This window comes from Telmatherina bonti, assembly GCF_933228915.1.
Source record: "Telmatherina bonti genome assembly, chromosome: 18".
Classification (NCBI taxonomy): Eukaryota; Metazoa; Chordata; class Actinopteri; order Atheriniformes; family Telmatherinidae; genus Telmatherina; species Telmatherina bonti.
This window is the reverse complement of record NC_136616.1, coordinates 34302194-34374282: the sequence shown is the minus strand read 5'-3', so window position 1 is coordinate 34374282 and position 72089 is coordinate 34302194. Positions and strand designations below refer to the sequence as shown.

The following is a 72089-nucleotide window of genomic DNA, read 5'->3' as shown; positions in this document are numbered from 1 at the left end:
GCTCTAACATCTGGAGGAAGAGGAGGACGTTCCCTCGCTCTAACATCTGGAGGAAGAGGAGGACGTTCCCTCGCTCTAACATCTGGAGGAAGAGGAGGACGTTCCCTCGCTGTAACATCTGGAGGAAGAGGAGGACGTTCCCTCGCTCTAACATCTGGAGGAAGAGGAGGACGTTCCCTCGCTGCGACATCTGGAGGAAGAGGAGGACGTTCCCTCGCTGCGACATCTGGAGGAAGAGGAGGACGTTCCCTCGCTGCGACATCTGGAGGAAGAGGAGGACGTTCCCTCGCTCTAACATCTGGAGGAAGAGGAGGACGTTCCCTCGCTGCGACATCTGGAGGAAGAGGAGGACGTTCCCTCGCTGCGACATCTGGAGGAAGAGGAGGACGTTCCCTCGCTGCGACATCTGGAGGAAGAGGAGGACGTTCCCTCGCTGTGACATCTGGAGGAAGAGGAGGACGTTCCCTCGCTGCGACATCTGGAGGAAGAGGAGGACGTTCCCTCGCTGCAACATCTGGAGGAAGAGGAGGACGTTCCCTCGCTGCGACATCTGGAGGAAGAGGAGGACGTTCCCTCGCTGCGACATCTGGAGGAAGAGGAGGACGTTCCCTCGCTGCGACATCTGGAGGAAGAGGAGGACGTTCCCTCGCTGCGACATCTGGAGGAAGAGGAGGACGTTCCCTCGCTGCGACATCTGGAGGAAGAGGAGGACGTTCCCTCGCTGCGACATCTGGAGGAAGAGGAGGACGTTCCCTCGCTGTAACATCTGGAGGAAGAGGAGGACGTTCCCTCGCTGCGACATCTGGAGGAAGAGGAGGACGTTCCCTCGCTGCGACATCTGGAGGAAGAGGAGGACGTTCCCTCGCTGCGACATCTGGAGGAAGAGGAGGACGTTCCCTCGCTGTAACATCTGGAGGAAGAGGAGGACGTTCCCTCGCTGTGACATCTGGAGGAAGAGGAGGATGTTCCCTCGCTGTAACATCTGGAGGAAGAGGAGGATGTTCCCTCGCTGTAACATCTGGATGAAGAGGAGGACGTTCCCTCGCTGTGACATCTGGAGGAAGAGGAGGACGTTCCCTCGCTGTGACATCTGGAGGAAGAGGAGGACGTTCCCTCGCTGTAACATCTGGAGGAAGAGGAGGACGTTCCCTCGCTGCGACATCTGGAGGAAGAGGAGGACGTTCCCTCGCTGTAACATCTGGAGGAAGAGGAGGACGTTCCCTCGCTGTGACATCTGGAGGAAGAGGAGGACGTTCCCTCGCTGTAACATCTGGAGGAAGAGGAGGACGTTCCCTCGCTGTAACATCTGGAGGAAGAGGAGGATGTTCCCTCGCTGCGACATCTGGAGGAAGAGGAGGACGTTCCCTCGCTGTAACATCTGGAGGAAGAGGAGGACGTTCCCTCGCTGTGACATCTGGAGGAAGAGGAGGACGTTCCCTCGCTGTAACATCTAGAGGAAGAGGAGGACGTTCCCTCACTGTAACATCTGGAGGAAGAGGAGGACGTTCCCTCGCTGTAACATCTAGAGGAAGAGGAGGACGTTCCCTCACTGTAACATCTGGAGGAAGAGGAGGATGTTCCCTCGCTGCGACATCTGGAGGAAGAGGAGGACGTTCCCTCGCTGTAACATCTGGAGGAAGAGGAGGACGTTCCCTCGCTGTAACATCTAGAGGAAGAGGAGGACGTTCCCTCGCTGTGACATCTGGAGGAAGAGGAGGATGTTCCCTCGCTGTAACATCTAGAGGAAGAGGAGGACGTTCCCTCGCTGTGACATCTGGAGGAAGAGGAGGACGTTCCCTCACTGTAACATCTGGAGGAAGAGGAGGATGTTCCCTCGCTGCGACATCTGGAGGAAGAGGAGGACGTTCCCTCGCTGTAACATCTGGAGGAAGAGGAGGACGTTCCCTCGCTCTAACATCTGGAGGAAGACGAGGACGTTCCCTCGCTGCGACATCTGGAGGAAGAGGAGGACGTTCCCTCGCTGCGACATCTGGAGGAAGAGGACGTTCCCTCGCTCTAACATCTGGAGGAAGACGAGGACGTTCCCTCGCTGCGACATCTGGAGGAAGAGGAGGACGTTCCCTCGCTGTAACATCTGGAGGAAGAGGAGGACGTTCCCTCGCTCTAACATCTGGAGGAAGACGAGGACGTTCCCTCGCTGCGACATCTGGAGGAAGAGGAGGACGTTCCCTCGCTGCGACATCTGGAGGAAGAGGACGTTCCCTCGCTCTAACATCTGGAGGAAGACGAGGACGTTCCCTCGCTGCGACATCTGGAGGAAGAGGAGGACGTTCCCTCGCTGTAACATCTGGAGGAAGAGGAGGATGTTCCCTCGCTCTAACATCTGGAGGAAGAGGAGGACGTTCCCTCACTGTAACATCTGGAGGAAGAGGAGGACGTTCCCTCGCTGTAACATCTGGAGGAAGAGGAGGACGTTCCCTCATTGTAACATCTGGAGGAAGAGGAGGACGTTCCCTCGCTGCGACATCTGGAGGAAGAGGAGGACGTTCCCTCGCTGAAACATCTGGAGGAAGAGGAGGACGTTCCCTCGCTGAAACATCTGGAGGAAGAGGAGGACGTTCCCTCGCTGCAACATCTGGAGGAAGAGGAGGACGTTCCCTCGCTCTAACATCTGGAGGAAGAGGAGGATGTTCCCTCGCTGCGACATCTGGAGGAAGAGGAGGACGTTCCCTCGCTGCGACATCTGGAGGAAGAGGAGGACGTTCCCTCGCTGTAACATCTGGAGGAAGAGGAGGACGTTCCCTCGCTGTGACATCTGGAGGAAGAGGAGGACGTTCCCTCGCTGAAACATCTGGAGGAAGAGGAGGACGTTCCCTCGCTGTAACATCTGGAGGAAGAGGAGGACGTTCCCTCGCTCTAACATCTGGAGGAAGAGGAGGACGTTCCCTCGCTGTAACATCTGGAGGAAGAGGAGGACGTTCCCTCGCTGTGACATCTGGAGGAAGAGGAGGACGTTCCCTCGCTGAAACATCTGGAGGAAGAGGAGGACGTTCCCTCGCTGTAACATCTGGAGGAAGAGGAGGACGTTCCCTCGCTGTAACATCTGGAGGAAGAGGAGGACGTTCCCTCGCTGTAACATCTGGAGGAAGAGGAGGACGTTCCCTCGCTGTAACATCTGGAGGAAGAGGAGGACGTTCCCTCGCTGAAACATCTGGAGGAAGAGGAGGACGTTCCCTCGCTGTAACATCTGGAGGAAGAGGAGGACGTTCCCTCGCTGTAACATCTGGAGGAAGAGGAGGACGTTCCCTCGCTGTAACATCTGGAGGAAGAGGAGGACGTTCCCTCGCTGTAACATCTGGAGGAAGAGGAGGACGTTCCCTCACTGAAACATCTGGAGGAAGAGGAGGACGTTCCCTCGCTGTAACATCTGGAGGAAGAGGAGGACGTTCCCTCGCTGTAACATCTGGAGGAAGAGGAGGACGTTCCCTCGCTGTAACATCTGGAGGAAGAGGAGGACGTTCCCTCGCTGTAACATCTGGAGGAAGAGGAGGACGTTCCCTCGCTGTAACATCTGGAGGAAGACGAGGACGTTCCCTCGCTGCGACATCTGGAGGAAGAGGAGGACGTTCCCTCGCTGTAACATCTGGAGGAAGAGGAGGACGTTCCCTCGCTCTAACATCTGGAGGAAGACGAGGACGTTCCCTCGCTGCGACATCTGGAGGAAGAGGACGTTCCCTCGCTCTAACATCTGGAGGAAGACGAGGACGTTCCCTCGCTGCGACATCTGGAGGAAGAGGAGGACGTTCCCTCGCTGTAACATCTGGAGGAAGAGGAGGATGTTCCCTCGCTCTAACATCTGGAGGAAGAGGAGGACGTTCCCTCACTGTAACATCTGGAGGAAGAGGAGGACGTTCCCTCGCTGTAACATCTGGAGGAAGAGGACGTTCCCTCGCTGAAACATCTGGAGGAAGAGGAGGACGTTCCCTCGCTGTAACATCTGGAGGAAGAGGAGGACGTTCCCTCGCTGCAACATCTGGAGGAAGAGGAGGACGTTCCCTCGCTCTAACATCTGGAGGAAGAGGAGGATGTTCCCTCGCTGCGACATCTGGAGGAAGAGGAGGACGTTCCCTCGCTGCGACATCTGGAGGAAGAGGAGGACGTTCCCTCGCTGTAACATCTGGAGGAAGAGGAGGACGTTCCCTCGCTGTGACATCTGGAGGAAGAGGAGGACGTTCCCTCGCTGAAACATCTGGAGGAAGAGGAGGACGTTCCCTCGCTGTAACATCTGGAGGAAGAGGAGGACGTTCCCTCGCTCTAACATCTGGAGGAAGAGGAGGATGTTCCCTCGCTGTAACATCTGGAGGAAGAGGAGGACGTTCCCTCGCTGTGACATCTGGAGGAAGAGGAGGACGTTCCCTCGCTGAAACATCTGGAGGAAGAGGAGGACGTTCCCTCGCTGTAACATCTGGAGGAAGAGGAGGACGTTCCCTCGCTGTAACATCTGGAGGAAGAGGAGGACGTTCCCTCGCTGTAACATCTGGAGGAAGAGGAGGACGTTCCCTCACTGTAACATCTGGAGGAAGAGGAGGACGTTCCCTCGCTGTAACATCTGGAGGAAGAGGAGGACGTTCCCTCAACAGTTTCCCTCTGAAAATGCTGCTTGTAGTCACGGTAACGGTCCAGATGTCACTCTGCTCCTCAACCCTCCATCCACACATCTGCTTTTTAGGAGGTCACATCTGGCTGCAAGCAGACCAACAGAGTCTTAGAATAACATCTCATCATCTAGAAGATCCAAAGAAGTTTGGAGTGGAAATGAGAGCTGCAAGCAGAGACGGAGCAGATGCTCTCTCCCACCTCTGAACATCTTGCAAACCAAAGTCCTGATGACAGAACCCTGATCTCCCACTGGGAGTGGAAACTCTGGACACTTTGGAGACACTCCTGATGATGTGGATTTCACATTCCACAGCAGAACAATCCACTCAGTTCTTGTATCGATAGGATGTTAAATGTGTTTCATATCATGATGGGAGTCATTCCAGGTTCTTCTTAAGATCTCCATCTTCATCTGAAGCAAACATCCAGGACTTTATGATGTAGAACGAAAGAGTCCAGAAAACAGCTCATCCTACTATGCTGCCATGTTGCCTTCTAGTGCTCGTTGTCACTGCCAGTAAATCCTAACAGAACCATGAAGCGCTGAGATCTGAGTGGATTATCCAGCAATTCATGGGAATATTATTCTGTTTAACGCTGGACTGAATCACATCCATTTTTCCTTTCTTCATGTAGAGAAACTGACAGGAACTCATCCAGATTTCTGAATTTTTCTTCCTGCTTCTCTGAGTTTCTTCTTGACTTTGTTTACTGGAAATAAAGTGAAGATTTTACTCCACAAGCAGAAACATCTTTGACTTAATTTGATCTCTTTTCATCCAGCAGTTTCTGTTGAACTGAAGTTGCCTCACAGGAGCAAAGTCAAAGTTTTACTGAGCAGTAAAGCAGGTCAGAAATCTCCAAACTGCTCTTGTGGATATTTTTATTTTAAACACACTGTGTCACCACATCAGCTTTCATTCCTTGGGGGGGTGAGAGAGAAAAGCCAAGCAGGTCCTGTAGAATGAAGAATTTCAGGTGGAAAAAGGGAAAACCAACTGCAGGAATTCCCACAGAGGGAATTTGACTGGACAACAGAGGACAAAACGTCTCCTGTCTGTCCACCACACATCTAGCAGTCAGTTTTCTCACAATGGGTGACTCGTTTTTAACTGGCTGACCACCCCCCTACAAGCTTTGCTTTTCATTTCATTCAATAAATCAGTCCACATTTTCCAATGAAACATCTTCAAAGTGTGGATGAAAAAGCAGCAGAAAGAGGTCAGATCTTCTGCCCCTTTTCCACCAAGCCATCATTACAATGATTTTCCACGATCCTTCAGACAAAGACATTGAGCAGTGACTGGTTTCCTTCATGCTTCACATTGTGACACTCAACACAAAGATGTGACTACATCGGCTATTTATCCATCATCAACTTTCCCTTCTTCATTCTGTTTTACAAGACTTCTTTCATTTTGCTGTTAAACAACTTTCCACATTCATTCTTTCAGTTCTCTGTGCAAATGCTTCCATACACTCCTTTGACCGAGACATCGCTGCTTTAATCCGCTTTCCTGAAAATCTCTGCACCTTTCAGTTGATCATGACTTTCTCTGTTCTAACACCTGTTCTGGATCTTTCCTGCCAGCAGCTTTTCATCAGCTTTAAACAGTAAAACTATCTTAGAAACAACTATTTCATGACCTTTCAGCAGTTTGATACACAAATAAGGGATTTGATGAATGCATTTCCTTCCAGTAATGATCCTAATTGCTCTTTTCTGGAACAGAAATAGCAACTGTGTAACTGTTGTCCACCTACTTCCCCACACTTCAATACAAGATGTCACATGAACAAGCAGGGAGTTCTAGACAGGGCCCAAAGCTCTTATCTCATGAATCCTTCACTTTATGAAGCAGCAGTTTATCATTTTAACTTCAGCTGGTTAATATGAGATGTACAGTTTATCACCACACCGAGGAACTTTGTTTCCTTATCAGTTTCAAAGTGTCATTTGATTGACACCTTGAAACCTTCCTCTGTTAGTGAAAACCATCAAATGTCTTCGTTCCAGATTCATTGATTTATTCAGCTCAAACCCTTATTTTATTCACTTCTTTTTGGACTACCTCCATCATTTGTCGTCAGTCTTTGCCAGAACAGAATAAAGTATCTGCAAACAGAAAACACTTTGGAAACATTCAGCACATCATGTACAGTAGAAACAGGTTTGGTCCGAGGACTGAGCCTTGAGGTCCTCCACAGGTGATATCGTACATTTCCCATTTTGAATGTGAACAAACTTTTCCACATTCAACAGCTTTTACAGTATCGTACAGTGAACAGATATTTCCTTTATGGGTCATGTTAGTGCAGTTTACATCAACACATGTAATTGTCTTATCCGCAAAATTATGTTTATAACCTGGCGGGTGAGTTGCAACATACAAGACGACAACAATGTTTCCCTTTCAGCTTGTCTCTCTGAGGGGGTTCCCCACAGCATATCCTCACATGTAAACTGACATGTTTTACAGCAGACGTCCTTCCTAACAACTCTGCATTTCTCCAGACTTGGGACCTCTTGAACCACCGACCATCAGGTCACACAGCAAGCAGCTCTCCTACCTTAGTCACTGCCACCAACAAGTAACCATATACAAAATTTAAAAAAAAAAAATGTTTTTTTTTGCCAATTCCTATGAGTTAGAAGCTCTAATGTGTAAAGAATCCCCATTTTCCCAGTGTGGTTTATCAAATTCAGGTGTAGCAACATTTGAAGGAATTTGCTTTTAAAAAGTAAAAGAAACTATGAGGCCCTGAAGTGTCCGTACTCAGATCATTTTAATCCCTCTTGAACAAGTCTGCTCATGTTCCTGTTTATTCCAGCAAACAGATGACAGCTCATCACAGCTTAAAAGATTCAAGGTTATGAACTGATCACGTCAAACTAAATTGTAGTATGTTCACTTTACTTCAGTCAGAAAACAGATTGATCTGCTTTACCTGGAAATGTAGAGACATTCATTTTAAGCTGCTCAAGTGTAAAACTTCAGATAAAGGCAGTAAATTGGAGTTTAGTTGCACATGGTTCAGCTTACCTAAATGGCTAAAGACAGTCAGTTTTCTGATATTTGCAAAACTTGTAATACTTACCAAGTATAGAACATAAGACAATTTGAAGCAGTCAAAATGGATTGTTTTATTCAAGCAAACTAAAATTCAAGCCAATGTGGCAAGGGCAAGGTAACGCCAGCCTAGGAATTATTTAACACAAGACACTCAAGTTTACTTACTGGAGACTTGATCCAAATTTAAGTTTTGTGACCGTTAAAACATTGAACTAAAATGGAGCACCAGTTAAAAACCTGTAGGAGAGGCTGTGGAGAAGGGAGGTGGGTGGGTGGGTGGGGGTTAAAACCAGGCAGACATCTCAGACAAACTAAAAATCACCCCACAACACACAGACAACTCACCATCATGCACAGACATGCAGTGCCACCCCAACTGCAAGGTGCAAAAAACACAGGAGATGTCAACACCTGGCGGACCCGACCGCTACCATCAGCTCTCGTCTGCTGAAAAGAGGGAGGAAAAAAAAAAGCGCCACAATTATACTCACTGAACAGCAGATTAAAAGTCTCCCTCAGTGGTGAGTTATAAAGACAAATTAAAATGTTCTGATAAACACATTAAAGTCAGCTTCCCCGCAACACGGTCCAGCAAGGGCAAGAATCATCCCCACAACTGGACAGCGCACACCATGCACCAGTCAGTTTCCTCCATGTAGGCATCAGCCAGCAGATTCCTCTTGATTCAGTCCCAAGTGTAGAAAACCAGGGGCAAAGCAGCAGCCACGTTCAAGCGGCCCTCCTCATGAGCAAAAGCACAGGAACTTGTTTGCTAGGCTACGATCAGCCAGGCCATCAGTCCCTGTGGTGCATGGAGCGACAGGTCAGCCACACAGTAATATAAAAATAAATACTCTAGCAATCACTTACCAATCAAACATCCTCCCCAGTCACCCAGAGAGCGCAGCAAAAAGCTTGATGCTTTTTCCCCCCATGATGAAAAGATCTATTAATACACCCACTTAATAATGGCTCAGACCTGATCATCAATAGGGAAATTCAGACTTACCAGCAATGAACTGCTCAGCAGGGGTGACAGAGACAGACAAAGGGATTTCTCTGCAGGCACAAGGTCAGCCAGCAGAAGTGTGCACTTATGTTCAGAATGAAACTGCTGTGTGCAGCACTGCCTTTATACCAGTCAGCCAGGTGCAAATCACCAAGGGCCAACACCTGGAGAGGTTCTCTCTCTCGCCACACCAACTGAACTCATGTTTCCTGTCATTGCCCGAGTTGTATGTGTGTTCTTTTGACATTTTCATTTAATCCACATGCAAAGAATGTAAAAAATAAACTCTTGTCTCCATATTTTCTACACTTTGTAACCTGATTCAGGGTTGCAGGTGGCCTGGAGCAGGGTTCACCCTGGATAGGTCGCCAGTCCATCGCAGAGAGACAACCCTTTACACTCACATTCACACCGAGGGACAATTTAGATTCACCCATTAACCTAACATACCTGCATTTGGACGGTGGGGGGAAATAGGGTACCCAGAGAGAATCCACGTAAACACAGGGAGAACATGATAACTCCACGCAAAAAGGTCACAGTTTAAGGTCACAGCTGAAGCTGAAACCAGCAACCCTCTTGCTGTGAAGCTGCAGTGTAAAGACTTTTACATGTGTACATACGTGCAACAGCTGGCGTGTCTTATGTGTTGCGTTTACAGCCCTGCAGTTTTCCTGCTCTGTGTAGAAACAGCAGAGGCAGAACCAGACTGCCTGCTGTCGTCAAGGACATAGACGAACCGATCGCACGCGTTGTGTTTGTGAATGTCACACTGGACATTAAACCACCTACACACACCCCCAGAAACCTCAGCCATCATCTGTGATGGTGTGGAAAGCCCTCTGCTTGGATTGGTCAGCGTGTTCCCTGTCCCCGCCCCCTTCTCCAGGCCCAGTACGAATCAGAATCCAGAGAACTGAAATGCTGCAGAAAATGAACGATAATTACCAGGATAACCATGATGCAGCAGTTAGTGATGTTCACTGTGGACTGGCTGAACACTTTACTGTAGCCTAATGTTGCAAAGCAGAGCAGCCAACGCTGATGTTCTGGAATAAAGCCAAGACGACATAAGACAAAGAGCAAGGCTAAAATTTGCTTCAGTGAAAGACTGACATGTATAACCTGACTGGCCTTGTGCAGGCTGGTTATCACGTCTCCTGGAATGTTATGCTGTCTGACTCTCAGCCCCCCTCCTAACCCCCCTCCCTTCTCAGGCCTGTGGAAATTAAACTGAACTCAGCTCTCAAGGCCGCATTTACATGAGGTGGCACAGATGAACTGGGGAAAGTTCACAGACTCACTCACTGAACACACACACACACACACACACACACACAGTTACAGACACAATCTCCTATCTTTCACTCCCCCCCCCCCCCCCCCCCCCCCCATATTGTGTGCTGTCTATTGTCTGAATTTATGCTTTTACAGGTGTGTTTTTTAGTTGCATCTTTATCCTTCCCCCTTCAGGTGAAGTGTAGAGACACTTCTTTCTTTTTTTAGCACCCACCCATCCTTCCTCATGTCATCTTTTCTGCATTTTAAGGCAGCACCAGTAAAAAGCTGGCTGCAGGGCCTAAGTATCAGTTTCGTTCTGTAAACTTGTCAAATGTAAACGTCTGTATGTCTAACCTTGGACGAGCTGGCTTGAAGCTTGGATTTCCCCTCGGGGATAAATAAAGTATCTTTGATGGATGATTGACTCATGTTCAAAGTCACTTAAATTCTCTTTCTTCCTCATTCAAATGCTCAGTTTGAATTTCAGCAAGTCGTCTTCACCATGGCTACGTGACTAGATGCTGCTGTGTGTTTGGCTGATGAGATATACATTAACAAGCAGCTTAACAGCATAGTGGTTCACCATAGTGCAACTTTTATTTAAATAACTGATGTTTTCTTTGTAATGGTTACAATAAAACTAGATATTAAATTTTTTAATAAAAATTGATAAAAAGAAATAAAATTATGCTGATAAGTGTTGTTTAACATCTTAAATGAGTCCATTTTCATTTCAAATTGTACTCAAAGCAGAACATTTTTTTTTTGCAAATGTCATCCACAAGTATTTTTTAAAATAATTAGTTTATAAAAATGACTGAGCAGATATTTATGTTTTCACTTAACATTTAATTGGTTTTCATAAGTAATGATGATGTTCCATCCATGTGCACAGTGTTGGATTTTTTTTAAGCATGAAGTTTTAACGGGATTCCGTCACTTCTATTCAATGTACAATGCTCATAAATAATGAGAACATTCTTTGAAAACTCTTTGGACAAATAGTTTAGTTTTGAAACCACACTTTCTCAGCAGTGATTTTTGCTTCTGTGTCTCCAAACTCACCAACTTAATTGGTATTTGGCCAGTTTGATGGTGTGTTAAGGATGTGTAAGTTTTCTAATATGTTACAGAAACACAATGGAAAAAAACTTTGACATTTCTGCATATTACAAAATCAATAAATGACTAAGTGGAAAACGATCTTGAGCAGGCAAATTTTATGTTTGCATTATTTTCCATTTGCTGTGAGTAATTGAAGGGTGATCAGGAACCCTGCAGGTGAGCTAGGTCTGGTTATGACAGGTTCAGTGATTTTAAGCTTAATAAATGGCATCGTGTACGTAAACTCAGGAAACACAGGTGCTCTGATTTGAAAGAGCATGTAAATGTTTTCAAATCACCTGTAAACTAAAACTGCTGAACAGAATCTCTCATTGTATGAATCTTCATCAGTTTTAACCTGATGCTGTAACATGTTGCTCCCCATGTTGAAAAACTGAACTGTAAGTCCACTTTTGATACAGTTGACAAAAGTATATTACTGAAATAATTGGAGAACTGGGTGGGTCTCTCTGTCACTGCACTACACTGGTTTAAATTGTATGTCCAGAACAGTAAGTACTCCGTGTCAACACATGACTTTACATCTGAGCAGCAGAAATTATATATGGAGTTCCCCACGGCTCCATCCTGGAGCTTATTCTGTTTTACATCTACATGCTCCCACTGGCACAGGTCATACAGACCACAGCAATGCAGATTATTGACTGGATGTGCCAAAACTTTCTTCACTTAAACAAAAGTATCTTATTGAGTTGACCATCTTTGGAGCCAAAAGGAAAAAATTAAAAGTCACCATCGTTCTTCATCCACCACCAACATGGCCTGGAATCTGGGTGTAATGATGAACTTGGACCTAAAAATCACCAAGCATGCCAGAAATCTCAGTGTAGTGATGAAATCTGATCTAAAAATCACCAAGCAGACCAGGAATCTGGGTGTAGTGATGGAATCAGACCTGAAAACCACATACCAGGCCAGAAATCTGAATATAGTGATGGACTTGGACCTAAAAATCACCAATCATGCCAGAAATCTTGCTGTAGAGATAGAATCTGATCTAAAAATCACCAAGCAGACCAGAAATCCAGGTGTAGTGATGGACTCAGACCTGAGCACCACCAACCAGGCCAGAAATCTGAAGATAGTGATAAACTGCAACCTAAAAACCTACAAGCAAGCCAAAAATCTGAATCTGGTGATAGACTTGGACCTAAAAACCACCAACCATGCCAGAAATCTGAATCTGGTGATAGACTTGGACCTAAAAACCACCAACCATGCCAGAAATCTTAATCTGGTGATAGACTTGGACCTAAAAACCACCAAGCAGGTCACTGTCACTCAGTCACTGCAATTCTACCTTTACCATATGGTAGAGCAGGACCATAAACGGTTAATGTCTCTGAAGCTTGTAGTCTCTGGTCAAACCTTCCATGCTGACAGCTCAGACCAGGCAGTAAATAATTTCCAATGCTCTAAGCACCCTGTGGAAAAATAATGAGACAGGAATTATTTCCATACTGTAAAGAGGTGTTTTCCTGCCTCTCTCTACCTACAGTACCCTGAGACATTGCACTCCGTAACTGAAGAGAAAACAGCTCAGGGACCAACACCTGTTGCAAGGTGGGAATTTATCTCAAATTACGTAATACGTCTTACAAACAGCAGCTGGTTGGAATTTATTCAATGTGCTAAAGAACCTGTGTCATAAGTTAAATAACACTGTGAAAGAACTCTAAATAATTTAAATGTTCCTTTTACTTGAACTTGTTTGGGGACATCGCTGTTAGTAGCTATTGCTTAAAGCTTTTTTTTTTTTTTATGTACTGATGTACTTGTGTGTACATGGATACATGGTTGGCTTCAGATGTACAGGACTTTCATCAGATGTTTTTTTTTTTTTTTTTTTTTTTTTAAATGCACTTTATAAACAAACTGGATTATTAAAAAAAACCTCAACGTCTCAATGTCAAGCAGCTGCTGAGGAAAGGTCACTGTTAGCTGGAACAAGGCTTCTCAAGTCAGCGGGTTGTTGCAAGTTACTACTACTAATACAATATAAAAGGAAAGTTTTATCTTTTAAAATTTATTGTCTGTCTATCTGTTCTACCATCGATGGTGTATCGATACTCCTGCCAGCTGAAATACTGGATTCAATACTTTGTTTAGCATTGTGATACCACTTTACAGATTAAAAACTAGGCATTTGTTTTCACTTTTAAAAGTTTTAGGCTATAAATTTACACGAAAAGCCCAGATACAACATATTCCTGCAGTGTCACATGATAATTGTACCCTATCAGATGTCCAAATGATGCCAGTACTGTTAATCATGATGATGTTTTGGTTAGATATTTTACTGTTGTTTTTTTTTTTTTTTTGCAGGTTTTTGCACATCATATTTGAATCTAGTCCTCATATAACTTTAAGATATAATTTATTTTCTATTAAACAATAATTTTCCTAATAATTATTTGACCCTATGTGTTTATCTACTCAAAAGTATATATTTTTTTCATTGTTTTGAAAGCATTTCTTTCAGGGATTTTGCGCACTCATCAAGCTTGGTGAAAAATTTGACAATCTACGGTCTGCATTGACTCCAATGCAAAAAGGGCTCCACAGCACCACCTAGACAAAGAAAACAAAGCTTCCATTGGGTTCTGAACATCTACTTTGATGTAGAACAACAAAATTTGACATGCATATGTAGCACCCAAGGACAAGCAAAAAAGTCAATCAGACACCTGTTGCTATTGAAACAGGGTGTCTGCCATCTTGGATTTTACACCCACTTTTGACCCCCTTTTGTCACTTTACACTCATTGTATTTGAATGAACTAGTCTGAGGGAATTCATGAAATTGACGACAAATTTGGCAGGAAGCTTCATGAGAAGTTGGGGACCAAACACTATTGAAATTTCTCCAATAGTACAAACTGTGTTACCATCACATTCGTTCATTAACACATTACACCATGCCGAGTTAAGCTAAGTAGGTGTATGAGATAGGTGGCGAGGAACAACGTTCGGATCTGATGGATGCTGCTTGCAGCTTTAAGTTTATTTCGTTGTGTTTTTTCTCAGGTATCGCCAATCAAAAATGTCTGTCAACTTCTCGTCCTCTGCCAACAACTCCCTTCCTCAGCCCCACTCCTTCAGCCCACCCTCCCTTTTCCACTTATGCTCTGAGATGATCACCGTTGAGTACATCAAGCTATTTTACAAATTTGCTTACGTCATCCTCGTCCTCCCACTGTCTGCCATTATCCTCTGTCTGGGATTCCTGCGATGGAAACGTCATAATCCCTCAGCGAAGGCTGTAAGCCACTCAGACTTCTTCACCTACAACATGGCTGTCATGGAGCTGATTGGAGTATCAGGAGAAGTCATTGGCATCATTAATAACATAAATAAGTATCACTGGATGAATTTAGTGGAGCTGGAGATCAAGTATTTCCCTTGGAATGCTCAGATGCTGTTACCCCTCCTGACCTGTGTGGAGCGCTACCTAGCTGTTGTTTGGCCCATCACCTACATGAAACTGACACAGGAAGGTCAACTTCGTCTCAGAAACATCAGTGCTGTGTTTATTTGGCTGTTTTGTTGTGGAGGAGCAGGAATATCAAAGTGGAGTATTGCTTATCCCGAGTTCATTATTTACCCCGCTTGTGTGATGGTATTTTGCTTAATCACAGCAACTTTCTGTTGTCTTTCCATTCTGTGTGTTCTGATTCGCCCACGACCAGGAAAAGCCGATCAAGGCAGGATGCATGTTGACCAATCAAAGCAAAAAGCTTTCAAAACCACCGTCATCATCCTGGGAGTGTTGCTTTTTAGGTTTGGAGGGAAACTGGTTTGTTATTTGTTGGACTCTCTAGTTAAATGGAATTTAAAAAGTTACGTAGTTCAGTGTGTTGCTAAGGCAACTGGGTCCTGGTTCGAGCTGCCCAGTTCTTTGGTCTTACCTCCGCTGTTTTTACACAGAGCTGGAAAGTTACCAGGAAGTAAACGGAGTACTGAATCAGGGTAAGGAAGGGATTGTAGTGGTGTTTCATCTGATTGCACCCTCCTCTTCTTCTGCACCAACTGGTGGTAATTGTGTTAAACATGTCATAAGCTGAATACATTTTTACTGATTTAATTTCTTGAAATTTGATCATTTAATAAATGGTGGTGTCAGAGCTTGGCTAAATGGTATTTACAGCACCAGCAATGAGCAGCTAATCTTCATTGTCAGACAAGATTAGCTGCTCATTTATTGTCTCTCAAAAGGAAGAAATTTGTCATTGGTATAACAAACAGTAATACTACTAAGCAATAATACATCAGCAATAAGACTACTACAACATGCACGCCATGCATGTATCCTTTTCCTCCCTTTTTGTTTGCAGTTAAATATCTACTGATAAAGGAGTGCACACACACACACTTACAGTAAAAACTTGCCAAAAAAGACAGCCAAAATCTGTAGATTCAATTCTTTATGTTTTAGAAAAACTATTTCAAGACAATGTCAAATCTTATTTTGGAGCTACATAAAACATATTTGAAACCTTTGTTGTTTGTATTATGCTAATTTGTGTAACCGATATATTAGGATTGACAGAATAACCTTTTGTGTACCACATGGACTGAGACTGGGTCCACTTTTTTCTCTGGTTATGGTGTCTATCATCTTTCTGCACTGAACTGTGGTGTATAAATAACTTATACTTTAGTGTTTTTTTTCTCTTCAAGTGTGTAAGTTTTACAGTTGTTAACTTGATCATACAATATGATTATGATTTAACTATTTGCTGTCTTTCAATATGTTGTCATCCTAAATTATGATATTAAACACATTGTTACATTTCACTAATAAACAAAACTAAATCTGACACATTTGTATTGAGTCCTTGTTACTTTTATACAACTTTCTGTAAAATAAAAACATTTATTTCTCATATATCTGTTATGCTGTTGAATACATCTGCAATACATGTGCTGATGAAGTCTGCTTAAGAGGCATATCTGAATGGATACAGATGTTCTGTTTGTCTAAAATGGTTCTTCAGAATCAGCCTATTAGGAGTATGTGTTGCAACAATATTTCCTGAATGTCATGCTGATGAAGTCTCTAAAGTCCTGGTCCAGTTGTAACCAGTGTTGGGCATATTACTTTAAAAAGAAAAAAAAAAGAACATGTTTGTTCTCCTGCAGTGACAAGATGTTGTTCCTGTTCTAGATGGTAGTATCCAGAACATTGTTCCTGTTCTAGATGGTAGTAACCAGAAACGGGAACCACATCTTCGATATTTTGGAAAACCTGTTGGGGACTTCTTCTACCAGCAGTACTGTACCAGACACAGCTTGTGATGCCATCAGCTCCGTTGTTGATCAGCTACAAACACAGCATCCAAACTCATTGGATCATCATCATCAAGCTGATGATGAAGGAGGATTCTTCACACCCTTGTTGGGGCACAAGTGTTGAGGATTGAGTTAAATATTGAACAACCCCTCTAGCCCCGACAAGGGTGTGAAGAATCCTCCATCATCTTCATCAGCTTGTGCAGCATTCTTCTTTGGACAATCAGCTCCAGCAGCTCCAGAGTTACTCCTCAACACTTGAGGATGAAGTTTAGATTTATCAAGTAAACCTAAGTTCGGGGCACCACCTGACAAGTCAGGAACAAAGATACTGAACAATGCCTCAGTCTCAAGAGTCAGGAGTGAAGGCTGAGATCAAGGCTTTGAGGTTGCCGAAAATTAGCACACCTAGCCTGCAGTGACTGGCGGGTGGTTAGTCAGTTAAAAGTGTTAACTCTGAGGCTGATGCTAGGACTAGCTTAGCAAAATGCAAGATGGCCTAAAGGACTAGATAATGGGCGATTTGGAGGGAAAGAATTGAGCATGAGCTTTAGCTGGCGTTAGCTGTGTAATGCTAATGCTATCTTAGCTGATACTAATACTAATTTACCAGTTTGCAAATGGTTCAACAGGAATGAGGGAGCTCGAACCTTAGCAAGCATCAGCCGTTCAATGCTAATGCTAGCCTAACCGATGCTAATGCTAATTTAGCAGATTACAAAATGGCTGACATGAAGTAAGACAAAATGGCAGACACTCAACACAAAAGAGGACGCTAAAGCTTCAGGTAGCATTAGCCGTTCGATGCTAATGTTAGCTTAGCCGGTGCTAATGCTAATTTAGCAGATTACAAAATAGCTGACACGAAGAAAGACAAAATGGCAGATAGCCTTGTGGTCTAAGACTCTCTGGTCTGGGGAACTTTGAGGGAGACAAAGGAAGGAGAGAAAGAGGACATGAAAGTAATGAGAAAATGACTTGAATTGGCAGTTCTGTGGTCCTTACACAGGCACAAACGTGAGATCAACTCCCACAGTTGACTGGAATTTAGAAAGGTAACACAGATACCCAAACAGTCAATTTCAACAGGTTTGCAAAACAATGAGCTTAATTTCCACTCCAGAAATGAGATAAATGGAGATAAACTCAGAATCAAATATAAACAAAATAGCCAAACCAGCAGCAACAAAACAACACAAATAAAAGGGAGATAGTGGCGTCCTGCTTTCATTAGCTAGACCATTAGCCAAGTTGGTCCCTTAACAATAGTAAAAGAAATTACTTTCCTAAACCGTCTCTCCCCAGACACAGAAGCCTCTTACTTGGCACTGTTTTCGGTAACAGCGAGTCCTCTTTAATCCTTCATAGTTCTGGTCTGGAGGCCTTTGCAGACTGGGTTCTGCAGCAGACCTTGCTTCTGTAGAGATGATCCCTCTAGAACCAGTTATGTCGACGGTTTCAGGTACCTTAACACTTTCGGTGGATCTCGTCAACAAAACAGTGAGTTAGAGCCCAGTAAATGATTGGCTCACAGACTAGATTTCCGTAAAGGACCCTGAGGTGAAGATGGATCCGGAATACACATCTAATGCTCCATGTGATCTCTGAACAAAAGGAGAAATTAAAGATGGCTGCCACAGGGTTCAAAGGTTAAATAAGCTTGGGAGCCATAGATAACATGACATCGAGTGTTTCTCAATTCAGGGTCTGCACACTTCCAAGTGCGCAGACTGCATAGGCTACAAAGTGTTCTACGTGGTCGGCACACACCGAAGTGCGCTTAATGCTAGTAGAATGACACGGCCTATCTAGTGTATGAGAATTACCCATAGTCCTCCAGTCCTCCGTTGCCTGGCAACTACATATGACAAGTTCATCTAATTACCAATCCCATTCTTCCACAAAAAGACACAAAAATGTTTTTTAAATGACAGAAAATGGTGCCAGTAATTTAACTTTGATTTATTTTCCTTTCCTTTGTGTCTACCTTTGTGTCTAAATGACCAACATGAGGAGGCGGCGGTTTAACGGGCTCTCCTCTGACTGACAGCTCATCTTGTCAAGCTGACGTTAACTTCAGTGGAAAATAATCCTTGTTCGACACATATACAGTCGTCCTTATATGTATTCATACCCTCCCATTAATGAAGGAGAAAAACATCTGCCTGGGAAATAAGATGAAATTGACCTAGTAATATCAAATGAAAGTGTTATTTAAACCATGATATTATTTTCTAATTTTGGTTCAATAAAAATATTTAAAAAGCAAACCAATATGATAAAAAAAAACATATGTTACATCACTCAAACTAATACGTAATATATATAGATATATATCTATATATCTATATATATAGATATATATATGCTTTAAAAAAAATCATTTGTTTTCACTACCATTCTGTGTTTTTTGTTCCCCCCAGTCAGACTTTTCACCTGTTGAGAGGTATTTTGTCCCACTGTTCATCAGAAAAATGCTCTAATTTGTCCAGAATCAATTTGTTTGTTTTTTTTCTTTAACTCAATTAAATGACAAAACAGTGTCTTATATCACTGCATTATAATTTAGCACGTTTTTAATTATTGTTCATGATTTCAATCTCCAGTTACCTGAGTGACTGTAATAAATTCAGCCTTTTCTTGAATGAAAGGGGACGAAGACATCTGAGGATGACTGGAATAAAGTTCATTTGTGGTTATTGGACACAAATATATGTGTGTTTATACATAAATATAAATAAATAAACAGTCTGGCTGGTGTGGTACCTACACCGGCGCTCTGCTACTCATTCTTTTTTTTTATCAGGAACACAATGCATACATCTCTTGTATCTTCTGTTTTAAGCTAATCTAGAGCCAAACGAAGTGCGCATTTGAAGGGTGGATTCGAAGGAGCCTTTGAATTGGGACAGCACTTGGCGTGCCACGATAACGCATGCAGCCGACGAATCCACACTTCGAAGTGTGCAGAACCTGAATTGAGAAACACCCATCCAGTGGTTGGAAGATGAACAATGAACTACTTCCTCCTCCTCCGCCTTTTCTTCTTCTTCTTGTGTTTAATTGGCAGTTTGCACAGCCTTGTCATAGCACATTACCACCACCAACCAGTGAGGAGTGTGGAACAGATGAAGGGGGATTAACATAATCTGGATATCTCTTTGTTTTTTGGGTTGATTTACCCAGAAAATCCCAATAAACTGTACAACCAAGCTGGTAATCTGACGCAGGGTTTTCAACCTTTATCAGTGTGCACTCACATAAAAGGAACGTGGAGAAACCATGCAGAACAGCTGCTTCACCATGGAGGAACAGAAAGTTAGTCATTAGAACCATCTGTGTTTAAACAAATCATACAGACCAAAAGCAACAATATACCAGGAGCAGGGCGTGTTTCCAATAAAGGGAACAAAACTTAAATACAGCTGCATTTATTTTTCATTATTTAGATAAATGACAAACAACAATCGAAAGTGATTATTAACAGCAGAGGAGTAGAAATGTATGTACTTATACTACTTTAACAATGAGATAAACCAATTGCACTTCCTGAGAAACTTGTTGCTTAAAGCAGGAGGAAAGAGAACAGGAAGAACAGAAAACATAAGAAACTCCACATCCCACAATTACAAACATTATTCACGAGTGCCAAACATTCAAGGCAGCTGCCAGATTTACCAGAAACAATCAAAATACCCCAGAAATTTAAAACTCTATTTTTATCCAGTTATATTGCATCCCTTTTTTTCTATGACAAGCAGCCGACAGGACTGAACAGGGTATATTTGCTTCTTGGGAATAAAAAAAAAAAAAGAAAAATTAAAATTTGAATAAACTCAGTTCAAGACCTCAGATGACAATCTGGGTGTTTTTAAGGTTTTAAATTTAAAGTTCTGAATATTAGATGTTTTAAGACAATTTGAGACCCCTCACACCGTTGCAAACAATGGAGCCCGGTGTTCTCTCTATAAGGAACGTGGCAGTGCAGCTCAGTTTTGCAAAGCTGCATTTGACCACACCACCAAAATTTCTGTAAGATTATCCGAACAGCTGACACTAATAATTGCCCAGTACAGTGGTGGAGGGCTGATGATCTTGGCTTGTTCTGCTCCCACAGGGCCTGTCCATCTTAAAGCGATGGACTACATTTTAACTTCACTGGGTAGCAAAGTATTCTAGAGACAGATGTGAGTTCATCTGCTGAAGCTTGATCGACATGATCCAGTCAAAGTCCAGACCTCAACCTGCACTGGGACCTTCAGAGAGCGACCGAACCCAATGCTTCTCATGTGTGAAAAGAAAGCTTTATTTCAAGTTATTGCTGCCTAAAGTGCTGCTACAAGCTGCCGAATTGTTGTGTTGGCATGGTTTCATGGTCTGTCTACATCTGCTTCTGGTTTATTTTTCAAAATAAGTCATAGAGTGAAGGAAAAAAGTTCAAATGAACTTTATATCCCTTTATAATAAAATATAAGAATGAATGCAACCACCTAACAATCTGGACATTTCACTACATTTTCCTAGAAACAAACACACATTTCATTGCTACGTTGTAGATGCAGGACATTAGAGGTCAAGATGGTGTCGAGCTCTGCTCTTTTCCTTTCGAGCCTGTGTGCTAATATTCGTAGCTGCCCTGATAGCAGATTTCATAGCTGTCTCAATCCAGCCGTGAGGGAAAGCTGTGTGTTCACCAGCAAAGTGAACCCTGCCTTCAGGCCTGAAAAGCTCTGCAGAATACTCCAAATGCTGGTAAGGTGTGAACAGAGCGAAGGCCCCCAAGCTGTATGGATCTACGGTCCACCTTTTCACCACCACCCCTGTGCACTTTGATCTGATGCCTTCACCGTGGATCTTCACCAAATCTCTCAAAGCCAGCTCTTTCAGGTCTTCATCGCTCGCACCTTGAAAGAGGAGGGAGTCATCGGACCAGGTGTAGGAGGCCAGGAGGACACCAATGGTGTCATTTCCAGGGAAACTGTGGCTGGGGTAGTAAATGTACCGAGAGGGTCTGTCTGTGATGCTCTTTCCTCCTCGGATCCCGTCTTTCTCCCAGAACTTCTCACTGAAAGTGAGGATGATTTTAGTTGAGCTTTCATAGTGCACTCCCCGCATGGCTTCCATCTTCTGGGGAGATAGAGGAGGTTCAAATTCTATGAAGAGGGCTGCTTTAGCTGTGGTCGTTACCAGGACGACATCAGCATCGAGGTGTTTCAGAGAGCCGTCCTGATCTTTCTCATACCACACAGTTACGCCTTTATCTGATTGCTTGATGTATTTGACTCTGGAGTTGAGGAGAACTGAGACATCCAGAACAGTCAGAAAAGCCGTGGCAAGAAGGTCCGTCCCTCCAGATATCTCATCGTACCTTCAAAACAGAAAAGACAATAATTCCATTTAGTTCATTTTCAGTTTAATTCAAGTGCTTGTTTTGATGTGTCTCATCACGTTGTTTCGATGTTTCATTGACAGTACAGTAACTTACTGCCAGCAATGAGGACCAACGTGGACCAACGTAGGCCAATGCAGTAAGTTGGAGATGTTCTCAGTGAGCCAGGACTCCACCAAGACTGCTGTTTATGACTGACTGTTCATATCTCAAATTGACAAAATCTTTTGGCACAGCTGAGGTGTTGAGGGGATCTGATTTTGCCAATTTAGGATTGTGTCTCTACTTTTTTTGTGACCCTCAATTCTTGTTGAGGCGATTCACAGCCTAGTGTGAAATGCGTGGGAGGATATTTAGTAGTACCTTCAAATCCGAGACCATCCTCGGTCAGAAAAGGGTGGATTTACTCTCCAGGTCGCGAATGAGGTCCTGCATCAAGTAGTAGAACTCACATATTTTGGAATCTTGTTCACAAGTAAGGGAAGGAAGGAGTGTGAGATTGACGGACGGCATTGGGTGTGATGCAGATGCTACATCAGTTTGTTGTGGTGAAAAAGGAGCTGAGCCAAAAGGCAAAGCTCTCAATTTACTATCTGATATACATTTCTACCTTCACTTATGACCACAAGCTGTGGGTAGCAACCCGAAGAATGATACTGCAAACACAAGCAGTCGAAATGAGTTTCCTCTGCATGGTGGCCGGGCTCTCCCTTAGAGATAGGGAGATAATATCCATCCTCTTTCCATTGCTTTTCCAGGGTTGGGTATTGAGGAAAAACCTCTCCAGACAGGCATCCAGCCAGCATCCTGACCAGTTGCCAAAACAGCTCATCAGGTCACCAGTGTTGTGGAGGAGCATGTGCTATTGTTGCATTTGAATCAGGTTCTCTCTGTGGTGCAATTGGTTAGCATGTTTGACAGTTATCTGAACAGTTGATGGTTCAAGACCACCAAGGAACATATCAGCACCCTAAAAACTCCAATGATGAGTAGATGTTGGGTGCAGGTTTTCCAACATCAGGTCATATAATGCCTCATCAGGTTTAGCCTGACTAGGCTAGCATTGGCTCCATCTCCCACCACAGAGATTCGGTGCATTATGAGCTGGGCTGTGGCTCAAAGGGGACTTTGGCAGTCTGATTCTTGAAGTTCCATGTTCCACATCCCTAGACCTCAATTCTGATGGGTTTAAAGGATGAGTTTTAAGTGTTTTAGAAAAATCATAATATTTCTCTTATTCAAAATCAAAATCTCATTAGGCTACCAATGCTGTGGATGATCATATGCTCTGGTCTGGACTACTAGTCTGGACTGCTAGTCTGGACCCCTAGTCTGAACACCAAGACAACACGGTTGCATGTCTAAGCTCAGCTGGATACAAATGTGCTCTACACAAACTCCATAGTTTCAAGCTTTTTAAGTGTGAATTAATACAGTAAATATTTCCAAACAACTGCTTACGTTCACATATATTTCTATGATTAAACTAATCACCATTTGGATGAAAAAATATTTTTTTCCAGTCACCTGACATTAATACAGCTTTAACAAATCTCAGCACTCCTTCATGTTACCTGATATACATACAGTATGTCATGAACTTTACCTTTGTGTTTCTGATCATTAACATACAGACGTCTCCAGGAAAAATGGGTTGCATCTGTGGTCTAAAATCACCATAAAACAGCATGTGTAACAGCTCTCCAGTGTTTAAAAAGGTATTTAGTTCAACTGGCTAAGTTGCTGCCTCACACACTGAAATCCAGTTTGAATAACCCCAAGAATTAAGCTAAACCTTAATGTCACAATAAAAACCTGGTAATTGAGACACCAACATCTCTAAAAACCCATTAAAAAGTTTTTCCAAGTGGAAGTATATTCCATCCATCCATCCATCCATCTTCTGCCGCTTATCCGGGGTCGGGTCGCGGGGGCAGCAGCCTAAGCAGGGAAGCCCAGACTTCCCTCTCCCCAGCCACATTTGCCAACTCTGCGGGGGGGATCCCGAGGCGTTCCCAGGCCAGCCGAGAGATGTAATCCCTCCAGCGTGTCCTGGGTCTTCCCCGGGGTCTCCTCCCCGAGGGACGTGCCTGGAACACCTCACCAGGGAGGCTTCCAGGAGGCATCCTGACCAGATGCCCGAGCCACCTCAACTGGTTCCTCTCGATGCGAAGGAGCAGCAGCTCTACTCTGAGCCCCTCCCGGATGACTGAGCTCCTCACCCTATCTCTAAGGGAGAGCCCGGCCACCCTGCGGAGGAAACTCATTTCAGCCGCCTGTATACGAGATCTCCTTCTTTCGGTCACGACCCACAGCTCATGACCATAGGTGAGGGTAGGAACGTAGATCGACTGATAAATCGAGAGCTTCGCCTTCTGGCTCAGCTCCTTCTTCACCACGACAGACCGGCGCAGAGCCCGCATTACTGCAGACGCCGCAGTATCCGTCTGTCGATCTCACGCTCCATCCTTCCCTCACTCGTGAACAAGACCCCGAGATATTTAAACTCCTCCACTTGAGGCAGGACCTGACTCCCGACCCGGAGAGGGCAATCCACCCTATTCCGGCTGAGGACCATGGTCTCAGATTTTGAGGTGCTGATTCTCATCCCAGCCGCTTCACACTCGGCCGCGAATCGCTCAAGCGAGAGCTGGAGATCACGACCAGACGAAGCCAACAGGACCACGTCATCCGCAAAAAGCAGGGACCCAATCCTGAGGCCACCAAGTCGGATCCCCTCAACCCCTCGGCTGCGCCTAGAAATTCTGTCCATATAAGCTATGAACAGAATCGGTGATAAAGGGCAGCCTTGGCGGAGTCCAACCCTCACCGGAAACGAATCCGACTTACTACCGGCAATGCGGACCAAGCTCTGACACCTGTCGTACAGGGACCGGACAGCTCGTACAAGGGGGTCCGGTACCCCATACTCCCGGAGCACCCCCCACAGGAGCCCCCGGGGGACACGGTCGAATGCCTTCTCCAGGTCCACAAAGCACATGTAGAGTGGTTGGGCAAACTCCCATGCCCCCTCCAGGACCCCAGAGAGGGTATAGAGCTGGTCCACTGTTCCGCGACCAGGACGAAAACCACACTGCTCCTCCTCAATCCGGGATTCGACTATCCGGCGGACCCTCCTCTCCAGGACCCCTGAATAGACCTTACCAGGGAGGCTGAGGAGTGTGATTCCCCTGTAATTGGAACACACCCTCCAGTCCCCCTTCTTAAAAAGGGGGACCACTACCCCAGTCTGCCAATCCAGCGGTACTGCCCCCGATGTCCACGCGATGCTGCAGAGGCGTGTCAGCCAGGACAGCCCCACAGCATCCAGAGCCTTAAGGAACTCCGGGCGGATCTCATCCACCCCCGGGGCCTTGCCGCCAAGGAGCTTTTTGACAACCTCAGCGACTTCAGCCCCAGAGATAGGAGAGTCCACCCCTGAGTCCACCAGCTCTGCTCCCTCATGGGAAGCTGTGTTGGTAGGATTGAGGAGGTCTTCGAAGTATTCCCTCCACCGACCCACAACGTCCCGAGTTGAGGTCAGCAGCTCCCCATCTCCACTGTACACAGTATTGATGGAGCACTGCTTCCCCCCCCTGAGCCGCCGGATGGTGGACCAGAATCTCCTCGAAGCCGTCCGGAAGTCTTTCTCCATGGCCTCGCCGAACTCCTCCCATGCCCGAGTTTTTGCCTCGGCAACGGCTGAAGCCGCATGCCGCTTAGCCCGTCGGTACCCATCAGCTGCCTCCAGAGTCCCACAGGCCAAGAAGGCCCGATAGGACTCCTTCTTCAGCTTGACAGCATCCCTCACTGCTGGTGTCCACCAACGAGTCCTGGGATTACCGCCACGACAGGCACCAACGACCTTGCAGCCACAGCTCCGGCTGGCCGCCTCAGCAATAGAGGCACGGAACACAGCCCATTCGGACTCAATGTCCCCCGCCTCACCCGGGACATGTTCGAAGCTCTGCTGAAGGTGGGAGTTGAAGCTCGCTCTGACAGGGGACTCAGCCAGACGTTCCCAGCAGACCCTCACAACACATTTGGGCCTGCCAGCTCTGACCGGCTTCCTCCCCCACCATCTGAGCCAACTCACCACCAGGTGGTGATCAGTTGACAGCTCCGCCCCCCTCTTCACCCGAGTGTCCAAGGCATGTGGCCGCAGGTCCGACGATACGACTACAAAGTCGATCATTGAACTGCGGCCCAGGGAATCCTGATGCCAGGTGTACATATGGACACTCTTATGCTGGAACATGGTGTTCGTTATAGACAATCCATGACGAGCACAGAAGTCCAACAACAAAACACCATTTGGGTTCAGAGGGGGGGGACCATGCCTCCCAATCACTCCCCTCCAGGTCTCACTGTCATTGCCCACGTGAGCATTGAAGTCCCCCAGCAGAACAATGGAGTCCCCAGAAGGAGCACCCTCCAGCACTCCCTCCAAGGACCCCAGAAAGGGTGGGTAATCTGAACTGCTGTTCGGCGCATAAGCACAGACAACAGTCAGGACCCGTCCCCCCACCCGGAGGCGGAGGGAAACTACCCTTTCATCCACCGGGGTAAACCCCAACGTGCAGGCACCAAGCTGGGGGCTGATGAGAATGCCCACACCTGCTCGGCGCCTCTCACCATGAGCAACTCCAGAGTGGAAGAAGGTCCAGCCCCTCTCGAGGGTACTGGTTCCAGAGCCCAAGCCATGCGTCGAGGTGAGTCCAACTATATCTAGTCGGAACCGCTCAACCTCGCGCACAAGCTCAGGCTCCTTCCCCACCAGAGAGGTGACGTTCCACGTCCCTAGAGCCAGCTTCTGCAGCCGGGGATCGGACCGCCAGGGTCCCCGCCCCTTGCTGCCGCCCAGCTCACATTGCACCCGACCCCTACGGCTCCTCCCGCAGATGGTGAGCCCACGGGAGGTGGGGCCCATGTAACCCTTTCGGGCTGAGCCCGACCGGGCCCCATGGGCGAAGGCCCGGCCACCAGACGCTCGCTCTCGTACCCCGCCTCCAGGCCTGGCTCCAGAGGGGGGTCCCGGTAACCCGCGTCCGGGCAAGGGAACATTTATGCCCAGGTTTGTCATCGTCATAGGGGTCTATGAGCCGTGCTTGGTCTGGTCCCTCCCCTAGACACCTGTTTGCCATGGGTGACCCTACCAGGGGCATAAAGCCCCCGACAACATAGCTGCTAGGAACTTCGGGACGCACAAACCCCTCTACCACGATAAGGTGACGGCTCAGGGAGAGGTGGAAGTATATTGCAAAAGTAAAATGGAAACACTATTTTTGCATTCGTGTCGTGTCACCGGACATACATAGGGGGTCATGTGACCAGTTCATTTCAAATAAAGATGGATGGAGGAGGAGATGGAAATCTTTTTGCAAATAATTAGAGACAAATATAACTGCATCTGTGGTAGCAAACAAGAGGGGAATGCAGTTTTACAAGAAATGAGGGAGAAGGGCTTAGAAAAGCTGGGATAAATCTTCTGCAGCAAGTTAATAAGCCTGAAACGACGCTACCTGGTTACATGGCAAAAGGCCTGAGTATAAAGAAGGCTATATCCTGATAGCTTTACATACAACCAGTAAATATATGTACAGGCGGTCCTCAGTTTACAAATGAGTTACCCTTAAATACCCCTAAATATCCCATAAATCACCAAATAAATATGTAAATACATGTATTATACATCATATCAATGGAAAAATTTTACAAACAATTAATATAAACCTTCAAATTAAAATAAAATAAATATACATGCACTAAGGGATCGTTTCAGCCTCTGTGTCACATGTGGTAAGAGCTTTGATGGAACCTCGTAACTTCAAAACTTGCTGTATGTTTTTAATTACATTTATTTAACCAGTATCGTAAAGTCAAAGTGAACCACGTAGCCCAAGGACCGCCTGTACATTCAAATCTTTATTCCCTCATTTTAGTCTCGACAACAGTGCAAATATAAAAGCATCACGGATAAAAGGATCTTACGATGTGCTGTCGCTGACGTCGCTTTCAACATACAGCAACTCAGTCAGAGCCAAGTGCATGAGGCTCTGCTCGTTGAGCAGATCGCCGATCATCCTCGTGGCCTCGGCACTCAGACCGCCTTCACCTCTCAGATATTCCTGTAAAACACACACAGACGTCCTCCATCTGCAGTCAACATCAACCTGAAGCCTGATTCTTGTTTTTATATCAGATTACCTTCACAGACAGATGGTCGTATTTGTCCAGCATAACTTTACAGCCATGAGCTTCCACCTCATCTTTTACCTGAAACAAAGGTCATTTCTAGTGATTAGATGTAAATACAGTGCTGTGCAGTCACTTTTCATCTTCACACACCTTCTTCAGAGCCTGATCCAGCAGCGTATCTGCAGACAGCCCCCTCTCCCATTCAGGCAGATTGTACTTCAGGATGTCAGGGTTCGCCTTCACGGCGTACGTCTTCTTCCGCAGCCCGTGAACCAGATAGTAGGTGTTCATGTCGTCCATAATGAAGCGATTCAGCTTGAGGCCCAGTTCTTTGATGTACCAGCGGATGATGCTGTGAAGAGACATGAGTCATGGACTGGTTGCACGTGCAAGTCAGATCCAGGTAGAGAGTCCAAACCGAGCAGGCAGAATGATGGCTTTTCATCCAACCACCCCTCCATCCATCCATCCAGCCGTCCATTCATCCACCCCTCCATCCATCCATCCATCCATCCATCCAGCCGTCCATTCATCCATCATCCATCCATCCGTTCCTCCACCCCTCCATCCATCCATCCATCCAGCCGTCCATCCATTCATCCATCCATCTGTCCGTTCTTCCATCCGTCCATCCATCCATCCATCCATCCAGCCGTCCATCCATTCATCCATCCATCATCCATCCATCCATCCATCCGTCCATTCATCCATCATCCATCCATCCATCCATCCGTCCATTCATCCATCATCCATCCAGCCGTCCATTCATCCATCATCCATCCATCCGTTCCTCCACCCCTCCATCCATCCATCCATCCATCCAGCCGTCCATTCATCCATCATCCATCCATCCGTTCCTCCACCCCTCCATCCATCCATCCATCCATCCATCCATCCAGCCGTCCATTCATCCATCATCCATCCATCCGTTCCTCCACCCCTCCATCCATCCATCCATCCAGCCATCCATTCATCCATCATCCATCCATCTGTCCGTTCCTCCACCCCTCCATCCATCCATCCATCCATCCACCCGTCCATTCATCCATCATCCATCCAGCCGTCCATTCATCCATCCATCTATACATCCATCGTTCATCCATCACCCATCCATCCATCTGTCCATTCATCTATCTATACATCCATTGTTCATCCATCACCCATCCATCATCCATCCATCCATCTGTCCATTCATCCATCCATCCATCCATCTATACATCCATCGTTCATCCATCATCCATCCATCATCCATCCATCCATCTGTCCATTCATCCATCCATCCATCCATCCATCACCAATCCATTCATCCATCCATCCATCTATACATCCATTGTTCATCCATCACCCATCCATCATCCATCCATCCATCTGTCCATTCATCCATCCATCCATCTATCTATACATCCATTGTTCATCCATCACCCATCCATCATCCATCCATCCATCTGTCCATTCATCTGCCCATTTATCCATCCATCCATCCATCCATCCATCATCCATCCATCCATCCATCCATCATCCATCCATCCATCCATCATCCATCCATCCATCCAGGTTCACCAGTCTATTGCAGGACAGCTTATCATTTTATCAGCTCAATACTGATCACATCTGAATAGAATTAATCGTCACACTTAATGGTCAGAAATGTTTCCTGTTCCATGAAGCACCGTTCTGGGCAACGTTCAATGCAACAACCACTCATCTCAGAAGTGGGAGTAAAATGTCAGGAATAAACTCACTGATGATAACTGGGGATTCTCATTGCTCCCAGTTCAGCGTACCAGCCCTCCTTTTCATTCCTGTAGGTGTGTGCGCGGCCTCCAACACGACCACTCGCCTCTAATATGGTCACCTTCAGAGTTACATCAAACAGTTATAAACAAACATCTCTGATTACACGTTACCCGAATGACAGTTTCTTTAGAAGAAAATACTAGTTATAAAGGAAAAACATATATTATCTGATTTTCAACATTCTGGCTTAAAGACGCTGCGTGTGAATTTCTGATATTAAAACTATGCATCTTGGACTCATTTGATGGCCCAGTCTGCCTTTTCTATTGCTATTATATCCATTTCTGGAGCCGCATCAGGTGCTTTTCATCTGTTGTAGGTCGTCTTTCAGTCCTTGCAGCTCTTCTCTTGTCCTCCATGTTCCTTCAACTGTTTAAACAACACACTGCATCTGTGTTAGATTTCAGCTAAACAAGTTATGGAAAACTTTGCAGTAAAAGTTGTCAGTGTCTTATAGCGCTACTTCTTCTCACTTCAAAATGAAAATGGTTGGGGATAGGGACTAAAAATGTCCAAACTAAAACTTCAAATGACCTAAAAAATAAAACAAAACAAAAAAAAAACACCAGGAGAATACCAGTCCAGATCCCTTTTAAAGATGATTTTAAAGATTTGCCTCCAGAGTTTCTTGTAAAGAAAAATGAGAGACAATGACGACTTGGTACAGTGATGCAGTACCTCAGGAAAACCACACGGTGTCGCACTTGAGCTGCAACAACTCTGAACACACACTATAAAGACAATCCGAGAAACCATGTACGTGGTTTCTGATCTTAAATCAGTATTTTCCAGTAAAACATGACTTCAGTTGCATACATGCACACTGATAACATCTTAATATGCAATAAAAAACATTTAAACTGTGAAGATTCAGACTATAATAAATATAAATTGTGTCCATTTCGCAAGATAATCATATCTGGGAAGATTTTCTGAAATAAGAAAAAAAATCTTGACTTTACAGAAGTGACAAATATCTTATTTTAAATCCTGTAATAAGTAAAAAAAAAAAAAAAAAAAAAGCAAAAAAAAAAACCCCCCAAAAAAACCTGTTGCTTCTTTCTCACAGAGAGAAAACATCTTAAAATAAGATGATTCTTCTTTGTGCTTCTAATATTTTTAAACAAATAAACTAAAGAACAATGGGTTTCTACTTTCCCCCCTACAGAAGAGGAAGGCGCACACCCTGCATATCTCACTGGACTTGGCTGCAGTTATGTTATTTTTTCCATTCTGCTGTTGGGAAGCTTGTTACTCTCAACATCATCATCATGACTCTTTAGCTGAACATAAGACTCGCTTAGATGGAGGGTTTTTGAGTTTGACAAACAGAACTGATTAAGATCTGTTGAAGCCATCTGCTGAAGAAAACATGAAACAGGAGATGAAGCCTGCCTTTTATGAAGAGGAAAGAACGGTTGTGTTGGACGAAGAATTACCAGAAGCATCAGAAAACAGATACACTCTTTTCCTGCCTGCTTTCCTACAACCAGCTGCATTGTGAAGCTGTTGGGTACCTGATGTCCTGCATCCTGCAGTAACTTAGCAGCCGTCAGTCCAGCCATGCCGCCTCCAACGATGACAACACGATGAGGTTTGCTAACGTGTGGAAGGCCGTGCTGGGCCGTGTGCATCAGCTGGGCGTAGTCGGTATCATTCAGACAGTCTGCCAGCTCTTCCTTCAGGCTGATGGCGTCTGTGTGACTGGGGTGTAAAACCACCAGCAGCACGCTGATGGAAACTACAGAACACACAGGTGTGTTTGAAAAATCAGTCAGAGGCTGCTTCATCTGGATCGGCTTCTGGAATCAGGGATATTTCAGCAAAGTGGGATCAACTAAGAATTCCCTAAAAGGCTGATGTTCACTTCTTATTTCTGTGTTTTTGGAGGGCAAAATATGCTGTTCTTCAATTCAATTCCAGCTGAGGGCTATTCTGTACAAAACCATCTAAGAAAAGGCAGAAAAGTCAACCTCTTTTTGTTTTTTTCAGCTTCAGCAGCTTTATTCAGCAGTATCTTGATTGGGAAGGGGAGGGACGGGGATGGGAGGTTGCAGGGGAAGGGGGGGGGGGGGGGGGGGGGATATGACCTCAAATCTGTATCACAAAAAAACAGGTTTTCTTGATCAGTTACCAATTATTTTAGCATCATTTTATTTTTAGCCTCTGACTGAAATGTTTATAATAGTAAGTCATAAATTAAATAATTAAATTACACAGTTTAAACATATACAGTTATTTATGAACATTTTTCCATTTATTTCAAAGACCTTTAAATTTCCAAACATTGTAAATTGCAGACAAGAACAACTTTCCATCCTTTATTGTTCTGAATGTGGGTTTTTGCTGCTCAGCCCGAGTGAACATCTGCCCTGACAACCTCTGTAGGTAGGACGTAACTATCTGGGGGTCGTGGTGCAAAACTATTTGGTCCCACTGCCTTATTTAAACACCCAAAGTCTATAGCAGCTCACATGTTGGATTTTTGTAAAATATTCAACTGGAAACACAAAAACAACTCACATAATTTCAACTTCAGCTCTTTTGGATCCAACAGCTTTGTCAAAGTCTTCTTCGCCATTCTTAAAGGTCAAAGAAATATGAAGCTGGAAAAAATTATTGTTCATTCTGATTTTCCATGAAAAACAATTCTAACAGTTAATAAAACACAGGAAACATGTACTTTTAGTGCTATGCAGCAGCATATGTATCATTATCCTCACAGCATAGCAGCCCGAGTTTTTTGCAAATTACTGAGTCAAACATTTTCTTTCATTTCTGATGAAAAACCAGATTCCTACCTTCCTTCAGCGGAGCCTTGATGCCAGAACCAGACCTTATGTTGGACTGCAGACTTTTATATGCTCTGCTTAGAAGCAACACTGGAAATTTTTACTCCTGACTGGTCGCACCACCCAAGATGTAAAAAAAAGAGAAAGAATTTAGTTTTGCTTTCATTTTCCAAACTATCATATAATGAACTGACCTGGAACAACTGCTTCAGTCATGAGATCAGATAACAAACCCAAATGATGCAGCTCAAATGTAAAGAAAGTCACCCTGCACAGACTGCCTGAAATAAGAGGAAGTGTCTAGAATTTAAACAAGTCAGAAATGTCTCAAAACCAGCAGCAAAAGACGCATTTAAAGCCGTAAGAAAACCTGGAGAGGAAAGGTTTTTTTAATCTGAAGTCTTCATCTGGTCCTTTAACAAAAAGTAAAAGGACATATTTGTGTTATTTATTTTTTCTTTTCTATATTTGTAGGTCAAAATGATCAAAGCTCAATCTGCTGAATGGCATCCAGTAGAATATCTGACTGTGTTCAACAGGATTTTATACAGTTTTTAAGCATAAAATGATGCAAAATGTCTCAGAATCAGCACCTATACATATATATAGTCATGAGATCAGATAACAACCCAGAGCCCCCCCCCCCCCAAAAAAAAAAGTTTAACTGCAAACAATAAAAAAATAAAAATGTTTTTAATATAGTTACACATTTATGAAACATTTTGCAATGACAGCACTTACAGTTCTTATGTAACATGTAAACTCTGACATACAGGGACTGGACAGCCTTCACAAGGGGGTCTGGTGCCAACATAGCCTGGACTACCCCCCCACTCTTTCCCCTGGGAAAGAGTGAAATACCTTCTTTAAGTCCACAAAACACATGTAGACTGGTTGGGTGAACTGCCATGCCCCCTCCAGGATCCTGAAGATAACGCGCTTATCAGAAAAGATTGATACCTGCAGGTTTGGCAGCATCACAGACTGTCTGCACTTATTGGAATTTGTTTAACAAGAGATAATGATGCAGCTCAAATGTAAAGAAAGTCACCCTGCACAGACTGCCTGAAATAAGAGGAAGTGTCTAGAATTTAAACAAGTCAGAAATGTCTCAAAACCAGCAGCAAAAGACGCATTTAAAGCCGTAAGAAAACCTGGAGAGGAAAGGTTTTTTTAATCTGAAGTCTTCATCTGGTCCTTTAACAAAAAGTAAAAGGACATATTTGTGTTATTTATTTTTTCTTTTCTATATTTGTAGGTCAAAATGATCAAAGCTCAATCTGCTGAATGGCATCCAGTAGAATATCTGACTGTGTTCAACAGGATTTTATACAGTTTTTAAGCATAAAATGATGCAAAATGTCTCAGAATCAGCACCTATACATGTGGCTTTAGAGGAGGAAGTCCTTTATGAAGTTAAGCCACCTCCAAACCAGTTAATGCCTGTTTGCAGCATTTCTCACACATTCACATTAAAGATATTAAATCAAGGATAACTACATACGAAATAAATAAAGTCGTAGCGCGTTGGTGCACATGGTGGAGTTCGATGGTTCCCAAACTATTTTCTTTGAGGAGCTCTTCATGCAAGTGGCTTATTTTCTGACCAGTCATGCAAAGAATCCAGTCCAGTTTAAAATAGCAATCTGTTTTGTGGAATTTTCGAGCTTAGGTTTGGTCTTTTTGTAGCCTCTGTGATCACCCAGTTTGCCCAGTCTGTGAGCCTTCATTTGCTTATATTTGCATATATTTTCTTGGTGTGGTTTTGTGTTACTTTGACAAGCCGCTGTAATGGCAGAGAAAACAAGTCATTACTGGACATGTCATAATGTTTTTATGAAAGATTTTCACATAAAATGCTCTTTAATACACATTTTCTTTAGAAATCAAAAACACATTGTCATTTCTCTTCATGTTTTGGATTAAAAGCAGACAGTCAGAGCTCGTCTTGGCCTCGACGTTGATCTGAAGTCATTCGAGCTGCCTTGTTGATCTGCTTGGCCGCCCGGATCGCAGACTTCATGGATGTTTCGATCCAAGCATGAGGAAAAGCCGTGTGTTCGCCAGCGAAGTGGATCCTGCGTTCAGGCTTGAAGAGCTCCTTGGCGTACTCTAAGTGCTGGTAAGGCGTGAAGAGAGCGAAGGCGCCCAGGCTGTACGGATCCAGACTCCACTTTTTTACCAAGACGCCGGTGCAGAGAGACCTGATGTGTTCACCGTGAATATTGACCAAATCTCTGAGGACCACCTCTTTCAGGACTTCATCGCTGGCTCCGAGGAAGAGGAGGGAGTCATCAGACCAGGTGTAGGAAGCCAGGAGGACACCAATGGTCTCAGTTTTTGGGAAACTGTGGCTGGGGTAGTAGATAAAACGAGACGGCCCGTCTGTGATGCTCTTTCCTCCTCGGATTCCATCTTTCTCCCAGAATTTTTGGCTGAAGGTGAGAAGGATCTTGGTGGAGCTGTCATAGTGGACAGACCTCAGGGCCTCCATCTTATGGGTGGAGAGAGGTGGATAAAAGTCCATGTAAAGGATGGCTTTGGTCGTGGTTGTTACCAGGACAACATCAGCTTGACGGTGAGAAAGCGAGGACCCTTTATCTGTTTGATAGGACACAACAACGCCTTCATCTGATTGGTTGATGCGCTCAACCCTGGAGTTCAGGATAATCGGCACATCGAGGACGGAAAGAAAAGCTTTGGGGAGAAGATCCGACCCACCAGTCACCTCGTAGTAACTGAAAAAGAAAAATCAGATCATGCTTCATGCATAGAAAGTTTCACAGATGATACAATTGAACATTTGGGATCTCAGATCCCAGTCTTTGGAATTTTCTGCCAGTGAACATAAAACAGCCAGATGATTTCAGCTCCTAAAAACTTCCTCTTTAGACAAACATTTTTCCTTTACTGGACTGGAACGACCCTGCTGCTTGTTGTTGGTTTCTGCCTGGAATTCAGTCTTATTTTGTTGAGTGACATTGCATGTACTGATGATCGCCTATAAATGTAATGTATAATTATGAGCAGCTCAGCACGTGCACACCTGTGTGGCTGGAGTCCAGAGTCTGTCAAAACACAGATTATACAAGCCTAAACATGTTAAGATGGAGCTGAAATACAACATTATTCTTAAAGATGTTTCTATTTTCATATTTAAAGACTAAAATTTTCTAAAATTCACAAGGTTTTTTTTTTTCCCCTTCCTGAAAGATTGTTAAAAGTAATCCTATTGTCCACGCATGGAAACTTTTCCTGCTCATATGATCATGAGGACATGATTCTTGGGATCATTTAACTTTGGGAGGTTGATAAACTCCATGATATCAGTTATTATTGTCTCAGCATGGAGGTTTTCATGCTGTCTGGATGTGCTACATAATAAAGGGATTCTGGTTAAAGTCACCACTTATTTCTGCTGGTTTCCACTGTTCTGTGGTGATCCTTAAAATTTCCTAAAAAGTACAAATGAAAATTCGCAATCAGAGTTACCCTAACCAACAAACAGCAATTATTCATTCACACCTGCAGGCTGGATAAAAATCACACAAAAAAATTAATGATTGAAATACAAACAAGTCAACTTACTTCTTTCTTTTCCTGTAGGTTAGTATTTGATCGTGTTCGGCTCACTTAAAACATACAATGTGCTAATCTGAAGAAGCAGTCGGGCCTTACGTGGTGTTGTCATTGATGTCGGTTTGGTCATAAATCATCTCCGTCAGCGCGGTGTACATGAGGGCCTGTTCATTCAGTATGTCTCCAATCATCCGGATGGCTTCAGGACTCAGATCTCCCTCCTCTTTCAGATACTCCTGTTAATAAACAAACCCTCCCGTATTTCAGATATTTTTTCATTATACATTAAAGCTCAGATTATAAATGAAAGTTGAGGAAAGTTCAATCACGCCTCGACTGTTATGGCCACATCACTCCGTTTTTATACCTTTAATAGTACGGTAGATGTATAAAATTTCTTCTGTCAACACAATGTTGAGCCTTTAAATTACATTTAATCAAAACTTGGAAACAAATGCAACAAATGCAATGGGTCCTCCCTCTCTGCTGTGCTCCAGCTGCCTCAAAGAGCCTTTTTTGCAGAGGTTAGTAACCATGGCAACTGTTTAAATGCAAATAATTGACAAAAAAAAATGCAACAGAATACTCCTGATTCTTACTGGCTATTTTTACTGTTACACTGAAGGCATGGGAGCATTAAAGTGGACTTTACCAACCATACTGGTAGAGCATTCTGTTTTAGAGTCAATCCAGATTCATTCATTCATTCATTTTCTAAACCACTTAATCCAATTCAGGGTCGCGGGGAAGCTGGAGCCTATCCCAGCTGGCTTTGGGTGACAGGCAGGGCACACCCTGGACAGCTCGCCAGTCCATCACAGGGCCCAATACAGAGTCAATATATCATAAAATCTTTTTAAAAAAACAGTACTTCATGTGACCCATTACAGAAAAAAAACACGTGGATTACATTTATTCCACATTTTGTTCACATGTGCAAGTGTGTCGTTTTGGAACGATTTAATTTGATCCACATGTTGAAACTTGTAGCTTGCATGTGATTTACATGTGAAATAAACGTGACAAACATGAAGGATTTTCTTGTAAACTACATGTAAATTGCATGTTCTTTACATGTGAATCTCATTTGTCAACCATGTGCCAAACACTTCCTTCACATGTGAACCACGTTTTTTACATATGCTTTCGATGTTCTTCACATGATTCAGATGTGTCACCACATGTGATTCACATATGATCCACATGTGGAACAAGTGGAGCTTGTGGTTTTTATGTAAGGGACATGTGGTTGTGTGTTCTTTTAAGGGTTTTCATATGAAATCACATGAAAATGTTCCAAAAAGACATTTACACATGTGCTTTACATGGACTTTACATGTGGATCACATGAAGATGCTTCAAAAACACACGTTTGCACATGTGATTAATATGTGTATGAACATCTTAAGCATGTTTACCACATGTGGCTTTTCTGTAAGAGTCCACGCATTGCACATGTGAACAAAATATGAAAATCATAAATCCCATGTCAATCCCATGTTTGTAAGCTACATGTGAAATACATGAAAACACATGAACTGTATGTGAAATTCATCCATATGTGTTAAACACATGATTGTAAAATATGTTTCTCAAGTTGTGAAAAACCCATGTGAAGCTTACTTATAAAACACATCTGATTCACCTGTGAAATACTTTAAAGAATGTGAAGTAAATGTGAAACACATGCATGGCATTAATAACTGAACCACATGTCGAAATGTCTTCATGAATTACATGAAATGTTCCAACACCACATATTTACATGCAAATGTGTTTTTTCTGTCAGGAATGGGAGCACGCGGTTCTTTTACCTTTACAGAATAATGGTCATATTTCCTCAGCGCAGCCTTGCAGCCATGAGCTTTCACCTCATCTTTCACCTACAAAACAGAAAAGTCAAACATGGATGAAATCTCTTTGGTTTCCTTTGGAACTGATGATACTTTTTTTTTTATCCGTCAATCTGTGGATCAATCAATATGATGTTTGTTAGAAGTCAAATTTTAAAGGTTTGTGATGAAAAGCTAAACCATGGGAGCACAATGATGATGAAGTTCCAAAATTAAACAATTTCAAATGATCTTATCAGCATGGAAGGAAATGTAGCTGTGAAAGCTGCCACATAGTGAAGTATTGGTTTTATTACCCTGTTATACCGTTCCATGCAAGTAGCAGATTTACTTTTATTACTGTGGCGTTTGCAAAGGTAAAGCTTGTAAACATGTGTAACCTTTACTTAACCAGGAAATCCCTTTACACTATTGGCTTATTATTCCAGGGAGACCTGGCTGAGAAGGCACACTACAGCAGACTAAACATATAAAACACAGCACTCAGTAAAACAGTTAAAACAATAAAACTGATGTAAAATGATCTTAAGAGAAGCATTTACAAACTTCAGCTGAATGAGCTCTTAGTGAAGCTTAAAACATATTTAAAAAACGAACAAACATTTTATGTGTTCAAACAAGGATGTAGCAATTCCCTGAAATTAAAACGGAAACTCCCAGTTTAGGAATTTCTAATTTAAAGCAGTGACATCTGACTGAATAGTGTGTTGACAGGACTGTAGAATTTAACATAGAACTCGAATGAACTTGGAGTTTTTTTTTTTTTTTCCAGTCAGACGATTAACAATAGTTTTTACTCCTGAGGCCAACAAAATGACCTACAAAATGTAGAACCCCAAAAGATCAACAAAAATGTTGGATATATTAAAACAACAGCGAGAAACTGTGAATATAATGCTGATGATGATGTGTTTTATATGTGATCTTGTTTTCCTTTTTTTTTTTTGTACCTTCTGCAAAGCATCTTGTAGCAGTTTATCAGCCGACTTCCCTTTTTCACTTCTCCGCACTTTGTAATTAAGGATGTCGGGATTTGCTTGGACTGCGTATGTCCTTTCCCTCTGTCCATTAACAAAGTAGAAAGTGTTGGGATCGTTCATGTTGAATGTGTTTAGCTTCACACCGAGCTCCTCAGCAAACCAAAGGACAATACTGTGAACAAAAAAGACAGACAAAAGCAGCTTGAGTCAACAAACAGATGGTAAATCAAGAAAAGAACTCTTATATGCTGATGACATTCATACGTTCATATACACAGGAACCTTGGAGTCTTTGTGCCAGTAATATGTCTACAATGGTCCCCTTGTTACTATATCTACCAGTCAGTTCAGTTCCCTCCTGCTTCTGCTTTTATTGGCTTGATCATTTAGTTTTATTAAGGATTCTGCACACAATTTTATTTATGTCTAAATGGGTTGAGCTACTAGGAAACTACCTACCGACATTTGGTGGATTCATGCAATTGGGTAATACACCGAATCCCACATTGGCTCCTGATGTGTCTGTCTGGGTATGTATATATGCAAAAGGTAAAAATACTTGGTATAATAACAAGTGAAGTGCTGCATTTGTGAATGTCACATCTAATGGGAAAGTGCTTTGACTTTTCAGTGTAAGAATTGAAAATTGAAATACATTTTAATACAATCCATTTACCATGTTAATCTTCTTAATACCCTTTTAATGTTTCTTCTGCATCCTTCTGGAATGCTTTTAATATGTTCATGTAATCTTTGAGTTGTCTTATACAAGTAAAGTGATGTTCCTCCCGGTACATTTCTACCTCAAAGTTATTTCCTATCTTAGTTAAAACCCTTTCTGGGTTCCACTGTATGGTTCATAAATGCTTTAGTACTTCAGGCTATTTTTTCTTGTGCTTTAAGTTTATAGTTAACTTTCAATTGTATTAAATGTGTTTTTAAAAAACGTCAAGCCGAGTACTCTCTGGGATTTGTGTTCAAATCTGATATCTTCCTGCTTTAAAGTCATTTCATGTGCCAAATGGTTGCAAACCAGTACAATGGAAGTCTAAATGGGACATTTTCATCCGAAGCAGCAGTTTTTCAAGGATTCATCAGGCACAATCATGTTATGTTGGAGAGAAAAAAATCACACATTTACTTATGCAAATCTTCTACTTACTGGTGGAAACTGGGGATCCTCATGGCTCCCAGTTCAGCATACCAGCCTTCCTTTTCATTCCTGTAGGTTTCCACTCGTCCCCCGACCCGATCACTTGCCTCGAAAATGGTTACCTTAATCAAATACATAAATATGAATTAATACAGTTTATTTCTCAACAGTCTCACCTGTTACTCTGCATTCAGTGACATCACTGTCATGTACCAAAATAAAAGTAGAATTTACTAAAGGCTGGTGTTTTTACTAGTCTATGTTTCCTCCAACTAGCTTTCAAATGTTAACTTAGTTTTTAATTATTCTTCAGGGTCGTTTTTCTGTTACCAGCTCCAACAAATTTGGTCTAATTCTTAATTTCTGATATTTACAGTAACCAACGGCGATATATACATGGCAACCCCCCCCACTCCAAAAAGAAATATTTGCGATTGACACGAGTTTGGATGTCTTGGTTCCTCTTCACATAATCACTTTACGGCCACAGCAAACAGCAAATTTAATGTCTGGAGACACTTTGAAATAACTCCACATCAAAGACACATAGACGAATCTGCTTACAAGCTCATTATGCTGCAAGTGACGGCGCGGTTTGATGATGTCATCAAGTGCGCCAATAGACATCTACCTATTCGTAAAAGGTTGGGTCTGAGATGAGGAAGTCACAGTTGAGTCTAACAAACAGAAATGTCTCAGAAACTACTTTACATTGCTCATATTTTGAGCAGTGAGAGAAGACACAGCTGATGTGTTACACAACGTCCATGTTGTGCAAAAGTTGTGTTATTAAAATCTAAAAACGGATACAGATCATTTTTTTATTTTACATTTTAATACCCATGTCTTCTCTTAATATTGGACAGCTTTATATTTATTATTTAATGTTCTGTATGTTCTAGTTGATATTGTCTGAAATTAATGTGGAATCATTCTGCTAATAATCAGACTAACATAAACTGCCTTAATGCATGTCTGATAGACAATGATTTGTTTGTTTCAGGTACCTCATGTCCTGCATCTCGCAACAGCTTGGCAGCGGTCAGTCCCGCCATGCCAGCTCCAACAATAGCAACGCGGTGAGATGTGTGAATGTGTGGAAGGCCGTGCTGCGCCGTATGCAGCAGTTTGAGATAGTCTTTGTCCTCCAGGCAGTCGGCCAGCTGTTCCTTCAGGCTGAGCGCATCAGTGTGGCTGCGGTGCAACATAACCAACAGTGTAACGATGGGAACTGGTCAGGAAATAGAAGGAAAACAACAGTTATCTGTAACCTTTGAGATATTAACCAACTTTTTAGAATTACTGCAACTGAAAATGGTTTTCTACAAGAAAACATTCAGTTAAGATGTAGCTTTGACTTGTATTTGATGTGCCACAGTTAAATGATGCTGTTAGTCATTGAGCTTTTTCTCCGACACTGTCACATGTATTCCTGGAAAATCCAAATCGGACTATGATGCAATCCGCTACTTTTACTGGTGTAAACCGCAGACTGGAAAAGCAGAACCCGAACATCAATGGCGTTTACGGCAGACGGGAAAATAAATTCAGGAAGTGAAATGAGCAGCTTTGTTTTCAGTTTAACATCCTCATCAGTCGCTCCGCTTCATTCACACACATCAAGACTGCTGGTGCAGCGACAACACAACATGCAAATGTAGGAACATACTCACGCAATGTCCTTTTCACCTTGTGCAATTCCATTGTTTTTATTTACTCTCTTATTCCTGTTCCATAAGGGACGAAAAATAAGATAAAACATGCAGTTTTGTACATTTATAGGAACTCTATCAAGTTTTATTCATATGATACAAGATGAATCCTAAATATATGATAAATCTGTAATTAAATCAACCAGCTCTGCACATATTTAATGGTTTATCAGATAAAATGAGTTAAACTGAGACTGCGATGTAGTAAATATAGAAAAATCCAAGATGTAAAGTATCGCAGTACACGGCTGATTTTATAAGTAATTTAGCATTTTTAATGGAAAAAAATTTAAAAAAGACTTTCTTACCTTTTCTGGAGGTAAAATTCAGACATCCAGAAGCAGCTTCTTGAAGCGAAAAAGACTTTAACTTTGGCTGGAATCTTTTTCCTGTACCTGACAAGCGAATTGGTGTGACTTGCAAACTCGTTTTATGTTGGTTGGGCCTTCATACTTATCATTCCTCAACCGCTGACTATCAGATGATCAGGAGGAGTGTTATGATAATAAAGAAAAAAGGGTCATTGCTGCCAACAAATGCAAAAACTCTTCCAAGTGGAAGTGAAAGCAGAAGATACAGCTTGATGTTTGGTTGCAACCACAACCAGTTGCAGTTTCCAGTCAGATGAAAGTGTGGCACTGGGAAGGACTCTTTACCATGGTAATAAAAGCAAACTAGATGACTGTTTTGATGACTGGGCACTTACCAAAAGGGACTTTCTGATTATCTGGACCCTATAAAAAGTTTTAATCTTACAGGTGGATCTTCTCCAGATATTTCAGCCATTTAGGTTTATTTTATGTAATTATTGTGCAACATGTTGATCTCTAAACACAGGGAAAGGGAAAGAGTCTGACTGTAACCAGACCAGTACATAATCCGGGTGACTGAACGATAATGGTACGACGTACCAGTATGCTTATCTTGTAACACAAAAAGCTGAAAAGTCTGGAACTCAGGAAGCAATTTTTTTTAGCTTTATTGTGCAAACTTCAGGGAGGCAAACGTTTCAGCAGCATCTGTGTGGAGTCTGATGACCTTCAGCTGATGCATCAGTCATCGTTGGATGATGCATGATGGTTTCATTATGACGGGAACGTGAACTTTTGACATTTTTTCCAATTAATTCCAAACTTCTTTGTGATTGTTTGTCTATAAATGTAATAAGAATATTTTTTTTCTTTTGCATAAAAATACTTGATGTAAGATTTTGTTTCCATCCTTAGTTATTATCTATCTATCTATCTATCTATCTATCTATCTATCTATCTATATATATATATATATATATATATATATATATATATATATATATATATATATATATATATATATAATTATTATTATTTCTATTTTTTTTTTTTTTTAGTTTACCAGCTTTGAAAATACAGTTAAAGCAAATGTCAGAGGGTATATATATATATATATATATATATATATATATATATATATATATATATATATATATATATATATATTACTATTATTATTATTATTTTTATTTTTATTTTTTTTATTTATTTATTTTTTTTTAGTTTACCAGCTTTGAAAATACAGTTAAAGCAAATGTCAGAGGGTAATTTACATGCAAAACTGTTGGTTTAATTGTGCTATGAATATTTGGGTTCAACATAATACACAATCATTTCGATCTTGTAGAATTTCTATCATACTTTTAAATTTACCCACTTTCCACTCTGCATGTTCTGCATGTGACACAGTCACCGAGTCGTCTGCAGGTTTATTCACTAACAGCAGCTAGTTTTCTCATTTCTGTTTGTTTCTCATTTATATTTAACTTTTTAGATTCATAGTTTAGTTACTATGATCTAAAGTTGGCTTGTATGTGTATGTATATGTGTTAATACTGGCAAGTGCGTATATGTTTGTACGTATGTATGTGTGTGTAGGTGTGTGCATAGAGGTGTGTGTGTATATGTATGTATGTGTATATGTATATGTGTACATATGTATATATATGTGTATATATATATATATGTGTGTGTATACATGTGTGTATATGTATGTGTATGTATACGTGTGTATGTGTGTGTATATGTATGTGTGTGCCTGTATGTGTGTATGTATACATCTGTAGGTTGTTTTCTTTCTTTTTGTTTTTGGGTTATTTTTTAGTTGTTGTTTTTTTCTCTCCCTTTTCTCTCCCTTTATCTCTTTCCCTTTTCTTATGAGGTGTTTTTTCTCCTTTCTCTTTCTGTCTTTTGTCTGTCCTCTCTGGTCCAGCAGTACAAACTCTACAATTCAAACAACAAATACAAAATAAACATAGAAATAAAATAAAAATTCAGAAAGTCAAGGGGATCATTATATCTATAAAGCTTCCCTTGGCAGAGAAAATTTGCTCAGCAGAACACAGTATCCAGACCATCATTCTGCTTGCCTAAATGCTGGACAAGACAAAAAAAAAAAAAAAAAAAAATTTACCCACTTTTTGTACCAAGTGATAAAAGAGATTATGATATATTAACAAACAACTGAATTGACAAATTCTTAAAGATTAATTAAGAAATTACGCATTCATACTTCTAACGTAATCACTCAGCGATGCTACAGCAGGAAACCCTTGTGAAGGCAAACAATGAAGGTAAAAGTCCAGCAGACATGAAGAAGAATGACTGCCTGGCCTCCAGGAGTCCAACTCAGACCCCACAAGGATAAAAAAATGGCAAACATTTATGCATGTTAGGAGCAAAACCACCAGAAAAAATAACTTTCTCTCCATTTCTTCTGAAACTTTTTCTACATTTACTGTAAATTCCCACCGAGTCATCCAGAAAACACTGCTGGCCTGCGGCTTGTCGTGAGACGTTGCAGCTTTCATGTTCGTCTTGACTTCTCACCATGATACTTTTTATTTTAAATCTGATGTATTTTCATTTTTTGCTACTGTCCATCGTATAACAATGAAAGTATCATTACTGGTGTGAAATTGATCGGTGCAGGAAAGACACCAAAAGCTGGTTGTGTCATGATGTCAGCATTTTGTTGGTTGTCTAAGCTCTGTGTCGGTTTCCTCCTTCCGACATAATGTGTCTCAAGGTCTTTACCTATGTTTCCATGACAACTACAACTGCAGAGAACCCAAAAATTGCAATAAAAAACACATATACTCTGAAAAGTTTCAAAAAATGTTTTTAGGCTCTTATGACGTATTTTTCAGACATGTCTATATAGAAGAATATCAGTGTGGAATGGAAACACTTTTATGTGTCACTGGATGTGACACTGGGGTCACATGACCTGTTCAATTCAAGTATAGATGGTGTATGTACAACTTCAAAACATCATTCTTTTAAAGAAAAAAGTCAAAGAAATGTCCATAAAGTGTAATGAAAAAGAATGTATGTAAAGTACAGTGGTTCCTCACCGCATCACGGTTTACCTTCTAGGGTCTCTATAGGTGCTTTTCCATTACACAGAATTGTGCAAAAACTAAATATCGCAGTAAAATTCGCCAATGGAAACACCTACATTTACAAAATAATGTCATATATCGCAATTAAATGTTTACACTCTAATCATGAGGTGGTTTTTCAGATGCTTTGATATAGAAATATATCACAGAAGTGTCATGCATACACTTTTTTTGTATTTACATGTCCCCGGATGTGACGCTGGGGGTCATGACCAGTTCATTTCCTGTAAAGATGGTGTGATGTGGAACAAACATTGGATTTCAGAGTTTCAGAAAACAAAATGAGGGAGAAAAGCTTCGAAAAGCCACAGCAAATTCACAGCAGCAAACAGAAAACAAAGAAATAGCGCTATGTGACCAACTTGCATAAGCCCCAATTTGAGGCAAATGTGCTAAACACTGTTCAATGGAAACACACCCAAAATGCAATTGTTTGTTGAAATTTACAAATATTGTTTTTATTTTACAAAAAGCTAACGAAAACACAGCTACTGTTTTTTGGATTTACTTCATGTAGAACTTCACATTTAAGTATCAGTACATCCATCTCAACCATTCTATGTCCAAATTTTACCATAGGGGAGGGAGGGAGGGTTGTGGGGAGGGGTTAGTGGGGGGTTGGGCTATGGATGTGTCCTTGTCCTTGGGGATCCCGCCCCTGGTATCGTGGTAGCGCCGGCCCACGATGGTTTTGCTCTGAGCAGGCTGGACCCGCTGGGTCTTGGCCGGGGCTCTGCCAGGGGGTACGGGTGGTCCTGGGGCCTGTGGGGTGCTGGCTCTCCGTGGGGCCTACTCTCATGGAGCGCTTCGGCACCCGCCAGGCTGGCTTGCCGTCGTCCTGTGCTACCCCGTGCCCCTGCCTCATGGCGCCGGGTGGCGCCTGCCTGGGTGCTTCCACTGCTCTGGGCTCGGGGGACAGCAGCTCTCTCTGCTGTGCCTGCCTTGGCTCTGTGTTTGGTGGGCTTGCTGGGCCCTGGGGGCCTTGGGCTCCTCCCCAACTCCTTGGGTCATAGTCATGCTCCCCTACAAGCACTCAGCTGTTCTTTGATTGCATGATCACAGGTTGAACACTCACACGTGCACGCCCACAAAGTGCTCATCTTCCCATCTGCTTCCTACTAAATGTTGCTGAGTGTAGATTAATGGGAAAGTGTCCCAAAACCTATGACCAGACTCAATTGTTTACATGAAAAAGTACATGTAGTCCAAAGGTATTTTGTTTCAATCAGCAGCTATGAAACTGAGTGAGGGGCCATGACTTGTGGAGTACCTCAGGGGTCCGTCCTTGGACCTCTTCAGTTCAGCTTGTATCTGCTCCCTTTGGGTCAAATAATACAGACCTTTAACATGAATAGTCACAGTTATGCAGACGATACACAACTTTACGTGTATTTATCACCAGACGACTGTAGTCCTGCAGACTTACTGTGTCGGTGTTTGGAGCTAATAAACACCTGGATGAGAGATTTTACAACTAAATGAAGACAACAAACAGATTTTTCTGCTAGGCAGCCAAGCGGATCAGCATTGGTAAACACATGGAGACTCAAAAAGCAAGTTTGTTACCTTGTAACATGTTATCCTCCTTATTTATCCATTCATTCATTCAACCTGTTCTGCGTCATGACAACAGAATGATGGTCTGGCTGCCGGGTTGTGCTGAACAAATTTACTCTTCAAAGAGGAGCCTTTTGGATTAGAGCCACCCCCTTTATTCTTTTATTTTATTCTTCATTTTGTTATTTATATCATAAATATTTTTGTTTAACTGCTGGACCTGGTGGGAGGAAAAGAGACGGTGGAGGAAAAAGGATGAGAAAGAAAAGGGTGAAAAGAAAAGAGGGAGACAAGAACAAAAAGCAGAAAACAATCCACAGCAACTGCTGCACATTCTCAACAAACTGAACATCTTCTCACCTTCACGGAAACATGAAGCATCTGAAGCTTCTAGAAAACACAAAATACATCATCAGTAGGAGAAACTATGAAGAAGAGAGCAGCAACCACGAGATGTGCAGGAGTGTGAAACAACACTCCTGAATGAATCAGGGAAAGAAACCAAAATCCTACTAATCTGAGAGCCACCCACCACCCTAGAGAAGACCGGTCCAGCACCAGTGAGAGCAGATCCAGTCCAGACCACAAGACCAGCCCACCCCTCCCATCTTCCCATCACTACCCCAACCTTGTCCATCCACACCGACATATATCCTCCTTATTTATCCAGATTCTGGAAGTTTTCAAGCTTCAAATGAAAGTATTGATGTTATCACACTGGTACTGATCAATATCTGATCCAACAACATCCTGCTTTAAAGGTCACGTTTTCACCAGGTACTTCTGAATATTTTTCAACACATAAAAGGCGAGGCTGAGGAGGAGGAGGGGAAAATAAGAGTGCAGTAACATAATATTAAGTTTGTTAGTGTTGCAGTCGGTAATGAATATTTGCAGGAAAAATGAGACTAAAGGACATTAAGAAAATCCATCTCGGGGTTTTGTTCTCAAGTGAGGGAAGGATGGAGCGTGAGATCGACAGACAGATCGGTGCGGTGTCTGCAGTAATGCGGACTCTGTGCCGGTCTGTCGTGGTGAAGAAGGAGCTGAGCCAGAAGGCGAAGCTCTCGATTTACCAGTTGATCTACATTCCTACCCTCACCTATGGTCATGAGCTGTGGGTCGTGACCGAAAGAACGAGATGTCGTATACAGGCGGCTGAAATGAGTTTCCTCTGCAGGGTGGCCGGGCTCTCCCTTAGAGATAGGATGAGGAGCTCGGTCATCCGGGAGGAGATCAGAGTAGAGCCGCTGCTCCTCCGCATCGAGAGGAACCAGTTGAGGTGGCTCGGGCATCTGGTCAGGATGCCTCCTGGACCTCCCTGGTGAGGTATTCCAGGCACGTCCCTCTGGGAAGAGACCCCGGGGAAGACCCAGGACACGCTGGAGGGATTATATCTCTCAGCTGGCCTGGGAACACCTCAGGACCCCCCCCCCCCCCCCCCCCCCTCCCCACCTCCCCCTCCCCCCGGCAGTTTTGGAAAATGTGGCTGGGGAGAGGGAAGTCTGGGCTTCCCTGCTTAGGCTGCTGCCCCTGCGACCCAGGTCCACTCAATCTGTTGGTTTCCTTATATAGGCTATTATGAATTGGCTTTCATTATGTTTTTTTTTTTGTCTGTAAAGCGTCTTGAGATTGCATTGCCGTGATTTGACGCAATAAAAATAAAGTTGAAGTTGAATAAGTGGCAGAGAATGGATGGATGGATGGATGGATTGCATCATTGTTGTTTCCTACATGTCAGAATTATCTAAATAAGGGGTGTCAAACTACAGTCCTCGAAGGTCGGTATCCAGCAGGTTTTTGTTGTTTCCTTCTACCAACTCAGCTGATTCCAGTCAAATAGATCCAGTAGCTTCTCATCAACCTATATATGAATTTGTTCAGGTGTGTTGGAGTATGGCGACGACAAAAACCTGCAGGATACTGAACCTCGAGGACTGGAGTTTGACACCTGTAGTTTAAATGCTGCATAAATGATCAGAAGTGGTGAAATCTTCACCATCAGCATGTTTTTTCCAGCATGTGTTGCAGTTTAATACAAACCCAACATAAAATCAGCATCTGAAGAGTAACTGAAAGTGAAAATATGGAATATTTCATGAAATGGAATGTCTGTTTTTGTCTATCTGACATATTGTATTTGATTTCTCTGAGAAAAATCCAAACTGTGTTGTTGGCAGAAGTTTGGTTGCTGCAGCAGCAGAAACTGGTTGGTTTTCCTCCGCAGGAATTTAATGCAGCATCTGCATTTTTATTTAATGTTGCCACACACACACACAGTTTCTAACCATGTCAAAGTGAAATATTTAAACACACTTCACCAGCTGGAAGCGAGCGCTTCCTGTCCAAACAGTCATATAGAAGGACATTTTTCACATCGCTGCTGAAATTGTGGATTTAATAAAACTTATTCATTAAAAACTAAAATTTCAAATTGCACATAGATAAAAAGTTTTAGAAGAAGGCAAAAGGCTGAAACACTTACAGTTCAGTTTACGTCCCTCAACACTGTGCAGGTCTTATCTCTGACTTCACAAGGGTGCAACTGGTAGTCTGCCACATCCCAGTCAGTCCGGAAATCACAACAAACACCACTGAACAATACAACAGACAACAGAAGCATTTCACTGAGCCTTCTCATGACAAAAGGTCTATCGCTTCACCTAAAACCACATAAACCCACCGTGAGAAAGGCAACTTAATGGGGCACATCTCAGAGAAACAGGAAACAAAGCAGCTCTTACAAACACCACAAGCTAGATTTTATCTGCAGGGCACCTCAGAATTCTGTGCAACACTTCTTCCTTGCTGATGAGGTGAAAATTGCTTCAGTTTAGTCCAGAACCGCTGCATCCCTGTATCTTTAGACATGACTTCTTTATGAGTGGCCCAGCATGAGACACACTGTCCACATGATGTCAACAGATGTCAGGAAGCAGCGATGCTAACATGTAGCATAGCAGTAATGCTGACATGGAGCACAGCAGTAATGCTAACATGTAGCATAGCAGTAATGCTAACATGTAGCACAGGTGTCATATGAGAGCAGAGACTCTCCTGGTCACAGAGAAGTCTGTCTCGTCACTGTGGGACAGAAACTCTGGCAGCGAGCAGCCACAATCACACATCATGTCGCACTTTTGATCTAAAAACTCTGCTAATGTGTCTCTTATGAACCTGCCTTTGAAATTAATCATGAAGGTCCTGCTGGTTTCCATGGAGATTAACAAGATTTATAGTGTAGTATTCACTCTTTCCATTATAAACTATGTTAGTCTTCATGTCTTTCTGGACCCTCATGGTGTTTCTAAGTTGAATGTCCCTGGATTCTCCTGACTCGGACCACTGATGGAGATGTCAATCATCACCATCATCATCATCAGCCAATGGCTTGTAACTTCTTTCTTAAACACCTGGAAAACTGCTTAGCATCACTTTTTTAGCTTCTACTGTAGAACACCACATCACATATTACTTTACTCATGATAAGGATTTCTTTACTCACTCCTAGAAGAATTGGGTACTGTCATTCGGTTTTCAGTGTCAGTAATGTGGTTTTCTTTTAGGAGAAAATAAGATTAACTTTTCCACCATATTACAGGTGAATTTACTCTGACACAGTAACACATTTAACTCTCAAATAGTTTTGTAGCCAGAGGAGTTGATGGCCCACTAGATAAGTTAGTTTACAAGGCCATCTGAGTTCGACAAGCAGGCTTAAATCAGATATTTGAAATGATTCAGTCTGCTCTATGTATTCCATTCCAGTGCATACATACCCAGCGATGTAACTTCCTGTTGTTTGCAGACATCCAGTCTTTGTGAAAGGCCCTGCAGTCGTAGCGTTAGCTGTCGTAGCGTTAGCTGCTAATGAAGGAACAAATCAGTCTGTAAGTAGTCTCAGTGTGACTGATTTACTTCATTACAGCTGCGTCTTCCCCCTGCTGCACATCATGTTTTCCTTTTGTGTTCCACTCACGCCGACTCTGCATCGCTTCCATCTTTTAAAGACATTTTGCATGTGCGCAGATGTAAAAGACATACATGTGATATACTGGTCTGCATAAAGATGTAAGCATTGTGGAGCATTCCAGAGATGTTTAACCAGATAACTGCATCAGATTCTGCTTCTACAGGATCATTTAAACCCAGACTTGTGGCGCATATGTCAATAAACTTGATGAGGACAACGTTCCAGTTCCTTAACCTTCAAAACAAACACATAATCAGCCCTCCATGATCATGATATGTGGGACATGTGCTTACATGCCCCTTTTTCATTATGAAGAAACACTTCCATGTTGGTCTGGTTTGTCCAGAGAACTTATGTTGTGGTTCATTCTGTGAACACGAAACTACTTTTAGAGCAGCGGTTTCCAGCTCCGGTCCTTATTGGAGTCCATCTTGCAGGTTTTAGTGTTTTCCCGCTGAGACACACCTGACCCAAATCAATGGCTCATTAACAGGCAGGTGCAGAAGACGACAACAAGTTGTTGGAGAACCTTTCATTTGAAGTGGGTTGTATCCAGGGAAACACTGAAACAGGGATGGCCAACTCTGGTTCTCGAGAGCCGCTGTCCTCCGCGGGTTGGGAGTTTCCCTGCTGCAACACATCAGACTTAATTAACAGACTTGTGCAGAACTTGACATCAAGCTGCTAATTACCCGTCTGTCCATCCATCCGTCTTCTGCTGCTTATCCGGGGTCGGGTCGCGGGGGCAGCAGCCTAAGCAGGGAAGCCCAGACTTCCCTCTCCCCAGCCACATTTTCCAACACTGCGCCTGTATGCGAGATCTTGTTCATTCGGTCACGACCCACAGCTCATGACCATAGGTGAGGGTAGGAACGTAGATCGACTGGTAAATCGAGAGCTTCGCCTTCTGGCTCAGCTCCTTCTTCACCACGACAGACCGGCGCAGAGCCCGCATTACTGCAGACGCCGCACCGATCCGTCTGTCGATCTCGCGCTCCATCCTTCCCTCACTCGTGAACAAGACCCTGAGATATTTAAACTCCTCCACTTGAGGCAGGACCTGACCCCCGACCCGGAGAGGGCAATCCACCCTATTCCGGCTGAGGACCATGGTCTCAGATTTGGAGGTGCTGATTCTCATCCCAGCCGCTTCACACTCGACCGCGAATCGCTCAAGCGAGAGCTGGAGATCACGACCAGATGAAGCCAACAGGACCACGTCATCTGCAAAAAGCAGGGACCCAATCCTGAGGCCACCGAGCTGGATCCCCTCAACACCTCGGCTGCGCCTAGAAATTCTGTCCATTTAAGTTATGAACAGAATCGGTGATAAAGAGCAGCCTTGGCGGAGTCCAACCCTCACTGGAAACCAATCCAACTTACTACTGGCAATGCGAACCAAGCTCTGACACCTGTCGTACAGGGACCGGACAGCTCGTACAAGGGGCTCCGGTACTCCATACTCCCGGAGCACCCCCCACAGGAGCCCCCGGGGGACACGGTCGAATGCCTTCTCCAGGTCCACAAAGCACATGTAGACTGGTTGGGCAAACTCCCATGCCCCCTCCAGGACCCCAGAGAGGGTATAGAGCTGGTCCACTGTTCCGCGACCAGGACGAAAACCACACTGCTCCTCCTCAATCCGGGGTTCCACTATCCGGCGGACCCTCCTCTCCAGGACCCCTGCATAGACCTTACCAGGGAGGCTGAGGAGTGTGATTCCCCTATAATTGGAACACACCCTCCGGTCCCCCTTTTTAAGAAGGGGGACCACCACCCCAGTCTGCCAATCCAGCAGTACTGCCCCTGATGTCCACGCAATGCTGCAGAGGCGTGTCAGCCAGGACAGCCCCACAGCATCCAGAGCCTTAAGGAACTCCGGGCGGATCTCATCCACCCCCGGGGCCTTGCCGCCAAGGAGCTTTTTGACCACCTCAGTGACTTCAGCCCCAGAGATAGGAGAGTCAACCCCTGAGTCCACCAGCTCTGCTTCCTCATCGGAAGACGTGTTGGTAGGATTGAGGAGGTCTTCGAAGTATTCCACCGACCCACTACGTCCCGAGTTGAGGTCCGGCGATACGACTACAAAATCGATCATCGAACTGCGGCCCAGGGAATCCTGATGCCAGGTGTTCATATGGACACTCTTATGTTGGAACATGGTGTTCATTATGGACAATTCATGACGAGCACAGAAGTCCAATAACAAAACACCATTTGGATTCATGGGGGGGGGACCATGCCTCCCAATCACTCCCCTCCAGGTCTCACTGTCATTGCCCACGTGAGCATTGAAGTCCCCCAGCAGAACAATGGAGTCCCCAGAAGGAGCACCCTCCAGCACTCCCTCCAAGGACTCCAGAAAGGGTGGGTACTCTGAACTGCTGTTCGGCGCATAAGCACAGACAGCAGTCAGGACCCGTCCCCCCACCCGGAGGCGGAGGGAAACTACCCTTTCATCCACCGGGATAAACCCCAACGTGCAGGCACCAAGCTGGGGGCTGATGAGAATGCCCACACCTGCTTGGCGCCTCCCACCATGAGCAACTCCAGAGTGGAAGAAAGTCCAGCCCCTTTCAAGGGTACTGGTTCCAGAGCCCAAGCCATGCGTCGAGGTGAGTCCAACTATATCTAGCCGGAACCGCTCAACCTTGCGCACAAGCTCAGGCTCCTTCCCCACCACGTCCCTAGAGCCAGCTTCTGCAGCCGGGGATCGGACCGCCAGGGTCCCCGCCCCAGCTTCTGCAGCCGGGGATCGGACCACCAGGGTCCCCGCCCCTTGCTGCCGCCCAGCTCACATTGCACCTAACCCCTACGGCTCCTCCCGCAGATGGTGAGCCCACGGGAGGTGGGGCCCATGTAACCCTTTCGGGCTGAGCCCAACCGGGCCCCATGGGCAAAGGCCTGGCCACCAGACGCTCGCTCTCGTACCCCACCTCTAGGCCTGGCTCCAGAGGGGGGTCCCGGTACCTGCGTCCGGGCAAGGGAACATTCATGCCCAGGTTGGTCGTCATCATAGAGGTCGATGAGCCGTGCTTGGTCTGGTCCCTCCCCTAGACACCTGTTTGCCATGGATGACCCTACCAGGGGCATAAAGCCCCCGACAACATAGCTGCTAGGATCTTCGGGACGCACAAAGCCCTCTACCACAATAAGGTGACGGCTCAGGGAGGGGCTGCTAATTACCCATTTATTTAAATCAGGTGTGTTGTAGCATGGAAACTACTAATACATGCAGGACTGCGGCCACCCCTGCACTAAAACCTGCAGGATGGTAGCTCACAAGGACGAGGAGTTGGAGACCCCTGGTTTGGTCCTGCAACTCTTAAACAAGCCATACTTGTTCAGCCTTTGTTTTATTCTTTACTCACAAATCCTAAAGTTTAAAAAGCTAAATGAAGACAGTTTGAGATGTAGGCTTTGGGTTTCTTTGCACCATCTCTGCTTTGAACTTGTTGGGTCATCTATTTATTGGGAAGACAGGAAGTTCACCACTTTAAAAGCTTTGGAAGATAATTACCATCTTGTCAACACTCTCTGAACACAGCAGCCATAATAGAGCTGCAGACACTTTGGAGTGTTAATCTGGTGCAATTGAGGATGAATTTGACCTACTTTGAAAGTACAAGGGGATGGGTTGAAGTCGACGATGATGAGACAATAGGAGGGTGTTTCTAATTAAAGGACCAGCGGGCTCAAACAACACAACACCTGAACGACAGAAGTCTGCTCCACCAGGGTAAAAAGAGGGATCTGAACCCACTTGACAGTAACAATGAAAAAAAAAAAAGTCAACTAGAAGCATCCTGTTTGTGCTGTACCACCAGCTCAAGCCCAGCTGTGCACTTGGTTACCATGGAGATGAAGTCCAGAACTTAAAGGATACCAGCTACTGGAACTGTGACATGTGATGCAAAGATAAGCCAAACCTTTTAAAAGTTCCATAAGTTCCCTGGTGGGATGAAAGGTCATGATAATCCCACGAACCAGACAAGACAAGGCAATAGAGCGGCGCCAGAGCAGAACGCAACGTGACACAAATCCAATGTGCATGAAGCACGCAATCATGCAGGTTACTTTGTTCAACATATGCATTGCTGCTGTCAACACCAGGCGTCTGAGTGAAACCCTGGAGGGATGGGCTGCGTGCCAGATACATAATGCTGCAGGTACAAAGGGAGGCGTAACTCGCGCTGTTGCTAAGTTACCACTGCTGGATTCAGGTAAGCCAAACCACTGGAAGCCTTGCAATGCAGATCCAACCACAACCAGCCATACTGTGTATGGGGGGGGGGAACTTCTGCTTTGGGCCCCGAAAAGACAGGGTCCTGCCCTGGAACCATCACACGTATTCATGGAAAGTCCAGTAAAAAAAAGGCCAGACTGTATTTCATCACACAGTCATGAAATCCCGAGTCAATTTGAAAAACCAGAAGTAAAATCCAGACCAGTGGTCATAACTTAGAGAACCGAAGGTGTATCGTTAGCAAATTAAGAATCTGCCTGAAGATTCACAGAGACATCAGAGTTACCATTTCCTAGAAAATGATGCCACAAAGGAGATGTCTGGATAACAGCATAAAGGGCCGATCCCAAGTCTCTTTTCAAGCCTTCCCTTACTCTGTGTCCCTTAAAACACAGTGGTAAGCGGGTGAAAACCATCCATGTTGGAAATGAAATACCTTCACTTTCTCCTTGCACATTTTCAGAAGTTGTTGCTACGTGTTCAATGAAATAAGCAAATAAGAAAAAAAACACACCAAAGATGTGAATTTAGCAAAAAATACAAACCAGTTGTCAACATTTGATCTAAGTTAAGGTCTTTACACACCCAGAATGATGAACACACCACAAGAAACTAATACACACAGCAGACATCGTGATAGAAAATGTGATGAATAATAAAAATAGCAGTGACAAAGTGTCACTTGCACAGCTTGTGACTGGTGGTTTCTCATAAATTGCATACTTTCTACAGAGGACTCTTTTGGGAAAATACGTTGAATAAGAAATTTAGTTTCTTCACATCAAACAGAGTTTTAAAAAGTTTATGGATGAGAGAAAAATGCAATTAAGAATTATTATGCAAACAACTTCATTTCTCATGATGCCGTTTAAAAAATAGATATATTCATAAACATCATCATAGCTTGATCTGGAAGTTAAACCAGTGAAATCCAGTGAAAAAGTGGTAAAATGCGGAGAAAAAAGTGATTTATGAAGGAATTCAGCTGCAGCTGTCACTGCAGGGATCTGACTGGATAGACTAGAACTGAATAAACTCATAGTTGCCCTGATTGCAGACGTCAGCGGTCCTGGTCTAATCGTAAGGAAAAGCTGCGTGCTCACCAGCAAAGTGCACCCACCTTCAGGCCTGGAGAGCTATGCGGCCCAGACTGTAGAGATCCAGACCACTTCCTGACCACCACTTCTGTGCTGAAGGACCTGATGTTCTCTCCATGTTTCAGGGTTTAATCTCTCAGAATCTGCTCTTTAAGGTCCTCGTTGCTGGCTACTAAGACAAGGAGGGAGTCATCAGACCAGGTATACAAGGTTGATAGGATGCCAATTGTCTTTTTTTTTATTTTTAACAAACCCTCTTGCCGAAGGTGAGTCTGACTTTAGTGGAGGTGTCATGGTCTAGTGACCTCAGGGCCTCAATCTTTTGGATGGAGAGGTGGATCTCTGTTTGTTCAACAGCTTTGGTTGTGGTTGTAACCAGAATAAGGTCAGTCTGAAGGTGAATGATAGAGGAGTTTATTTTTCCTCTATGGATACAACATACGACCTGTGTTTCCATGAGATTTTTTCATAAAATAAAAGTGATCTTTGTAAGTTTTGACAAACAATTGTGATTTGCAGGTGTTCAGTGCATAAGCCTCAGTTCTTATAAAATCCCATCTGGCTAACAAAGCTCTTGTCTTGCAGAAACTACATCTAATTTCTACTTCTCACATTAATCGTCACAGAATATCAGTTGAACATTTCAAACGCTGCTCTGCATTCATGTGCCTTCACCTTCACCTGCTGGAAATGTCATCTGGTTTGAGAAACTTGCGACAGAATGACCAAACCTGCACAAGATGCAGTTGTTCAGCTCATATTATAACGACTTGGAAGATGGAACCCAATAATGAATCAGGAACCCCTGAATCAGGTAGAGAATTTTATTATCTTCAGCCGAAGCACAGAAAAGTAGGCAGCTGGCTCCTCAGGGGAGTGAAAGAAATCCTTCCTCGTACATTTCCACAAAAAAAGAGCAGCTGATGATGGATGGCAATGAGGGTAATCAGATTTACAAGCAAGGCACCTGATTCCAAAAAAGGTAAAGGAATCCTGGAGGTTCAACAATCCTTGTATCACCAGAGATGAACTGGGTTAGTACAGAATCCAATTGTTAGAGTGATCCAAGATCCAAAAAACCGAGGAGAACCACAAAAATGGAAAATTATGGAAAATATTGGGGCAGGCAGGTACTGGAAACTGAGGAAAAGATGTAAAAAAGTTTAAAGGCTGGAAGCACACAGAGAAACTCTGATGATCTGGCAATCAGCTGTTTTGGGATTGCTGTCAAAGGAGAAAAGTACAGGAAAGCATCAGCAAATCAGTGCTGAGGAGGGATGCCTTCAGAGGCAGTTGGGAAAAACAATGCACAAAACAAACCGTGACACATGTTCAGGTAAATAAGGTAAATTAGTCATACTAGTTAAACAAAATAAGCTTCATGTTGTTAACAGTTTGTTGGTGGGCATCAAACTTTCCAATAAGTTTTACCAGCGAGTCAGATGAATTTCCATCCTCCCATCTACCTTGTTCAATCCTGGCTGCAGCAGGTTGTCCACTGCTTTGTGCCTCATTTTCCCACAGGTCCACAGGATGTCGTGGTTTTCGCTCTTTTTTTTATGTTTTGTGTTCTGCTTTTCATTCAACAGGTTCAAAATTCAAGCTGAATGTCAAATGCAGTCTTATTCAGCTGGCATAGCCAGTCCAGCTATGCCAGCTCCAACCATAACAACCTGATGAGCTGTGTTTATGTGTGGAAAACCATTCTTCACTGTCTGCAGAAGATGGTCATAATCTTAATCCTGCAAACAATTACCCAGTTTGTCTTTCATATCTGCAGCAGCGCTGTGGCTGCAAGGCAGATTGAGCAGCAGCGGTGCAACAGCACCACCTGGTGGTATAAATGAGGAGAGGTGTTTTACACTCTTCAAATAAATATAGAAACAGTACGACTTTAATCTAGTAATGAACCGAGTACCTGATGACACAAATGTACTATAAATAAATAAATACAACCTATGCAGTCATGACTGGGACTTCACACTTAATCTGGTGTCTGTTCACCTCATCTATTGTTGTAAAACAGACCTTGGCCACTAGAGGGCGACAAATAAACAGAAGCAGTTATATCACATGTAAACATTGGGGTATTTTTATTTTAAAGATCTTTCAGGTTCATCAGCAAAGCTCTAGCCAGAAGGATAGAGAAAATAACCCCTTCCATTATTCACCCTGATCAAACAGGCTTTATAAAAGGTAGACATTCCTACACTAACATGCGCAGATTAATTAACATAATAGATTATTCAACTCTACACAATCTGAAGTCCACAGTTATATCTTTAGATGCAGAAAAAGCATTTGACCGTGTAAACTGGAAACTTTTATTTGCAACTTTAAAAGAATTTGGGTTTGGGTCATCATTTATTGACTGGATAAAAATATTATACAACAACCCAAATGCATGTGTGAAGACTAATGACAAAACTTCTCCAAACTTCTGCTTACAGAGAGGCACCAGACAGGGCTGCCCACTTTCTCCATCACTCTTTGCCATTTTTATTGAACCCCTGGCAGCTGCCATAAGACAAAACCCAGAAATCAAAGGAATTCAAGCTAAAAATATTGAACATAAAATTAGTCTTTACGCAGATGACGTTTTACTTTTCCTTAACAACTCACAAACAACACTTTCTCAAACAATCACACTAATTAATAAATTCTCTTCAATATCAGACTATTCTATTAACTGGTTAAAGACTACAGCAATGCCCATTAACTGTGACTTTAAAAACATATCTAACACCACTATACAGTCAGGAAATATTAGTTATTTAGGTATAATAATCTCTCCCAGACTAACCGAATTAATAAAGTTAAATCATGATCAGCTAATAAAAACAGTAGAGGATGACCTCTCAAGGTGGAACCGCTTGCCCATATCACTTATGGGGAGGGTTTCCACTGTTAAAATGATGGTTTTACCAAAAGTTAATTACCTTTTCTCAATGGTTCCCATCAGACCATCCTCCACTTGGTTTAAATCACTAGACTCCCACATATCCAGATTTCTCTGGAAAAACAAGCCATCCCGCATTAGTCTAAAAACTTTACAACAGACCAAAGACAGAGGTGGGTTGGACCTGCCAAATTTTAATCAATATTTCTTATGTAATAGGCTGCAATGCATCTCCAAGTGGCTTAATCCAAGTTCTTTGGATGAGCCATGGCTGGATGTTGAGCAAGCATTGTGTGAGGATTTAGTCATCTCTGATTTACCATTCATCAGCTCAACTGTCAAGTCATATAAGTGTTTTAAAAGCATTAACATCAGCTCCAGTTTAACGGCTTGGTGGGAATTCCTGAAAGTAACCAAGTCTGCGCTTATTCCATGTAAGCTCACACCCATCTGGAACAATCCTGACTTCCTGCAAAACAAAAAGATGATAAACTTCCCTCGGTGGAAGAATAAAGGAGTAAAGCAGTTAGAACATATAGTAGAAAATGGAAACTTTCTGCCATTTGATGCAATTTCTTCACGGTATGAATTCAGCAGTACCAAATTCTTAGAATACCACCAACTTAAATCTATTATAAGTAAGAAATACACCACTGATCAACTAAACTTACAGTTACCTATCAGGGTTGCAGAATTCTTAAATCTTAAGGCCCCGAAGCTACTATACAAAATATACAGATTACTATTGAAGCTAGAAGATTCCATCTCTCTCCCAACTTCTAAATGGGAAGCAGACTTATCCAGTAACTTCAATCAAAATGAATGGTCACAAATCTGCTCAAACACATTCAAAATGACTAAGAATTCAAACATGCAATTAATACAATTCAGAATTCTACACAGAACTCATTATACAGGGCACAGGATGTTCAAGATGGGTCTGTTACACTCACATATCTGTTCACACTGTACTGACAACATGATTGACAGCTACTACCATGCCTTATGGTCTTGTCCACCTGTCCAGAGATTCTGGCTCCAGGTATGTAAAGATCTGTCAGACTGGTTTAAATGTAATATCCCTGCAAACCCCAAATTGTGCCTATTGAGTCACTTAGGTGAAAATAACATAGGGTTTAATTTAGCAAAACCAATCCTCAGCAGCCTGTGCATTGCAAAGAAAACTATCCTTGTGAACTGGAAAAGCAAACAGAATCTGTGTATCCAGCAGTTTAGAAATCTGTTATTAGATTACATCAGCATGGAAATGATGTCTGCCTCCTCAAAGGATCAGTCAGTTGAATTTCACTCTCTCTGGTCTCCTGTCATCAGCTCCATCACTTAGTGTAGGGGGGAGAGTGTGACCTCATCCCGCTCGGGGCTGGGGAGTGGTTGGGTGGCTCAGGTGGCTATGGGTCTGGGGTGGACCCCTGGACGGGGATCTTGGCTGCTTCATTACTGGGGGGGCTAGGTTTCCAGACCTGGCAGGAGGCCTTGGGTTGATCAATGGTTGGAGTTGCCTTTCGGCGGTGGGGCGAGGTCGCTGGCGGGGGCTGGATCGGTGGGTATTGGCTCCGTGACGGGTGGCCGTGCCGCTGCGGGGTGGGCGGGGTGCGGGTCCTGGGCTCCGGTGCCCGGGGCTGTCCCCTGCTTCTCGGGGATGGGGGGTCGCCCTGCCGTGGGGGGGTTGGGCTGACCTGGACCTGAAGCTGCAGTGGGGGCGGGTCCGTGCCCTGGTGTCCGGCAGAGGGACCTGGGCCCAAGATAGTTGAGGATGGGGGTGTGCCTGTGTATATATGGGGTGTGTATGGAGGAGTGTCGTGGTACATGAATGTATGGGGGGTAGGGGTGCGTGTATGTGGGAGTGTGTTGAGGCATGTATGTGTGGGGGTGTACGTATGAGGGAGTGCGGTGGTGTATATGCGGGGTGTGTATAGAGGATTGTAGTGGTACATGAAGGTATAGGGGGTGAGGGGTGTGTGTATGCGGGAGTGTGTGAGGGGTGTTGGGGTGGAGGTTTAGGGGACTGTGATAGTACATGAGTGTGTGGGGTGTAGGAGGTGTGTGGTGGTTTATATGTGGGGGGTTTATGGGGAGTGTAGTGGAGCATGAGTTTGTGGGGGGTAGGGTTGTGTGTAAGGGGGAGTGTGTTAGGGCATGTAGGTGTGGGGGTGGAGGTTTTGGGGAGTGTGATAGTACATGATTGTGTGGGGGGTTGGGGTTGTGAATGAGGGAGTGGGTGGTGTGTGTGTGTGTGTGGGAAGGGGTAAGGGCTTGTGTGTGGATAATCTGGTGTTAAATGCATGGGAGATAGGGCTGTGTATATAGAGGAGTATTGAGATACATGTGTATGGGGGGTAGTGGCCCGTGTGTAGGGGGAGTGGGGGGGTGCATGTGTATGTAGGTGTATAGGGGGGTGAAGGGTCATGATTATGAAGGGGGTAGGACTTCAGTGAGAGAAGTGGGGAGTTGTGGTGGTTTGTTCTAGGGTAGGTAGAATGAGAAGGGGTGTTTTGTGATGGGCAGGGGGGTGAGTGGGATGTAGGGTTTTGGAGGTGGACTAAACTTTTGGCCGTGTATCTGTTAGAATGGGTGTGTATGTGTATAGATGTATGTGTGGGTCTGTAGGTGTGTGTGTGTGTGTGTAGATGTGTGTGTATACCAGGCTGATGGTGAGGGGGTGTGAATGTGTTGGTGTGTAAAGGAGGAGGGAATGCAACGTGTCTCTGGGTGGGGGCGTCTCCTAGGGGTGTGGAGGCGGTGGGCCCTTGGTCTGTCTCTCCTTCTCCCGCCCCTCCTCTTCTTTGCCCCCCCCACTTTTGCATGTGGTTCGTTGGTGCCTTCTGGGGCCGGTGACGGCTCCTTTGTTGGTGTTGCTGAGGGCCCTGGTTGTTGGGGCAGCTGCCCTTGGCCTGTCCTGGCCTTCGGGGGCCCCGGGAATGGGGGACGTGCCTCGTCCCGCACCTAAATCCCCGGACTCCCCTCCTTCCCTTCTTCCACCACACACAGGCAGGGCGTTGGGAGGTGGACACGTTGATCTGGATGGTGAGAGAGGCCATCAAGGTGGTTTCGATCGCTGCACCCAGCATCGGTTCACCTCCCAGTTTTAATTACACTTAGTCAACATAACACAAAAAACACACACTGACAACACATGGACATATTTTGGGGGGCGGGCCATGCAGTGTGCGGTGGGCGGGGCTGCTTTGGTGGTCCCGCTCCCAACATGATGTGGTTACTTCTTCCCAATTTTAATTGCAAACAACACGCACTTCACAATCATTCATAAGCTGGGAGGGAGGGGGTGACAATGGGGTCCTGCCACGCCCCTATTTCCGGGGCTGTGCCGGAGGAGTTTGGGCGGGGGAGTGGTGCTGTTCACGGGGCCTGGGTCTGGGCTGGCCTGGCGGGGGTGGGACTGCTGCTGGCCCTGGGTGGTGCTGGATCGGCTGCATGTGTGGAGTGGTGGGGGGGCATTGACAGGGGTGGGGGGTAGTTGTGGGGCCATGATCGGGGCCCTCCTATCCCCTGCTCCCCCGGGGGTATCTCACAGGGGACACGTTGGGAAAGAAAGGTGAGGGCGTGCATGAGCCAATGGATGAAGTGGTGAATGAATGTTAGGGTAGAGGGGGGGTGGGGGGATCAGGGTGAAAGAATTTAGGAAAGTGGGTGGCCGCTGGGATAGGAGGAAGGGGGGGTGTATGCAGATGGGTGGGGGTGTGTATGTGGGGTTATGTTGGTGGTACAGGGAAGTGATGGGGTGGGTGTACAATGAGGAGTGTGAATGTGGATAGAGGGGTGTAGGGAGGTATGTGTGTGTGTAGAGTGGGGTATGCGTGTATGGAAGAATGGATGATTATAGAGGGAGCAGGGATGTGTGTGTGAGGGGGTGTGTGTGTATAAAGAACGGGGGTAGGAGAGTGTGAGTTTGAGCGTGTGTAAGAGAATGGGTGGATAGGGTGTGTTTAAGGAGGAAGTGTGGATGCGTGTGGGTGTGTGTGGGGGTAGGTGGGTGGGTGCATGTGTGCGGTGCATGGCTGGCTCCGGGGTGGGGCGGTTGGGGTCTGCGCCTGGGGGTGGCTGCCGATGGCCCGGGTCTCGGGGGTACTCCTGGCGTGCCTCTTGCCTTTGTGTGGGAGGGGTCACACTGGCATGATCACCTTTTCCGGAACACGTTCCACTCTGCATGTTCTGCATGTGACACAGTCACCGAGTCGTCTGCAGGTTTATTCACTAACAGCAGCTAGTTTTCTCATTTCTGTTTGTTTCTCATTTATATTTAACTTTTTAGATTCATAGTTTAGTTACTATGATCTAAAGTTGGCTTGTATGTGTATGTATATGTGTTAATACTGGCAAGTGCGTATATGTTTGTACGTATGTATGTGTGTGTATGTGTGTGCATAGAGGTGTGTGTGTATATGTATGTATGTGTATATGTATATGTGTACATATGTATATATATGTGTATATATATATATATATATATATTATGTGTGTATACGTGTGTGTATATGTATGTGTATGTATGCGTGTGTATGTGTGTGTATATGTATGTGTGTGCCTGTATGTGTGTATGTATTCATCTGTAGGTTGTTTTCTTTCTTTTTGTTTTTGGGTTATTTTTTAGTTGTTTTTTTTCTCTCCCTTTCCTCTCCCTTTATCTCTTTCACTTTTCTTATGAGGTGTTTTTTCTCCTTTCTCTTTCTGTCTTTTGTCTGTCCTCTCTGGTCCAGCAGTACAAACTCTACAATTCAAACAACAAATACAAAATAAACATAGAAATAAAATAAAAATTCAGAAAGTCAAGGGGATCATTATATCTATAAAGCTTCCCTTGGCAGAGAAAATTTGCTCAGCAGAACACAGTATCCAGACCATCATTCTGCTTGCCTGAATGCTGGACAAGACAAAAAAAAAAAAAAAAAATGTACCCACTTTTTGTACCAAGTGATAAAAGAGATTATCAAACAACTGAATTGACAAATTCTTAAAGATTAATTAAGAAATTATGCATTCATACTTCTAACGTAATCACTCAGCGATGCTACAGCAGGAAACCCTTGTGAAGGCAAACAATGAAGGTAAAAGTCCAGCAGACATGAAGAAGAATGACTGCCTGGCCTCCAGGAGTCCAACTCAGACCCCACAAGGATAAAAAAATGGCAAACATTTATGCATGTTAGGAGCAAAACCACCAGAAAAAATAACTTTCTCTCCATCTCCTGAGTTGGAGTCTGCATGTACGGGACCCAACTATCCAGGTTATGCTCTTTGCTCTTATAGTTATGGGTAGTCTAGCCATCCATCACTTATGTAGTAATGGCAACGTTACCTGATGCGCTGAGAAGTACCTCGTTCTATTTCTCTAATGTTTTAATGTATAAATATATGCCAATATTGCCGTCTCTAACTTATTTCTCCTTTTTTACGCAGGTCTTCCTGAATAAGTGTTGTCGTACATGTTGATCTGTCCTTCCTGTCGTCTCCACCCCAACCAGTCGAGGCAGATGGCTGCCCTCCCTGAGCCGGGTTCTGCCGGAGGTTTTCTTCCTGTTAAAAGGGAGTTTTTTCCCATTTCGATTATAGGCTATGTGTGAATTGGCTTGAAATTATGTGTCTGTAAAGTGCCCTGTGACAACATTGTTGTGAAGTGGCGCTATACAAATAAAGTTGAATTGAATTGAATATATAGACATGATGCATTTCTTGGGATAACTGGTTTCCAGTGAAAACGTCCGGTTTTGCCAGTATTTAAAAGGAAAAATAGGTATGAATGTAACTTGATTCACATCAGTTTGGAAAGACTTCCGCTGTGATGAAAGTTGAGCTGAAGCTTCATCACTACATTTAATGAACTCATGCTAGGGCTCCTGTGAAGGACTGGCAACGTGTACACAATGTACACACCTTCCACCCATGATTGCTGGGATGGGCTCCAGTTTTTCCTGCAACTCTGAATTGGTCTAAGCGGTTAGGAATATGAAAGAGTGGATGAATTTCATCTGTAATATCAGCTCAATGTATGAAGACTACCAACAGCTACTGAACATTTTACTTAAAAAAAAAGTCTAATAAGGTGGAATTAAAAAAGAAGTGTGATTTTTCAAGGCCTGAAAAACATTTATAACAGTTGTAGTTTACTTGGTGGGTGCCTCAACAGAAAACGGGGGTGATTTATTCTCATGTGCTTCACATGTAGTTTCAATACATGATCATCCAACACATGCTTTGCTTGTTCTTTAACATCTTTGTTTTATTTTAAAATAAGATATGTGAGATTTCCATATCAGGTTGTCATCTATTCTTCAATCCAAAGACCTAAACTAAGACTTTCTGATTAGGAAGTGTGAAAAAGTTAAGTTTCAATATATTTTACATCAAATAAAATAAAATGTGACCAGGGGAGCGAGGACCTGTGCAGGATCTTGGTGAATGCACTGAGGACATTAATGACTGGATGTGCCGTAACTTTCTTCAGCTAAACAATAACAAAACTGATCAAAGAGAAACGATTAAAGATCACCACAGAGCTGAAAAACATGCACTTCTGCTAAGTTTGTCAACTTATGCTCATGATAAACATTCCTTTGTCATGACTCCTTTGACACAGTGAACCATCAGATTCTCCCCTCCACACTCTCTGAGCTCGGCATCTATCGATCTGTCCTCTCCTGGTTCTCGTCCTACCTCTCAGGAAGATCCTTCAGAGTATCCTGGTGTAATGATACACTTTTATTTATTTTGCAGGATCGTAGGAAGTCGGCAAATAATGAACACAAACTCTTAGCCCAATGATTAACTCAGCGTTTTATTAATCTTGCAGCACAAGAGTAAGCAAAACATCATCAGTTAAGGCACTTTTCAGTTTCCAGCTCTTACCGTAACACGGATAGGTTGGGGAGCCCACAACCCCGGTAGAGAGTGCCAAAACCAGCTGGGCGTCCTGATCAGATAGACCCGCAGCAGACTCCACCGAAGTCCGGGACTTCCCCGCTTTAATACCCCTCATTCTGCAACATAACGTGGGAGCGCTAGGGAGGTGGCCAACCATCCCCCCCCCCCCACACACACCATGAGACCATAACTTTTGTTGTTTCACACGCTCAGTTTACCTTCTTCAGTGATATAAGCAAGCAGCTCTGCAAAACAGGATTCCCTTCCCACAACACCATTGAATGAGGGCACACAACATCACCAATAAAGTTTATACTTCACCTGGCGAGGAGAAGTGTCCAGCTCACATGAGTTGAAAACAGGGGTGCCTCAAGGGTCGGTGCTTGGCCCTCTTCTCTTCTCACTATACACCTCCTCACTTGGTGCAGTTATAAACTCTCATGGCTTATCCTATCACCGTTATGCTGATGACACTCAGCTTTTCCTCCCCTTTCCTCCGGATGACACAACCGTCTCAATGAATATCAGCTTGCCTTGCTGATATCTCGGCATGAAGGCTCGCCACCCTCAGCTCAATCTGTCCAAGACAGAGCTCATTGTCTGCCCAGCCAATCCTTCCTTACATCCGCAATTAAGTGTGAAACTCGACTCTGTCACACTTGTTCCTACATCTGCTGCCTGGAATCTTGGGGTCATGGTGGATGACCAGCTGACCTTTAAGGTCCATGTTGCCTCGGTTGCCCGTACCTGCCGATATGCTCCCTACAACATCAAGAGAATCAGACCGTACCTGACAGAACACACGACCCAGCTTCTGGTTGAGGCTCTGGTCATCTCACGCATTGATTACTGCAATTCCCCGCTGGCAGGTCTGCCTGCGTGCTGTATTAAACCTCTGCAGATGATCCAGAACGCTGCAGCGTGTCTGGTTTTCAACCAACCCAAACAAGCTCATGTCACTCCACTGCTAATCGCTCTTCACTGGCTTCCGGTTGCAGCATGTATCAAATTTAAAGCCTTGCTTCTGGCTTACAAAACAATAACTCAAATGGCTCCCGTCTACCTTCACGCCCTAATCCAGGCCTACACTCCCTCTCGACAGCTGCATTCCACCAGTGAAAGACGCCTCATGCTACCACCACAACGTGGGACTAAATCACCAGCCAGACTCTTTTCCTCTGTTGTGCCACGATGGTGGAATGATCTCCTAAACTCTGTCCGCTCTGCAGAGTCCCTGTCTACTTTTAAGAGCAAGCTGAAGACTCAGCTCTTCAAGGAATACTTCAACATTTAGTATAGCTATATATGTTGGAAAGTTGGGGAACTTAGCCCAGTTCTTTGCAACAAACTTTATGGTAATAATTATTTGTATTATAACATAGGTGATATTATGGGGTGGGAAGGGAGTAAACAAACAAAAAACAAACAAATAAAGAACAAACAACAAAAAGAAAAGCCTGTAGCACTTCATGGAAGGATCTACATCCAAGTGGACAGTCCACTAGCACCTTCCTACGAATTCCTCTACTGTTGTTTTCGCTCATATGTAAATCGCTTTGGATAAAAGCGTCTGCTAAATGACTGTAGAATAGAATGACTTGTATTTTACTTTGTTCTATTTCTGACCACTGCAAACTCACAGAAAGAAGGTTAGTGGTTTGAGCCTTGGATGGGAGGTGGTTTGAACAGGGACCTTACTGTGTGGAGTTTGGGCGTTCACCTCGTGTGTGGCTTCCTCTCACCAACTTCTGCACCATAGTTGATCACACTTCTGTGATCAGGGTATTTCCTGTGGTGGTTATCAGTGGGCTGGCTCCTGCTGCAGATGGTTTCCTTCACTGCAGCATCAAACCAGTTGTTTATTATGTCTAATTTTATTAGACATAAACTACTAGAACTAGACTAGAACTAATAGACTAATTAATTTTTGTCATTTTGAATTACATTCAAGTCATATTATGGTCCTGTTCAGAGGTTCAGTGTGAAACTGAATCAATGAGTCAGGTGAGGATTGGCAAGAAATCATTTGGGTAGAATAAACCCAGAACCCAGGACCCGAGAGTCCTGCCTGATTGAGTTGGAGCCTCCAACTCAATCTGTTATCTGTTATGAATTGGCTTTCATTATGTTTTTTTTTTCCTGTCTGTAAAGCGTCTTGAGATGGCTTTGCCATTATTTGACGCTATATATATTAAGTTGAATTGAACTGAACTGGTTGCATGTCAGTTATACAACTCAATACTGCCCCCATGTAATTTCTGGTGGTATTGTTTCTTTTTCAGTGACAGATAGCAAAAATGGACTAAATTACTTGTGTAACCCTCGTCTTCACTCTTTTCAGACCTGGACCATCATTATGTGGAAAATTTCTCAGCAGACTGGCCGTGGTGACAGATCCAGCACAACAATCTGATATCTTGCTACCCAAACTCTCCCCCTGAGAGTCTTTTTGTTTTATTTTACCATCTGAAACCTCGTCCTGTGCTATCCCTACAGACAAGGTGGCGCCTCACCTGTAATGAGGCCACAATCATGGAAAAGCAACCAAAATGCAGTGTGAGGCTGAGTGCAAAGAGGAAACGGTGGCATTAGGATGAATCAGGTGTTACTCTTCCATTGTTGTCCCATTTAAAGCTTGACACTTTGAAACCACATTAATCTCGAGCAGATAAGAGGATTCAGACACTAAGGTCCTGAAAAGCAAAGCAGGTCAAAAATAAAACACTTCGAAGACTCTGGATCATGTTTTAGTTTAAAGCGGGCATGCCCAGTTCCAGTCCTGGAGGTACACAATCCTGCAGGTTTTCCATTTATCCCTGCTCCAATACACTTGACTCAAACTGATCCCTCGTTGAGCAGAACTTGATTGGCTGTGTGTTGGAGCAGGGACACGTTGAATACTTGCAGGACAGCAGCCGTCGAGGACACCCCTGGTCTAAAGCATCAAGATTTCATCATAACGGGCAACGTGGGCGTCAAACTATAAGCTTGGGGAGGTGGTGGGGGGGTTCTGAGGTGATTTTTATACATCATGGATGATGACTCACACCCTTCATGATTACATAAAACATCCCTGAAATAAAGAAATAAAGAGCAAGCAGAAACCTGGTCAGACTGGTCAAATGGTTTGTTGTTCTCTGAAAGTGCCCTCAGGGCATCACCCATCACTCCTGATGGAGTGCACTAGAGAGTCCAGGCATGGCAGAAACGCTCCTAGTTGGAAAGGATTGAAATGTTGGGCGGAGCTTCTGGTTCGGTGGAAGCGAAGGGTAATTGATCACTGCAAACCAGGAGTAAAGAAATGTAGCTTGAGTGCTGATTCCTGTTTCACTGTTGGGAATTTCAGTTGTTATAATATTTCGAGTTCATATTATGATCATTTTTTATAAGTCTTACTGTTACTCTCTAGAAGTTTAATCAAGCTCAAAATCGTTCTTGGATTTTCACAGACATTTATTGATGGACAGTGTCTTCAGCTTGCCTTGAAAGATCCTTAATTGTCCCAAATATGCCATCAGAACTAAGAAAAGAAATACCAAACTCAAATGAACTTAAAGCAAAACAGAGGAGTTACATAAATAAAATAGGAATTCACGACACATAGCAAAAGGTAAACTTTTCAGAAATACATCAAATTAAAAGCTTGATTGGCATTACAGTTAGACTAAATTTACATAATAACTCAATTAACAATAAAAACAAGTAAAAATTGTACCTCATTGGCCGCATCAACTCCAAGGGAATGAAAAAATATCCACGGCTTCCCATAAGAACAAAGAACTTCTCTCCATTCTCTTGGCACATACATACAACCTGTCTCTTGCAGACACCGCATGCACAGCGCCTCGTGCATCAATCAACTACAGCCCCGGAGCAACAATGTGGGCCAGCGTAACAAAAAGAAAATGGTCCCCCTTTCTTCCATACACTTCCATCTAAATAAACAACATGTTTTTACATGAACTTTCTGAATGAAAAAATAAATAATTATTGAACATTTTATTAACTACTACTTGGATGTGAATATATATCGAATGTGAAAACTAAATTATGACAGGTGCTTCTGACAGCAGCTACACTTACATTAATGGTCTTCATTAATCCTCATGTACAAGTTAAAAGTTTTCCTCTGTGTGCTGTTTGGATAAGCAGGACATTCCAGTGATGTGCAAGGTCAGAGTGGTCTGCCCAAATTTGATAAACATTCGGTTCCTTTCAGAATGGTATCTTTAAGAAGAGCACACATACACATTGTCCTATCAGGACATACGCATTGGACTTTTGAACCAAGCAAACACACACACACACACACACACACACACACACACACACACACACACTCACACACACACACACTGTATTGTATCAACTTGTATGAATGTCATGTGGTATCTTTCAGTAAATGGCTTGGAGGTTTTTTGAAGCTCAGGCTTCTGAGATGAGCCTCCTTGCAAGTTGAACAAGATCGTCCCATCTGGCTTCCTCCTTATTTAATGATAATTAAGTTAAGATGTTAAGGGTTTAAACTTAACATTCACTCGAGACCATCTGCTATGGTTACATGATGTTCTTTTCATTTGGAATTAGTCATTCATTCATTTTCCTAACCGCTTAATCCAATTCAGGATTGCAGGTAAGCTGGAGCCTATCCCAGAAGTCTTTGGGCAAAAGGCAGGGTACACCCTGGACAGTTCGCCAGTCCATCACATGGACACACAAACACAAACAACCACTCACGCTCACACTCACTCTGATGGGCAATTTAGCTAATTTAGCCAATCAACCTAACATGCATGTCTTTGGACGGTGGGAGAAAACCGGAGTACCCGGAGAGAACCAACACATACTCTCAATGACAGGATTGATCAGTTTGGGTTTAAAATGTGAATAAACCAGCCATCTACTTCAGAATTAAGCTTAATTCTGAGGCCTTGTCCACATATAGCCAGATTTTTGTAAAACCCAATATCCCCCCCCCCCCACCTCTGGTCAGTAATAAAATGAGTCCACACCACCTCGTTTTTCAAAAACACATCTTTCCACACACAATCTTCAACATATGAAACCTTTAGGCGGCGGTTGCTTCTCATGTTATCCAATAAGAGTAACCTTCCATCTCACAATGTCACTTCCACAAAACACCTAAACATGTCTCCAACATGACCTGGTTAGGTGGAGGAAAATAATTGTCCTTAATGTTGTCGTTTGCTGTTGGTAGTTTATGTAGAGCGGTATCTGAGATTGTAAAGACAAACACAAGCGCCTCGACAACAGATATTGCCATCATAGTTTTGAGGACATCCATGCTGGTGCAGATATAAAAGAGTTTATGTGTTTAGTAAGCGGTGTGTCTACGGTTTTATTTTAAAAAGACCAGGCTGGAAGTCTGCACTGTGTTGTTGGTGAAAGTTTGATGGTGCTGACTAATAATAAAAGATGGCGGCTGTGCCAGTTCTGCAGAACTTCTTTGTGTTCTTGTTGTATACATTATAAAGGTATGGACGCATGAATTAGACCCTCGGTTACATAAACAAAGGTTTCACATGTGACGTCCTGGCATTTTCTGTCGCAGACAGCCACGTTTAAAAACCCAAAACCCCCGGTTATATATGTCCACATGCAGACGTGCTAATGTAGTATTTGCACATCTTCACTTAGGTTGGAGGTTTTTAAGAACATTGTTTTTGATGCATAAATCTGTGTTTTGGTGTGAATGACAGGCCACATTGGAGAAAAATATCTTTGTTTTGTGAGATACCTGTTACATGTAGACAGGCCTTAATTGGCATTTTCATCTGGAATTAGGTGTTTAAGTGTTTACTGTTTGCTTTTAATCAGATTTAACTTTTACTCAAAATTAAATAGGAACTGCAACTCATGTAAATGTAGCCACCCTGTTTTCTCATGTAGAGTCCCCCCCACCCCACTCGGGGCGTTTCCTGTTAATGACAACTTAACACCTCTTATCTGTGCTTAAACTTCTTCTGAACAACTCCCTTTTAAACCTTTATTTTTCACATAATGTTTCTCAAAACTAAACATTGCATTAGCAAAAGCATCATGACGCCTGCTGCATGAACACCAAAGCAGGAGGGAACCAATCATTTGAATCTGCATCAATCATGTGAGC

The 72089-nt window shown here is 43.6% G+C and overlaps 1 protein-coding gene across 1 annotated transcript; it reads right to left on the bottom strand.

Annotated features, from left to right (window-relative positions):
- Positions 1-20967: 20967 nt before the first annotated feature.
- Positions 20968-46307, bottom strand: LOC306769298 (uncharacterized protein; the record flags this gene model as incomplete). Its single annotated transcript, XM_079257864.1, has 14 exons — positions 20968-21769; positions 27782-27918; positions 27998-28066; positions 28139-28340; positions 29731-29843; positions 31303-31526; positions 34537-35315; positions 36256-36392; positions 37971-38039; positions 38960-39161; positions 40152-40264; positions 41150-41336; positions 45865-46023; positions 46189-46307. 14 exons carry the CDS (start codon positions 46305-46307, stop codon positions 20968-20970), a joined length of 3312 nt encoding a protein of 1103 aa, XP_079113990.1.
- Positions 46308-72089: the final 25782 nt, after the last annotated feature.